General features: G+C 35.5%; 2 protein-coding genes and 1 long non-coding RNA gene across 4 annotated transcripts; 2 read left to right on the forward strand and 1 right to left on the reverse strand.

Annotated features, from left to right (window-relative positions):
* Window positions 1-9,322: 9,322 nt before the first annotated feature.
* LOC110877619 (probable serine/threonine-protein kinase PBL17) lies at window positions 9,323-13,771 on the forward strand. The gene is made up of 6 exons (XM_022125777.2): window positions 9,323-9,640; window positions 10,533-10,876; window positions 11,829-11,964; window positions 12,053-12,189; window positions 12,363-12,486; window positions 13,267-13,771. The coding sequence occupies exons 1-6, from the start codon at window positions 9,583-9,585 to the stop codon at window positions 13,563-13,565; spliced, it is 1,098 nt and encodes a 365-aa protein (XP_021981469.1). The 5' UTR covers window positions 9,323-9,582; the 3' UTR covers window positions 13,566-13,771.
* Window positions 13,772-16,747: 2,976 nt separating this feature from the next.
* Window positions 16,748-31,062, reverse strand: LOC110877618 (auxin response factor 19). Of its 2 annotated transcripts, none has more exons than XM_022125776.2 (14): window positions 30,639-31,062; window positions 30,061-30,179; window positions 25,531-25,629; window positions 25,387-25,443; window positions 25,135-25,290; window positions 24,243-24,327; window positions 24,069-24,159; window positions 23,800-23,964; window positions 23,596-23,718; window positions 23,431-23,506; window positions 21,847-21,988; window positions 19,203-20,623; window positions 18,296-18,486; window positions 16,748-17,198 (listed from the first exon to the last, which is right to left on the reverse strand). In XM_022125776.2, the coding sequence occupies exons 1-14, from the start codon at window positions 30,688-30,690 to the stop codon at window positions 17,069-17,071; spliced, it is 2,907 nt and encodes a 968-aa protein (XP_021981468.1). In that variant the 5' UTR covers window positions 30,691-31,062; the 3' UTR covers window positions 16,748-17,068. The 2 variants fall into 2 exon arrangements, with proteins under 2 accessions (XP_021981468.1, XP_021981467.1); XM_022125775.2 differs by having other exon boundaries at window positions 30,061-30,185; window positions 30,639-31,061.
* A 22,845-nt stretch (window positions 31,063-53,907) lies between these two features.
* Window positions 53,908-55,282, forward strand: LOC110874305. Its single transcript, XR_002555826.2, has 3 exons — window positions 53,908-54,298; window positions 54,939-55,084; window positions 55,182-55,282. It is a non-coding gene; the product is annotated as an uncharacterized LOC110874305 (long non-coding RNA).
* The last annotated feature ends 16,807 nt before the right edge of the window (window positions 55,283-72,089 follow it).

Consider the following 72,089-nt stretch of genomic DNA (forward strand, 5'->3'; position numbering starts at 1 on the left):
TTCCCAGCTCCCTGATTGTTGTTGCGATTCTGATTCAGTTCAGGGCAATCCTTTCGCATGTGCCCTGTTGCCCCGCATTTAAAACATGCTCGATTGTTTCCCTGCTGCTGTTGCTGTTGGGGTTGTTGCTGACTCTGCCTTGCTGGGAACTGACTTCTACAATCCTTGGCTTCGTGCCCCATCTTGTGGCATCGCTGACACTGACCCTTGTTGCATGCCCCATTGTGGTGCCTGTTACACTTGTTGCACTTAGGGTAGCTTCCCCGGTAGCCACCCTGTTGCTGAGTGCCTTTGTTGTTGTCAGTTTTCCTTTGCTGAGCTGGGGCCTGAGTAGAGTTAGCATCCTTGCCCTGGTTTCCATCCCACTTTCGTTTACCATCACTAGAAGTTCCTTCCGCAGCACTGATCCTTTTGGGCAACCTGCCCTCCTCCACAGCCTGGTTGGTGAGTTTGTGGGCAAGACGAACCACAGGCTGTATGGTAGGGAGGTTGGCCGAGGTTACATGGCTCCTGATTTCTGGGACTAAACCCTTGATGTACAATTCGATCCTTCGGTACATGGGTCGGGACATGTTCGGACAAAGAGCAGCATAGTCGTTGGACAGCTTGGTGTAGGTCTCAATCTCTGACCCAACCATCTTGAGTTCATAGTACTCGTCCTCGAGTTTGTGGATGTCATCCCTGTGACAGTACTCTTCCTTGATCATATCCTTAAAATCTTCCCACGTAGTAGCGTTAGCAGTCTCCAAACCAAGCATTTGAATTTGCGCCTTCCACCATGAAAGGGCGCTTCCCTCAAGAGTACCAGTAGCAAACTTCACCCAATTAGCAGGGGGACACTCGCAGACAGCAAAAACAGCTTCGACCTTCTCGATCCAGTGCAGAAGACCTATGGCACCCTCAGTGCCACTGAATGGAAGAGGCTTGCAATCCATGAAGGTCTTGAAGGTACAAACACGTGGTTGCACAGGCGCAGGCTGACCTGTTGTGAGGAGTGAAGCGAAATAGGTTTAGAGGCGAAAAGACGATGTGGCGGTAGGATCTAAACATCCTAAAACAACGAGCTTACCTATCGGGTGAGCTGCGAAAGCTGCAGCCACAGTGTTGAGCAGGTTAGTGAACTGAGCCTGAGTCATGTTGACGTTTCCTCGTCCGCGTCCACTCATTGTCTTCATAACCAGAAAACATAGTATGAGTGTGGTGTCGTAACATAGCGAGAATAAGATAGAAGAGAGGAGGCGTATCTATCTAATCAGGCAAACTAGTACGTATAGTAACGCAGAAAGCATAAGACAACAAGCAAGTAAATATGGGTCCGAGCTATGAGGTCAGATAAGTCGAGCCTTGCACTTGGAGTGTAGTGTCGTCGCGAGTCACGGGTTATAGTCTGGTTTTTCTCAAAAAGATTTTCCCCTTTTTAAAACCAAGTTCACTATAACCAATGGCTCTGATACCAATCTGTCACACCCCCAAAATCCACCCGCGGATGACACCCGCTTTGAGGGCGTGACTGACCAGGATCCAGCCACCAATCATACTGAATGATTAAACTGATAATAAAAAGTAATACTTACTAACCATAAGATTAGCAAATATCAAGTTCAGAGTTTAAGGTTTCAAGTTCAAACAGTAATAAGTAGCGGAAGCATAAATAAACAGTTTTAAACAATGTTCATAAGGTAAGCATGATAAATGCCCAACACACGGGCAGACGACCACTACACATCCCAAGCAGCTGCTCCAGTCACTGGCCACCTGCAAAGCATGCAGTAAGGGGGTCAACAATAATGCTGAGTGAGTTCACTAGTTGTCCAGTTTTTAATTACCAAAAAAACTTGTTTCACCAGTTAATTTATCCGTTTATACATGCCATGGGGAGCTACCCCAAAAGTTAGCGACTAAACTGTTTTTCCAATACCGAACACTAGGTAACCGTTTGCGTTTCCGCAGGATGCCCCGATGTCAATGTTCTATCATCATTGACGGATGCCTGAGTACATTAGTTCACGACCGATCCCATACCATGGCACGGTGTGAGGCTGTTAAGACCTAAATAGCGCTATCAACTAATAACCCGTTCGCCTGGCCCCGGCGACTAATCGGTATTATGTAGTAGGGACTTGAGTGATAGAGTTGTGTTTAGTGCCGTTTGGTTGCATTCCGTATAAACAGTAATTAACTAAAAGGTTTCCCAATACAAGGGAAGAGAAAGTAAGTTTGTTCCCAGTAACTAGGGAAGGAATGTAAATGGTATCCCCTTTACAAGGGGATAGGGTTGTTTTAGTCTCGTGTCCCAAACCACCGGGACGCATGCTTTTAAGTTGTGAACTCACCTTGGGTTGCTCGGTAGATACGTTACTTGGTTAAGTATGTTGGTCACCACGTCCTAGCATGGTTACCAAGTATGGGTCAAGTTGGGTACAAGTAAACACGTATAAACACACTTAGCATAAATGCAAACAACCACAGTAGCAGGTATACATGCAGCCCAGTCAACAGAAAGTCCAACATACAAACAGTGGGATTATTGGGCCAACCCTAATATCTACACAGCAAACAGTTACATAGCAGTCCAGTTAACAGATAGCACAACAAGTCATTTGGCCCAATAATAGCCCAGTCGCGACAAAGGCGATTGCGAGTCGCAACCAAGGGATTCTGACTCGCAACCTCGGTTACGGCTCACCATGCATTGGTTACGAGTCGCAACCAGGGTTTCCGACTCGCAACCTTGGTTACGGCTCATCACGTGCTGCTTGCGAGTCGCAACTGCGGTCTCGGTTCATCATGCGTTGGTTACGAGTCGCAACCGAAGGTCCCGACTCGCAACCTCAGCTACGTGCACCTGAAGCCTTCTAGAACCTGTCCTTTGTACGATCCAATGACCTTGCATTTTCATGTAATTTTGTACTGACCAATCAGAATGCAAAAACATGTTTTGTTGTCTAATTATAAAGCAAAATGGATCAAAACAAGCATATTCAAAATATTTTTGTGACATTCAAACTGTTCATCATAATATTCATCCGGTTCATCAGGTTTTGACCCTCACAACCCACCCATAACATGCATTCTAGGATTCATACATCACCATAAACCGAAAGCATCAGAAAAGTGTTAAAGCAACCAAATCTAAGTATCATGCTTGGATTCTATTTCTAGCACATATGAAACATGAACACTCAACCCATAATATTCAAAGTCTTGGCTAAATGTTTCTATCTATAACTAAGGAGTGACAATATTTGATCAAAGTAACAACTAAGACAACATTTCATCAAGGCAAGGGTTTCATTCTCGGCTAAACAAGAACATTACAAGAAAGCATGAAACCTCTAACAAATTAACACGCATACACACTAACCGGTTAAGGAAGGGTATGAAGATGATCTTTCGAGTGGGACTCCGATCTTGAATCCGCAAGCTTTGTTGTCGGGTTGAATCCGAAGGAACAAGGAAGAAAATGGTGGTTGATGCTTTGGGTTTTTAGGGTTCTAGTGTGAGAGAGGAGAGTGTGAGAGGAGTGTTGTAAAATGTTTAAGGGAGGGGAGGGTTGGTTTATATAAGGTTGCGAGTGGGTTAGGGTGATTCCGGGTTGGGTTTCTCGGTCACAAGGCCCAAACGGCCCATCAGTTGTTGTTCGCTCGAGACCGTGGGCTCGAGTCGGGTTTTGTGGTCTCGGCTCACTAGTAACACACACATATATATCTCATATATATATATACCATACAACATACTTAGCACAAAGATCAATTAGTATCATCAAGATAACACGCAACTTTTCATTTAATAACATATACACATAAGTTACATCGAAAGGTTATCCGGGAAAATCCGAGGTGTCACAGTAGAGAACCAGCATAACAACTTTAATCAGTACCGTAAGGTACGGTAGCTACCGTAGCTTACGGTACCTCTCTCGCGCCCCGCGTAAGCAAGGGCTCATCTGTCGCGGCCCGCCAGGGACTCAATCTGCAGCAAAAGATTGTTGTTTTTGCCATTTTTACCCGTTTGTTCCATTTCGCATGTTTTAATCATCAAAACAAAGCTCGTGACATACAAAAACCACCATTGAAACTTATCTCCTTCCTGCTTTCAAACTTTTAACATTTTTGTAGCGAATTCTATACGAATATGCATCATCGGAAAACATGATCATGCATATACATATACATTATATTACTATATTTTTACCAATTTTATCCGTTGTTTCATTCCTCCCAAATCCATAAGGACTGAGTATTATCTCGCAATATATTGTCCCATTCCCGGGTTCCTTATCTTACATATCTAACGCTCCTATTACCGGGTTTGCGTAATAGATAAATTACTACCCGTTACCCGGGCATAAAGTCTACCGATAAAGTGCTTCCAATACCCGGCTTGCACCTACCCTTAAACTGACCCGTTTGGTTTGCCCTTATGAAATCCATTATTTCGAGCAAACTAAACACACTCTAATTTATATCCTAGAGTAAATTACAAGTTTTGTCCTTTATGTTTGTACCAAATTGCAGGCAGTGTCCTTTGTCTTTAAATTTGACGAGTTTTGTCCTTAATGTTTCAAAATCTTGCATGGTATACCCTTTGAGCCTAACATAGTTAAATTTTTCTGTTAAATTAGGATATTTTTGTAATTTTAGTAAGTAGACAAGGGTACTTTTGTAATTTTATGCATTTAGTTAAAAAAATAAAATATATAAACTAAAACCCCCCTCTCTCTCTTCAGTCTTTCTCTATCCCCCTCTCTCTTCTTTCTCTCTCTATCAGAAATCACAGACCCCCCTCTCGCCACCACCACCTCCGGCGATCCATCCCTCTCTCCCGTTTTCCCCCATTTTGTCTCTCACACACTTTCACACTCAAACATACACTCTCTCTAGTTAACGGAATCTGCATCGGATGACCAGAATCAATCGCCTACGAAGTTCGATTTTCTAGAGAGAGAAACGATGTCGTTGGTGAGAGTGGAGGTGAGAAACGAGTAGAACTTAGGGATGCCGGAGCCGCACATGGAGATAAATAGAGAAGATCTGAAGGCGGTTTGAAGATTAATTTCTGTTTAGTTAGTTTCATCGATTCTCGTGGTAAGTTTAGGTTGATTTTGAGGATTAATTCCTGCTGAAGTTTGTGCTTCGTCTGGCCAAATTGATTGGCCAGAATGGGGTTCAATTTAGAGTTTTTGGTTGGGAAGATGGGGAAGTACTACACTAGTTATTGTTTCTGTGTGTGTGTGTTTGATAATCACTTTGGTTGGGAAGTGTAAAGTCTCTATGTGTGTGTGTTTGATAATACCTTAGGTTTGTTGAATTGTGAAATTAGTAGATTAATTTGAAGTTAAATGGTTATTGTTTTTGTTTAATTGGATGATAGGGTCTCTGCACTAGAGTTGTTATTTTGTTAGCTAGTGTTCAGTGAAGATTTTTTCTTCATTTATCTTCTAGTGTTCAGCGACGGCTGGAGGGTAGCGGTGGGAGGTTGCGGCGGTGGGTGTTGGTGGTGGGAGGTGGAGATGGTGGTAGTGGGTGGAGAGAGAGAATCTGTTTTATTTCTTACACAATCAGTCCCTTGAATATCAAGTTATTTACTTTATAGTTCCTATGGAGGTAAAATGACAAAGATGCCCTCATGTGCAAGTCACATGACCATATTTAACAAAAAAATCTGACTGAGTTAGGGCTAAAGGACATAACGTGCATGATTTTGAAACGTTAAGGACAAAACTCGTCAAATTTAAAGACAAAGGACACCGCCTGCAATTTGGTACAAACATAAAGGACAAAACTTGTAATTTACTCTATATCCTAATAAATCAACAAATGTCAACAACAAAAAAAAATAACGGTTTAAACGAAGCGATTAGCCACGTACCTTAAAGCTTTCCTTTCATGCGAGTGTCCGCACCAGCTTGACTTCCTGACGCCTCACTTGTGTTGCCTAAAATATACAAGCCAATCATCATTAGAACCTTTCGGCTCATAATTTAAAGCTTGTTAATTCTGCCAAACACCACAATTCGCGTTTATTAACATCTTTTTGGTGTTTTGTCAAGCACCTTATGTGCACTCTTTTAGCTAGTCTTTTTAGTTTAATTTAAACCTTGGTAAATCCAAGATTCTCATCTTCAAAAGCTTAATTTCTCATCATAGCCCATATTATCATGCTATTTCAACAAACCTAGGTTATTATTCACATAGTTCATACAATAATCTTGGGGCTTTTCATTCTAGATCAAAACCCACTTCATTATATGGCACAAGACAATCCTAACACAAAATTTATCTATCAATTCACATGATTTCCTTTAGGGTTTATGATCCTACACTTTAATCACACTTCTTGGAATCATAATATCACCCAATTATTCAAGAACTTCTATTAATCAAATTTCACCCAAAATCAAACATCACCAAAACTGAAATTGTAACTTACCTAGTGTTAGACAAGTGTGGGTGATCAAGATTTTTGATTCATGCAGTAATTACAAGCCCAATTCACCCTTCAATTTGATCAATTTAATGAACTAAGGGTTTGGGTGTTTTTCCCTTCTTCTGGTCGCCTCCCACACGCACACACACTGATGTTTGTGGGTTTTTGTTTTGTTTTATTTTTATTAGAATCAAGTTTGGCCATCTTTACAAAATCAGCCCCTCTAGTTTTTCTTGTTAGACTATTATAGATTAAACTAACACCCTTTATTTACATTTTGGGATATGGTGTTTTTAACTATTAATTATTTTTGGGGGTGTTACAAGTCCACCCTCCTTAAAGAGGGTTTCGTCCCCGAAACCATTTTACGTATAAAAGTTTTAATGCATGCACGTACCGAAAAGTGAAGGGTAGAGCCGTCTCATTTCCTCTTCGGACTCCCAAGTGGTGTCTGATCCTTTACGGTGTTCCCATTTGACCTTCACTTGGTTGATTTCTTTATTCCTTAAACCCTTAACCTTACGGTCGAGAATCGCGATAGGCTTTGCTATATAGTTGAGTTTGTTATCAATTTCTATATCATCGAGAGGAACATAAGCCGTATCATCCGCTAAGCACTTCCGTAGATGTGAGACGTGGAACGTGTTGTGTATACCGCTCAGTTCTTCTGGTAACTCCAATCGGTAAGCCACCTTACCCACCCGATCTAGGATTTTAAAAGGCCATATGAATCTCGGGCTTAACTTTCCCCGTTTTCTAAACCGGATAATTCCCTTCCATGGGGACACCTTAAGCATCAGCTTATCACCAGTCTCAAATTCAATTGTCCTTCGTCTTTTATCCGCATATGATTTTTGTCGATCTTGAGCTGCCTTCAAATGGGCACGGATCATGTCGATTTTCTCGTTCGTAACTCGAATCACATCCTTATGAGCAAGCTCTCGAGGGCCTACTTCTTCCTAGCATATCGGTGTTCGACATTTTCTACCGTAAAGCATTTCATATGGGGCTCTACCAATACTTGAATGGTAGCTGTTGTTATATGAAAATTCGACTAACGGCAGATACGCATCCCAACTACCGCCGAAATCTATTATACATGCTCGAAGCATATCTTCTAACGTCTGAATCGTCCGCTCACTTTGCACGTCCGTTTGCGGGTGGTATGCGGTACTAATCAACAGCTTGGTACCCATTTGATTTTGAAATCGCGCTAGAAATTTGAGGTAAGCCGTGTATCTCTATCCGGACTGGCGCAAGAGCCTAGTGTCGGGATGGTTGCTTAATAAGTTTGGATTTCGTTTAGCATTTGAAAGTGACAAGTTTCTTCTTACTAAACGTGGTATGTATGTTAGTAAGGGCTATGCCCTCAATGGAATGTTTAAATTAAATGTAATGGCAGTCAAGAAAGACATGAATAAAATTGCTACTATTCTACTTATATGCTTGAGTTTTCAGATTCGAATAAATGGCATGGTAGATTTGGTCACGTAAATTTTAATGCAATACGTCATTTAATTAATTTAAAATGTATACCAACATTCCATATTGATTCACATTTAAAATGCGAAACATGTGTAGAATCCAAACTTGCAAAATCATCATCAAAATCGGTTGAACGAATAACCTAACCCCTTGATTTAATTCACACCGATGTTTGTGATTTAAAAGCGGTACTCACAAGAGGAGGAAATAAGTACTTTATCACGTTTATTAATGATAATGCTAAATATTGCTATGTATATTTACTTAAAAGTAAAGACGAAGCAATAAATAAATTTATCTTGTATAAAAATGAAGTTGAGAAGCGATCGAGGAGGCGAATATGTTGCACCTTTCGCTGAAACACTGAAGCCATCAGTGATTATATTAACTCAGAAATTACTTAGATAAACTACAAATTAAGCAACAGATGGATATCCTTGCATGTCTTCCTCATGGTGCAGTGGCCGTTAGGGGTTAAAACACTGAAGCCCAGAGGGATGCAAGTTTGAGTCCTGGCCCCTTGTTCTTTGCCACTTAGGTTATAGCCTAGTGGTCAATAGGAATTATCTCTTGTGGGAAGACCAAGGTTCGATACGTAGGAGATAGGGGTGTGCACGGTTCGGTTCGGTTCGGTTATTAGCATTATCCATAACCGTAACCGAAGTCATCGGTTAATCGGTTTGGTTAATTCGGTTAATTTGTCGGTTTTCTGTTCAGCTCGGTTAATTTTCGGTTAAGAACCAATTCAAACAAGGGCTTATTTTTTTGCTTAGAAATACATGTAATGGAGGCATAAATACATGAAATGGATGTATAAATAAATGAAATGAAGGTATAAATGCATGAATAGATGTATAAATAAATGAAATGAAAGTATAAATAAATAAAATAAAGGCATAAACAAATGAAATAAAGGTATTATTACATGATATGAAAGTATAAAACATGAAATAGAGGTATAAAAGCTAGAAATATATAAAGAAATAAATGGTTCGGTTCGGTTCGGTTAATTTCGGTAAACCGATGGTAAAAAAAAATATCCGTTAACCGACTTTTGGTTAATTCGGTTTCGGTTAATTTCGGTTCGGTTTTATCGGTTTTCGGTTTGGTTTCGGTTAACGATTCGGTTATTACACACACCTAGTAAAAAGATGTAAGTATTTAAGGGGAAAAATAGCCGTTAAAAAAAGTATAACCAATATAAAGTTTCTTTATTGACATATGAATTAACCATAAAATAAAATTAAAGTTGATTAGTCACACTTTACTTTCTTCAAAATATCAATTGCCAGCTAACATCCAATAAAACTCCCATGCTAAATTATTTATCAATTATTATTTTCCCGTTACGTTGAAATAATCAAACCACAATTTTGATTCCAATTCAGAAGCAAACGCCAAAGTTTGGACCCTTTTTTCAACACTCAAGTCAAGTGACTCGATCTTTACTTGTACAAATTGTATTACATGTTGTACATTTAAGTATCTTCAATGTTTTCAACCAGCCAACCTTCACTTCTCACAAACCATTCTCTAAAATAATTACAGAAATATATTGGTGACATGGGTTTGAAATAAAGATTGGTGTTTGACTTTTTCAAAGTCAAAAACTGATAAAAGTCTTGATCAATGTGAATCTTGCTTTTGGATTTTCTGTGAATTGAACAAATGGGTATTTGTTTCAGTTCTGAGTATGATCAAGATCATTCTTTCCAGATGAATAAAGGTACAAACTTTATGCATTTTTATGTCAAATTCTTGATTCTTGAATATTTTGGGTGATGTTTGTTTAAAGAATCATATATCTTTATATTAAAATATTAAAATTATGTTAATCTGGATATGGAAGTGATTCATGTTTGTATGTATGTTTGAAATGGATTGAAATTGGGGTGTTTGGATGTGGTTTTGAATATCCATAATGGTATATGCATTATGCAAATAATCTCTTGATTAAGTTGTTTAGCTTTTCAGGATGTGATTGATCAACTTTATTAATAAATTAAGTTGCTATAAAGTTACTTTACAGCACATCCAAACACCCATTCTGACTGAGGGTGTGACTTCATGTGGATTTTAATTTTAAATGAGAACATATATTTGAGTTGTGGTGAGTGGGTAGGCTATTGGGTGTTAGTAACCTCACATAAGATTTATGGGTTTGGGTTTAGTTTACATGGGTTCATGCCTGTTTGGGTAAGGCTATAGAATAGGGTGTGAATACCTTAACATGAAATTCATGGATCTGAGTTTAGTCTAAAAGGGTTTGAGTCAGTTTGGGTGCAACCATTAAACTCGTTTAGCCAAATGAGTTGGTCTCGGATTGACTCGGAGGATTCATGGGCTGACATATTTATTTTTATAAAATATTTTAAGAGATTTTTATGTCACATAAATTGTTTAGGTATTTTATATCAAAAATTTAGAAGCCAAAAAAAATGGGTGTGTGGTGTAGTTTAATCATTATTACACAATGTACCTTAAAAGGTGATTATTATAATTTTAAGTGTCTCATACACCATGATTTATTATAGCCAGTCTCATATTCGGTATCACATGATCACCTTCAAACTTTAGCAACTAACATTTGAAACTTTGGAAATTCGACAAAATTTCAGGCGAAAATGGATCACATTCAATCAAAGAAAAATCTACATCTCAAATTAAACCAAGCACATTGGAGTCACCTACTATTAAAAGTCCTAGGACTCCAATAATAATCACCAAAGATGTTAAAGATCTTCGCACGAATCCCGGATATAGTAATCTTGATATCTTTACATACGAAGAGATGCAAATTGCCACCAAACTGTTTAAATCAGATCAAGTTCTTGGTGAGGGTGGGTTTGGAATTGTTTATAAAGGTGTTATCGATGAACATGTGAGGACCGGCTATTCTACAATCCATGTTGCCATTAAAGAACTCGATCCAGAAGGAATCCAAGGCGATAGGGAATGGCTGGTACGTGCAACACATGATCTTTTTACCATTCATAGCTATTTGTAACCTGAATTTGATTATAATGTGACTTAGGTGCCTATTTTGCCATGTCATTACTACTTAAGAGTAGGCCTGTAAACAAACCGAACGAACACGGACAAAGGCATGTTTGTATTCGTTCATTTAACTTTTAACTGAACACAAACATATAATTGAACACATCTTCTTGTCCGTGTCCGTTCGTTAACAAAATGGGCATGTTTGTGTCCGTTCGTTAAAAACCTAAACGAACAGTTCACAAACATAAACAAACAAACTTAAACGAACATAATTGAACAAGCATAAAACAACATAGATGAACTTATAAACAAACACAGATGAACTTAAATGATCAAACTTAAACGGACATAAAGTAACTTTTTATGTATAAATTATTGATTAATTATGATAAGTTTTCCATTGGAAACCAATTTTTATTACTAAGCCCAACTATCAATTAGTTATATATATATATAGTTAGAAAGCGTCTTTTATGTATATATTTATAGAAACATATCTACTTATGTGTTATTAAAATCTAAACGAACCAACATAAACGAATGTAAAAAATGAACATGAACGAACAACACGTGTGTTCATGTTCGTTCGTTTAATTAAATTAATAGAAAAAAATTGCTTATGTTCTTTCGTTTATTAAATAAACGGACTTCCCCGGTTCATGAAGGTTTGGTTCGTGTACAAGCCTACTTAAGAGTGAAGTTCACTACATAACCAATTTTTAGTAGAGAACTGCAAGAACCGCATAAACTGTTTGTGCGATTTACTTTAAAGCTATGATACGTAAGGCGGTTATGTAACCGCATGTCTCCCACTTTATCCCACAAGCATTACAAGTAGCGTATGCGGGTCTTACAGTTCTCTACTTAAAACTTGTCCTGTTTCAAACATGTCCTATTTCTTTTATGTTATTCAGGCTGAGGTCAATTATTTAGGACAACTACAACACCCTAATCTAGTGAAGCTTATCGGTTATTGTTGTGAGGAAGATCACCGTCTTTTGGTGTATGAATACATGGCATCTGGCAGCCTGGAAAACCATCTTTTTCGCCGTGAGTATCTAATATTCTAGACATTTGATTATACTAAGGATGTTTGGAAGTATTGTGGTGTTACTGACAATTCTATCCATGTAAAAAGGCGTATCTGAAACGTTGACTTGGTCAAGAAGAATGAAGATAGCTTTGCATGCTGCAAAAGGGCTTGCTTTTCTTCATGATGCAGAAAGGCCCGTTATCTATCGAGATTTTAAAACGTCAAATATCTTGCTAGATGTGGTTGGTTATACTAACTCACTCTATTTCATAACTTATGGGTCAATTTGGGTCGACTAAAGTTATATAATGGGATAGTGTGGGTCTACTCAAATTGTGTAACGGGTCAGTTTGGGTCGACTTGATAATATTATGCTATTTTCCTACTTGTTTTCATGGAATAACTAAATTTGCAGGACTTCAATGCAAAATTGTCGGATTTTGGACTAGCCAAGGATGGGCCAATGGGAGATCAAACTCATGTATCAACACGAGTTATGGGTACTTATGGATATGCAGCTCCTGAGTATATTATGACCGGTTAGTCGCACTAAAGAATAACAAGGCTTTTTATTAGAATTATAACCTTTTTGAGTCGCGCAATGTCTGTTCTTTGTGCTTTTTTGCAAGTATCTTTGTTCTAAAGAGCTGTTCTTATTAGTGTCGACATGTTTACATATAAACGTGTTAACTTGGTTCTAAAAAGAAACCAAGTCAAATGGGTCTATCGAGTTGAAACTCGTGTGCAATCTATATTAACACATACAACTTCCTAAATCGTTTTTATTCAAAGACTTAAACTAATATGTCTCTTATTCACAATCAACATATTAAATATCAATGTTGTAAAACAAGGTCTTGGAGGCCGATTACTCGCCTAGTAATCGCTACAAGGTAGGCTGCTGAGACGATTTTCTTCAACTCCGACTAATTACTCGGAATCGATTAAACGCGGTCAACCTCTGCCATAACCGAATCTATTTGGTCAACTCATGCGGAGTTTGACTTAAAACAAAAATAAAACATAATTCCTACGTCTATCATAATAAAGAATATGTTGCTAGTTGAACATGTATTTTGTTATTTGTATTGGTATTCATGTATTTTGTTATAAATATTAGTAAACTTATGATATTTGACATATATATAATTTCCCGAAAGCTAATGTCTTTATAATTTAACATGTTCCCCACTCGACCGACCATGTCAACAAGACCTGACCCACTCCGTTTGAACCCTGATCTGTTTTTACTTCTTGCAACTGTTAGATTCTAGATATGTAATATAAATCTTTAACTTTATTTTTGATGAAACTGCTAGGGCATTTGACAGCTAGAAGTGATATATATGGGTTCGGAGTGGTGCTTCTTGAGATGCTGATTGGTAGGAAAGCCTTGGACAAGAGCAGGCCGAGCCACGAGCACAACCTGGTTGATTGGGCTAGACCGATCCTGACCCACGAAAAGAAATGTCTGAAGATTCTAGATCCGAGAATGGACGGTCAGTATTTACCCAAGGCTGCGATAAAAGTCGCCAATTTGGCTCACAAATGTATTAGCCAAAACCCGAAAGGTAGGCCCACTGTGAGTCATATTGTTCAAGTACTTGAATCTCTGTAGGCCTACTACGCGAGGCTTGTGATGAACGATAAGAAATGCGTGTTTTTTTTACTGTCGCCAGGGAACTTTTTACGAAAGCGATACGTCTTTATGTCTTGTTTTGATTTTCTTTTGCTAGGAATAGAAGCTTGGTTATGAATTGTAAATACTTGAGATGTAACAAACATTGCTTTGAAAAATGAAATTTTGGATATTGAAATGGAAAAGATTTAGGAGTTGCCCGGGCTGCCCTTAACTTTGTCGGCAAAGTGCAAAAGTTGTGCAGTTTTGGACCAATTCCCAAAATTTCGGAATCACAACCTTAAAGAGTCTTTTAACTTAGTTAGAAAACATAAATCTATAAATGCTGTATCTGAAGACAAATGAAAAGCAAACAAGTGAGTATCGAATCCGATTAAGTACTTTATTTTTTAAATGGTTATTGAACGGGGCATTACCTTTAGGGGTCAAGATTACCTCAAAACCTCATTGTAGCTTACTTTACCGGTTACAACAACAAATTATCATTATTAATGAACGGTGACCCAAACATTCGCACGTCTAGTTAAGACACATCCAAGCACCGAAAAAACCAAACCGGCGGAAAAAAGATCTTGCGTCCACCAATGTTAACTAGAGCCAAGTTCTATCTAGGAGTGTAACGTAACATATTTAAATATATCGACAAGTATAATATAATATTAAAAATATTTTATTCATGTAGTTTAATAATAAATAAATGGTAGATAACTATAGGTGAGGTTCGCTACGAAGTCCAAGTTTCTTAAAAAGTGTAAAGCGAAAAAATACTATAATTTCAGCCAAAAAACACACCTAAAACCCACAAATAATAGGGTGAACACTACTAAAGTGTAAAGCGAAAAAATACAAATGCGCTTATCGTACGATACGTACGCGATCATCCCAGCCGTTCGATCAGGTGCAGATCTGGTGCGAATTCAATACATATCGTATGTGAAAAAATGGTTAGCATGGGGTAGTGTGAAAAATGGCATGGGGTGTGTAGATGGACAAAATCGCATGTGGAAGATTTGAATAGCGCATGTGAAAAAATGGCATGGGGTAATATGAAAAATGGCATGGGGTGTGTAGAATCGCATGTGGAAGATTGAACATCGCATGTGAAAAAATGGCTAGCATGGGGTAATGTGAAAAATAGCATGGGGTGTGTAGAATCGCATGTGGAAAATTGAATATCGCATGTGAAAAAATGGCATGGGGTAATGTGAAAAATGGCATGGGGTGTGTAGAATCGCATGTGGAAAATTAAATATCGCATGTGAAAAAATGGCATGGGGTAATGTGAAAAATGGCATGGGGTGTGTAGAATTGCATGTGGAAAATTGAATATCGCATGTGAAAAAATGGTTAGCATGGGGTAATGTGAAAAATGACATGGGGTGTGTAGAATCGCACGTGGAAAATTGAATATCGCATGTGAAAAATCTGTGTGTGTGTTACTGTTCATCTTCTTCGATTGTTGGTCGATCATTGTCAGTCTTCTTCCGTTTGACCCTTACAACTCCCAAATTAGTAGTTCTTATTATCGATATCGCACTAAAAGGAACGAAGGGAGGTTGGGGAAGAAGATTTTCAGGTTTTTGAATTTGATTTAGGGTTTGATTTTGAACTATCATCGGTCAATTACAGAGATTTGTGACCTCGCAATGACGTTTAACCTTCCTGGTATGATTTAGATATATTAAAATGATTAATTTAATCATTTAAATTAGTTTCGCTCGCGTTTGATCGATTGAAGATCGTACGGCTGAGGGCATCGCGTACATAATGTAGGATAAGAGGTATTGTACGTTAACCGGCCTCTATATATATATATATATATATATATATATATATATATATATATATATATATATATATATATATATATATAGGGTAAGGTTCATGCGAGAACCACCTTATTGCGAGAACCGCGAGAACCAATCTGAACACAAACTAAAATAGCTAAAAAAACCTAAAAAAACCCTAAAAAAACCTAATCCCCACCCCCCAAAAACCTAACCCCCCCCCCCTCCCAAGCTAAATGCTAAAAACTAAAACCCTCAAAAAAACCAAAAAAAAACCTAACCCCCCCCCCACCCCCCCCCACCCCCAAAACCTAAACCCCCCTCCCCCACCCTCCAAAAACCTAAACCCCCCACCCCCCAAGCTAAAATGCTAAAAACTAAACCCCCAAAAAACCTAAAAAATCTAAAAAGATCTAAAAAAAATCTAAAATTTTTTTTTTTACTATTTTTTATGTTCAAATCGCTACTTTTAGTAGCCAAAAAAAATTTTTTTTTTTTTTTTGGATACTAAGAGTAGCGATTTTTATATAAAAAATAGTAAAAAAAAAATTGGGTGTTTTTTAGATTTTTTTAGGTATTACTGTTTGTGTTCACACTGGTTCTCGCGGTTCTCGCAATAAAGGGTGGTTCCTAACGGATCTTTGTCCTATATATATATATATATATATATATATAGAGAGAGAGAGAGAGAGGAAGGTTAACGTACATTACGGCTTAACGTACATCACGTACGACAGGTAATTACGCACGTTCATTTTAAAATCACGCACGTTATAACTCAAAAATCCAAAATCACACATGTTGAAACACAATAATGACGCATATTGAAAACATTAATCACGCATGTTATAGAACAAATCACGCACGTTGTTGTACGTGAAGTACGTTAAGCCGTAATGTACGATATACTTTTTCTATATATATATATATAGAGAGAGAGAGAAAGGTTAACGTTCATTACGGCTTAACGTACATCACGTACGACAGGTAATTACGCACGTTCATTTTAAAATCACGCACGTTATAACTCAAAAATCCAAAATCACGCATGTTGAAACACAATAATCACGCATATTGAAAACAGTAATCACACATGTTATAGAACAAATCATGCACGTTGTTGTACGTGAAGTATGTTAAGCCGTAATATACGATATACTTTATATATATATATATATATATATATATGTGTGTGTGTGTGTGTGTGTGTATACAGTAGTGGAGAGTTTGTAGTTTTTTTATAGAAATTTTTAGGTACAAACTTCTTCGACTCCCGGTCGGAAATCTCAAGCTTCGCCACTGCCTAGCCATATAACTATAATATAAGTATAAATAATGAACGAGTAAAATTCTAGCTTTAGACAAAGAGTTCATAAAAAAATACAGCTTGAGGCTTGAGCTCTCGTAAGTTAAAAAGTCGTTCTCATACACCCTTGGGGGAGCGGATAAGAAGAAGAATACATGAAAAGCAATGAGCATTTCTAATACACACTCAATGCTACACAATTTCATCATCATCATCTTGACACAATACTAACATTTAATGTTATCAAACTAGCAAGAAATAACCCCCCAACCATTTTCCCTAAAATCTCAAAATATTTGTAAATTTCAGCCCTTAGTTTCTATGATGACTATGTAAGAGCATATAGAACAAACTTCCTATCATCAATGAATGTTACAACTTCTGTCTTTTTAGACATCTGAACTACTACAAGTTGGATTTTGAACAAGATTGTTCCCGCCAAAATCTCCATCCAGACTCATCTGTTGTACTTCTTGAGGTGACAAGATTTTTATGCACCGTACGCAACTCACAAACTCCCTGTACCAATCATAAAATATTAAAAAACGGGTCAATATCTTTAAATACATTTGATGCTTGTTTGTAGCGAGATCGAGTTGGTTTGACCCATTAACACTTTTGTCCTTTTCTTGCATGTTACCAAAAAAAATAAATAGCTAATGTGATTACAAAAAGACAATAATCTATGTTTTGGAGTTAAAAGGGTTGTAATATATTGGTTATCATCAAATTTAAAATGAAAACAAAAAAAAATTAGCGGGTCAACCAAACCTAACCCACGCCTGTTTTTTTAAAACAACTCATTTTGGCCGGTTACCCAAGGTGTTCGTATAAGGGTGTGAATTTCTAACACGACCAGAACACGACACGAACCTAACACGAAATTCATGGGTTTAGGTTTTAGTATAATTGGAGTTCTGGTCATGTTCAAGTGTTTTTATGTCATAAGTTAAATTGGTATTTTATGTAATAGTTATAATTAAAAAGAGTACTTGACATAAGATTTTATAACTGAAATGTAATTGTTTTATATACATTTGTATATCTTTTGTAAATTTTATTTTTAAAATAGAGTTAATTACTGTTTTCGTCCCTGTGGTTTGTCAAAAATCACTATTTCAGTCCATTAGTTTAAAAATTGCGATTTCAGTTCCTGTAGTTTCACTTTCGTAACCATTTCAGTCCCTGTGGTTTCACTTTCGTAACCATTTCAATCCATTTATTCTGTTAGTACAGGGACTGAAATGGTTACGAGGTGGACTGAAATGGTTACGAAAGTGAAACCACAGGGACTGAAATCACAATTTTTAAACTAATGGACTAAAATAGTAATTTTTGACAAACCACAGGGACGAAAACAGTAATTAACTCTTTAAAATATTAATATGCGAAAAAATATTAAAAAAAATCAGGTTAAACGGGTCGTGTTCGGGTCAACCGGCGAATATACAGGTCGTGTTCGGGTTCATGTGTTTGACACGATTTCGGGTTCGGGTCAGGTTTAGGTTCGTGTTCATGTAAAATTTTTGGGTTCTCGTGTTGGACCTGCCAACCCACAAACACGACTGATTTAGGACCCCTACATGTGTATGTATAAGAGAAGAATATGGACATACTCCCATGGGTCGTCGCCAACTAGGAGAACATCACTTTCATGATCTACATAGACAAGTTTCCATCCAACTCGTTGCCTATCCTCCAGTTGACCCTCTATCCCGAACCGTCGAGCCAGGTCTTGTTTAAGCTCCTCGTAGCCCGAATAAGCCGAGATATCAATTGATCTTCCCACAGCTCCACGCTTATAAACCTGCACATATAATATAAAAAGTCAAAGTCAACTCCCATGATCCACAGCTAGGAAAATAAACTATAATATATTAATAGGGCTGCAAATGAAGCGAACGAGCACGAACAACGCCTTGTTCGTGAGGGAAATAAATGTGTTCACGAACTGTTTATGAACGCTTACCGATCGAGATTTCTTGTTCGTGTTCATTCATTAAGGAATTGAAAGTGTTCGTGTCCGTGTTCGTGTTCGTTAATTAATTTTAGGTAACAAACACAAACAAAGTTCATGAACACAAACGAATTTTCATGAACACAAACAAACACAAAGAACGTTCGAGAAGACAGCATCAACGATGAGGTGGTGATGAAAATTTTCTAAAGGTGGTGATTTGCAAAGGTTGTGAGCCCGAAATTGTTAAAATGTATGTAATATAACATACACTAATATTTATTAAAATATTTTATTAGTGAGAAATTTGAAGTATTTAAATAAAATATAAAAAAACTATCAAACATAAATGAATACGCTACCGTGAACGTGAACATAAATGAACGAACGGGGCCTTTGTTCATGTTCATTCATTTAACTAAACGAACAAAATTTCTTGTTCGTGGTTGCTCATTTATTAAACGAATGAACACAAACGAACTTTCCGTCGCACGGTTCATGAACTGTTCACTAAACGATTAGTTAGTTTGCAGCCCTAATTATATATACTCAGTCGGACAGCAAACCTTGGTATATGTCCGCTTTCGTTGAAACTGTTGTGGCGGTGCGGCCCATACATCACTATCCAACAAGTTACTATCGTTCAACGTGGAGTCAATGGGACTAAAATCCATATCTGGAACGCCAAATGACTGAGTCTGAGACATCATGCCTCCAGTTGACCCTTTTGTGGTCAACGGGTCAAGTATCATTGATGGCATTCCAAAATTATTATTATTATTATTATCAATGTTTACCCCTGTCGGAATTTCTGTTCTGGGATCATCTGATTGCAAATGATGATCGCTTCGAGGAATGCTAACCGAAGTGGCGGAAGACGAACTGTCCAAGAAGTCCATCTGGGGGGCGTTAATATTGTTGTTCAAGTATGTAAGTGGGGACAAAAATCCTTGATGTTGACTTTTTGAGGTGTTGACATTTTCCGATACACGTTGACTTTCTATACCGGTATTCATCATGATCTCTTCACCACCGATGGTTGCATTAGCGTAAGATCTACCATTAATCATCGATGAAACCATGGTTGTTGGGCAGTTATTAGTTGAAGGTGACGTGGAGCATGACGGGACATCATCGGTGATCCCAGATTGACCGCCACCTGCGGTCCACATCTGATTGGTTGGATGAATCTTTTGTTGTGTAGAAAGATGTGAAAACCGAAGATTTGCATGGCTGTTGCTTCTTGACATTTGTTGAGACAATGGTGTGTTTGTTTCAGCTGGCGTGTCGATTGTTTGACTTGTGGATAATGACTTCGAAAAACTTTGACTTTGACCAACATCCACCGATGGCTTTTCGTGATCTTGTTGTGGCGCGGATTGCTGACCCAATAGCGATTGTTGCTGCTGATGAAACTTTTGTAAAAGTTGAATAGGAATTTGACTAATTTGTTGATCCGAATATTGTGGCGGCAACAAGCTGTTCTGTTGACTTTGACTTTGACTTTGACTCACGGCTGCCACCTGCTGCTGTTGTTGAAGGCTTCTGTATGCATTATGGCTCTGCATCGATGACGGTTGAAGTAAATTCTGAGAATGAAACTGCGACTGAATTTGGTTTTGCGGCAGCGCTTGACCGATGACATTTTGTCGATTCAGTTGTTGACTTGGATCGGTCAACTGTTGATGAGGCTGCATCATCGAGGCTTGTGGCAGTTTCTGTAACGGGTCAAGTGGCATTGTTGACCTTTGACTATTGAACTGCAAGTTGTTTTGAGTAAGTGCTTGTGCTGCTCCGTAGTTTTGCAAAACGGATCCAGATAACGGGTTCAAGCAACCGGGTTGGACCGAGCTAGCAAGTGAAGAGCTTTGCTGCATGTTCATCCACTGGACCAAACTTAAACCGGAATCTTTCGTAGACATATCTTCACCCAACCAGGGCATGGTTGTCCTCTTGAATAAATTGTCAAGGTCCCCTGATTCATCATCTGTATGTTTGTAACGGCGGTCATTACACCATCACAAAAGGTTAAAAGATTGTTCAAAAAGTAATTATTGGTTTTTACTTTTATACTTTTTACGTATTTTTATATTACTAATAATCATTTGTTGACTTGAGAGTTACTACTCTTCAAGTTCTAATCATACTTTTGGCAGTACAACAAAAGAATATAGCCACAAAGTACAACTTTTATGTACTTCTATGATTGACTTAGGGTTGCAAATGAACCAAACAAACAAGGTCTTGTTCGTGTTCGTTTGTTAAGGAGGTGTTCGCGAACTGTTCATGAACACTTATCGAACAAGCCTTGTTCGTGTTCGTTTGTTAAGGAAATAATGGTGTTCACGAACTGTTCATGAACACTTATCGAACAAGGTTTTCAGTTTGTGTTCGTTCACTAAGGAAATGAACGTGTTCCTGTTCGTTTGTGTTTGTTCATTAGTTTTAGGTAATGAACGTAAACGAACACAAACACAAATAAATGTCACGTACACAAACGAACGTTCCTGAACACAGACAAATGTTCATGAACGGAAACAAACATATATTAAAAGGTATATTATATGCAATACACTAATATTTATTAATAGAGTAATTGCCAAAATCGTCCCTGAGGTTTGGGCATGTTTGCCATTTTCATCCAAAACAACTTTTTTGTACAATATAGTCCTTCACTTTTAGGATTTTTTGTCATTTTCATCCAAACATCTAATTTGCTTTATTTTTTCTATCAAACATTTGGATGAAAATGGCAAAAAATCCCAAAAATGAAGGACTATATGGTACAAAAAAGTTGTTTTGGATGAAAATGTCAAACATACCCAAATCTCAGGGACGATTTTGGCAATTTACTCTTATTAATATATTAGCGGGAAGTTTGAAGTATTTAAATAAGATATAAAAATTAAAAACTCTAAAGAACTATCGAACACAAACAAAGATAGGAACATAAACAAACACGTTAATGAAGGTTCGCGAACATAAATGAACGCACACGGCCTCAGTTCGTGTTTGTTCATTTAACTGAATGAACAGAATTCCTAGTTCGTGCCTCGTTCATTTAACTAAATGAACAACGAACGAACACAAACGAACTTCTCACCGAACGGTTCATGAATTATTCGCCGGAAGCTTGGTTCGTTTGCAGCCCTAGGCAGACAATGCCCAAGAATTTGTATAGAAATTTTTAATCAAACCGATTCAACGTACCTAGCATTCCTGGTTGTCGTGGACGCTTTGGTCTGTAGAAAGGAGGCGTTGGACATATGAAAAAGGGAGCGGTAACGGGTTCAATCTCCCAAACTGAAACACGAGTTCGCCTTTCCCCGCCAGTCGACTCATCCCACCCAACCTACTTGCAAACATTGAACGATTATAGCAATAAGAAGTACTATACGTGTGAAAAACAAATCCATACAATTCACTTATGAATGGGTTGATTCGGGTTGTCTCCTTTTATCCCTTTATGAGACAAACATGAAGTACATAAAAATAATATAGCTTGAAAGAAGGCACTAATAAGAGTAAAGTACATGGATGGTCCATGTAGTTTACCAAAATTTTGGATTTGGTCCCTAGCTTTCTAAAAGTACACGGATGGTGATGGTCCCTGTGGTTTGCTCTTTGTAACGCACTTAGTCCCCAGCCAACAAATCTAAAGGTTTTAGCATGTCCAAGTTAGGGACTAAATGCTTTACCAAGTGCAAACCACAGGGACCATCCATGTACTTTTGGAAAAAGTTGGGGACTAAATGCGTTACAAAGTGCAAACCACAAGGATCATCCATGTTAGGGGTGTTCATCGAATCGAATATCGAATTTTCGAATTTTCGAATTATTCGAATCGAATTGTTCGAATAATTTTTATTTTTCCTTGAATTCGTATTCGATTCGAATTCGATTAAAATCTATCGAATTCAATTCGAATTCGTATTTGAATAAAAAACCCAATTCGTATTCGATTAAAATTTCGAATTCGAATCGAATTCGAATAAATTCGATTTAATTCAGATTCTTTATAATATGTAAAAAACTATCAAAATGAAACATAAATTTTAAAGCAGCCATAAAGCACGATATCACATTAAAAAGTTTCAAATAAAGTACCACAAGTCTAAAATTCAAAACGAGAAGTCGGGAATAATCACTCCACATTACAAGTTAATATTTTTATGTTTAGAAATCTATTGATAGATTTGTTAATTAGGTTTTACTTATGGGTCATGTAATGAGTTTGGTAATGGGTAATTTTAATACTTGAAAATTTTTTTGAAAATAATTTATAGTATAGCTTAATAAAAGTTATATATTTATTATATATAAAAATAATAAATAAAAATGTATAATTTTTATTCGAATTTCGAATCGAATTTGAAATTATAAATTCGTATTCGATTCGTATTCGATTTACTTGAATCGAATTCGAATTCTTATAATCGAAAGGAATTCTTGATAATCGAATCGAATTTAAACTAATTTCGAATTTTTCGAATTCGAAACGAATCCTGAACACCCCTAATCCATGTACTTTTGGAAAAAGCTGGGGACTAAATGCTTTACAAAGTGCAAACCACAAGGACCATCCATGTACTTTTGGAAAAAGTTGGAGACTAAATGCGTTACAAAGTGCAAACCACAAGGACCATTTGTGTACTTTTAGAAAGCTAGGGACCAAATCCAAAAGTTTGGTGAATCACAGGGACCATCCGCGTACTTTACTCCACTAATAATTTATAATTTTTTTTCTAAAATTTAAACAAAACGTATTTTAAACCCAAATTGTATGAAAAATACCTGCAGGTTTCGCCATTGTGAGTTCTTCCAATTAACAGGATCAAGATCACTAATGCCCGTAACTGTACCCATATACCTGCAGTTTAAAATCTTTGTTTAAACTTCTAGCAATTTAGAACAAGTTTTTTTAAAACACTTATTGAACCGATCAAGGTAAACCGCTACCTTCTAGTCCCCGATTCTTCGGTTTCAAACATCATCCGGAACCGCATGCCGAGCGATATTTGGTTACTACACACAGCTTTATAATACTTGGCTAATGGAATAACAAATTCCGACGGACTAGCCCTGTTTTTTAAAATACGAATTAATATTTCGACGATTTCTAGCTCATTTTATTTATGAATATTAATTAGTTTATACAATTACCTCGGATTATAGAACACAGTGAAAGGGCTGTTGTTTGCAGCTGCATGAGCAGCAGCGGCCAATATTCCAATATGCATACTATCACTTGATAAAACCGATGAGGATAAATTCGCCGGTTGTCTGTTAGCTCGTCTTATACCCAACAGCAGCTGCTGATTTTCATCCCTATTATACGGCAAATAAAATACTAAACGAAAAGTTGATAATTTCAATTTTTTATACACATTTTTATAATTACATAGCAAGTAGCATGTATTTAGTGGCATTACCTTATGAACAAGACCGCGTCTCCAGCGAAAAGTTTTTTTCCGCTAACAAATAGGCTCCAACCGGTCGTGAGCAAGTGACGCTTTGGTTGTCCTATTTTATATGATATGAATGTTATCATCGATTCCAGTAAAAAAAGTTAGAATTATTAAGATTTGTGACATTGATAAACTTACCGCGATAAATATGACGAAATGTCCATTGGGTATCATGCAAGTCCCTTGCTACAAGTTCTTGTACAGGTGGTTGCATTGAAAAATCCTATATAGAAAGAAATTAGTGAAGTAAATAGTTCAAGAATTAACTAAGAAGGAAATAAATCAAACGGGTTGTGTTTTTCAATGCGTAAGTTATTTCAAACCGTTTTATTCAAGAAATTAGACTATATTTTAATAATATAGTTTCTATAATCATACTCATACGACTATTTATAAAAAAAAAAAAAAAAAGTTGCAAAACTTTTGGAGAAATAAGTGTTACGGGTCAACTAGATTTAAAGATTATGTTTAGGGCTGTAAACGAACCGAATGAACACGAACAAGGCCGTGTTCGTGTTCGTTCGTTAAGGAATGAATGTGTTCACGAACTGTTCATAAACACTTACCGAACGAGAATTTCTGTTCGTGTTCGTTCATTAAGGAAATGAGCATGTTCGTGTTCGTTTGTTGTTGATTTTAGGTAACGCAAACAAACGTTCACAAACACACAATCATGGACACAAACGAACATAGGTATATAATATATAATACACTAATATTTATTAAATATTTTATTAGTAGGAATTAGAAGTATCCAAATAAAATATAAAACTAAAAAACCCTAATGAACTATCGAACAAAAACGAACACGTTATCACACGTTCACGAACACAAATGAACGAACACGGCCTCCGTTCATGTTCGTTCATTAAACTAAACGAACAAAATTTCTTGTTAGTGTTCATTCATTTATTAAGTGAACGAACACAAACGAACTTCCCGCCAAACAATCCACGAACTGTTCCCTGAAGGTTCGGTTCGTTTGCAGCCCTAAAAATTGTTACAAATACAGATAAGGTAATTAGCTCACCAGAGGAGGGAATATTTTTTCAGCTGCACGGCGAGGTACAGAGAATCCTCCATGAGTGCTCGTATCACTAGCCGTCAATGTTTTGCAAAAAAACTGTGTTTGCGGCTTATTTATTTTCATAGAAAGATCTGACCTCAATAATGCCTCCTTGTCAAACTGTTTAAAGATCATAAACCAAATAATATGATCTGATTAATCAACGCTAAAAAAATCAGCTAAACGAGTTAGAACACACATTAATCATGTGCGTACCGAAGGAACAGGCTGGAGCGTCATCTGAGCATATACTTCATCTGTTTCGGGGTCCGCCTAAAAGATTATAATGGAAAATAAGTGAGGACCAAAGATTTTATCCGATAATATGCTGAATGGTTATATGAATAATAATCTGTGTACGTGCAACGTGACGCTATGAAGGATGCATAACAGCTTTGACTGGAGATTTGAATAGTTTGGAATTTGAGAATCAACGTCCTTTTTCATAGATGCCGCAACCTGTAAGCACAACCGTTTATTCAAATATAAAGTACATGTGTTTACTGTTTAGTAATTAGAATCACATAAAAAGTTGCAATATGATAGGTTGTTAAAGATAGTGTTTTGATGTGCTTCTACTGTCTAAAATCATAATAATTGGATATGTCATGGCACATCTTGTTATCTAACTAATTTACACTAGTTTTTTTTTTAGATCGCGCGTTGCGGCGAAACCGAGCAAATGATAATGTAAAATAAACGTGATTTGAAAATAAAGCATGTGGTTTAGAAAGCTAAACCATTAGAACGGTTTAGTTTATTATCGTATCGTTTTATGATACCAAAAAAATACTTTATTTAGAGTACAACTTCGTTTTTAACAAAACCTATAACAGAATGTCGGGGAAAAAATCAAGCACAACTACGTACTTAAGTTTTTAGAAAAAAGTTATAAACGTAAATTGTTAAAGAAGTATCAAATTTATCGATAAATTAATATATGTTCTAAAAAAGAAAAAAAATTATTAAAAAAATGGTATAGGAAATATATGGTTTTAAAAAAGGGAAAAAATTAAAAAAAAAAATGTTATTAAAAGTAAATATAATAATAAACTATTATAATATATTAAATAAAAGAAAAAAAAACTATATATTGTTGTAGAAATAAAGTTACTATTCATCTTCCTTCGTCAACAGATACCAAATAAATACTTTATTTGGAGTACAACTTCGTTTTTAACAAAACTTATAACAGAATATCATCGGGGAATAATCAAGCGCAACTACGTACTTAAGTTATTAGAAAAAAGTTATAAACGTAAATTATTAAAGAAGTATCAAATTAATCCATACATTAATATATGTTCTAAAAAAAGATTTATTAAAAAAATGGTATTGGAAATATATGGTTTTAAAAAAGGGAAAAAAATTAAAAAAATGTTATTAAAACTAAATATAATAATAAACTATTATAATATATTAAATAGAAGAAAAACAATAAACTATATATTATTATAAAAATAAAGTTAGTATTCATCGTCTTTTGTCAACAATATTTATATAATAGCAATATATATAATACAAAGGACATTGTTGTGAGAAAAGAGAGAGGCGCTTTGGCAAATAGCTCAAGATGTGAATCGGTATCAAAAACAGAAAACGAAAAGTGAATCTGGCTAAACACCCAAATTGCATTATTAGTTTAAGAAACTTAACTCAAAACTTGATTACAAATCTCTACCCAATACGCAGTATATATAGCTAACCTAACGCGTTAGACTATAACTAGGATTGTTCACATAATTATCCTAAAGACATCCAAACCTAAAGACATCCAAACCTAACTAGTTTCGGATGCTAGATAATTATCTAATCAAGATAGTTACAACTAATTATTAAATCATAATCACATTTAATAATCTATAATCATCCACTCTTTAAAACCCTCCTTGAGCCTTGCACACCAAGTCGGTTTCATTGTTCGGAATTCCTAACACAGGCTAGATGTTGGATCCACAAGGAATGTCCGACATCAAATATTGTCAACGTCTTTGAGGTGCATTGGCTATGGATGAGAGGAGAATTCCAATTATGTTACAAAATGGACGAATTGGTGAACTTATTTTACATTTTTACCCTTGATAGACGTTTTCGTAACAACAAACACGAAACTAAGGTGCAGTTTGTTTTTTAAGAGGTAAAATGTATGCAGTCTGCGGACCATATCTTCCAGACATCTGTAGAAGAAGAGGTGGACCAAACCTCTGCAGTCTGCAAGAAGAAGCTGTTTGTTTTTAATGTATGTAGACTTATAAAATAAACTAGTGGTGGTGTACGGACAGTGGTGGTGGGTGGTGGGTGGTAGACGTGGACGGTGGATGGCGGTGGTGGATGGTGGCAGTGTTGTAAAAATCGGTATTAATCGGCGCCTAGGCGCTAGTCGGCCGTTAGCTGATTAATTTTGAGCTAGTCGGACCATTAGTCGGTAGTCGGTCTAGTCGGCGCAAGGCGGCCCAAAGCGGCCCAAGTCGGCCAAATCGTTTCTAGTCGGCCCACTCTTTTTTAGTTCAAATCTGGCCCAAACAAATATTTTTAACCATTAAATACATGGCCCAAGTTGTTTAGTTCCAATCTAGCCCAAAAAAACATGTTTCTAACCCATTAAAACATATTCCATGAGGTCATGATGGATATGTTAATGTTTGAATGTTTAAATACTTAAATTGCTATGTATTCAGGGGCGGATGTACATAGATATAAGGGGTAGCCTCCGCTACGGCTTGGCGCTCCGGCGGTAGTGTAAAATTAGTGTAAATTTTGGAAAAATTTGACGTTTTTCCGATTTCGTTACCGCTTATTTATAAAACGTTACCGCTTGACGCGAATCCTAGATCCGCCACTGTATGTATTAAACTTCATTGTTTGAATTTTGAACTATTTTTAAGTATTATATTGATATTAATGTGTGTATTGAATGCTTAAATACTTGATTTGCTATGTTTTAAACTTAGTTGTTTGAATTTTAAACTATTTTTAAGTATTATATTGATATCAATGTACATGTGTATATATAAATTTAAAAATTATATATAAAAATTCCGATCCGATTAATCCTGATTAATCCCTAGTCAGTACTCCACCGCCCGACTAGCGCCTAGCGATCTCTACAACACTGGACGGTGGGTGGGTGGTGGTGGTGGACGATGGTGGTAGACGGTGGTGGTGATGTTTAACCCTCAGCAGACCTTAGAAAATCTTAAAAGTGATTGGACCAAGTCTGCACCAAGAAGAGCCCGCGCAAACGATTTTTAATGAAACATCTTCATAAAAACAAACATTTTGCAGATGGCAATGTTTGCGCGTGGTCTGCGCGGTGCAGACAGAAGAACCTGCGCAGATTTTTTTTATAAAAACAAACACCACCTAAATAACCCGATCACTTAAACAACAAAACATTATTATTGCGATTTCAGGTCATAATGGTCAGAAAATCAGTTTCAACATGGAAATCCTAACAACCTAATACAAGTCACCTCCTGACTAAAAGTCAATGGGGCAGTTCTATTTATTATAATTACTAATTGGATTAATACAAGCCAACTACTTTCTGATGGGTACTAACAACTATTCTAGTTCTACCATCAAAATAGCAATCATAAAATGATAAAATCCACACATAATTATAGTATGATACTGACAGCAATATGACATAAAGAAAATCTCATTTATTTAGAAGTATAGATAAAAATAAATGTAACATCTACATTATGATATAAATATGCTAGCTCTTTATGTAGCACCATAAGTATCAACTTTAATAGATAGTGACTTGTACCTCCTCATACATTAAGAGTCGTGTACTTTAAAATTGTTCCTGAAGTTGAAAAATTTAGAACGGAAATGACCTAATTGCCCTTGTCATCATTAACAGCCTAGCCTATGTGTACTAAAGGGAATTTGCAGAGAGAGATTCTCTCCCACCAACCATCACCATGCCAGTGACATATTACATTTGTTTTCATTTGATTCTAACTAATGAAACTGTCATGATTCTAGATATTAAAACCAGCTAATACCATATAAAAATAATAAATAAATTAATAAATCAAGGTATTTTTTTATTTTCTACGAAGAGTAACTCAAAATTCTTGTTATTAAAATATTTACACTTGTCACATACATAAACTTGTTAACTTTAGAGTTGTCAAAATTAAAGTAATAATAACTTGTTAACCCTTAAATTCATCACGTATTCAAACTCACAATTCCAATTATCATTAAGAGGGACATTTTTTCAAAACCAATATTACACTAACAATTGTGTGAACCACATAATACACATACATTATTTGCTCTAAATATAATAAATAACATAACACTATTTGACAACCTACCTCGCCAGTCGCCATCTACATATAAGTGTTTAATGTTTTTTTAACAGCAAATTTGGATCACTGATCATATCCATCTTCATTAGGTATAATGCCTATACACTAATTCAGGAGAAAACTCAATAAATATGAGAAAAAACCCCCTTGTAAGAATCGAACTCAGGACCAATCCCAAAGTCTTATCACATCCTAAAATGTCACTAAGCTATAAAGCAACAGGCTATAAGTGTTTTATTTTATCTCTACGGTTCTCAACATAATTATTTTTAAAAAGGTGGTAAGTATCCCTTAATCCTTATCATGAATAGGTGTAATTATTGTTCAAATTCCTCTGGACCCATCTTGGCATCACATGCTTGTACCGTACAACCAAATAAAACCATATCCTCCCATCCACCGCCATAAATAAATCAAATTCGGTGGCACACTTCACGGCCAACTTGTACGGTACAAGCAAACTTAATCATGCACAGAAAACCGTAAACTAAAATAGAAAATCATAAATCAAGCAACAGCGCACGTTAGCCAGCGTAATATAGCAAAAACTTATTAAACAAACCTGTTCACTGTGACCTTGAGGAAAGTACACGACGTGAGTTCCGGCCGCCGGTAAGTTCACCAGAGGTCCGGCACACGTCTGCCATAGCTCCGGATTAATTATACTCTTCTTCTCTCCACCTGTTCCTAAAATGCAACATTAAAAAATGTCATCTATTTCATTTCATTTCAACTAGACTTGTTTTAAAATATTTTTATTTTCTTTATTGAAGCTCGATTAAGATTAAGAAAAATATTAGAAAACATCAACAATAATTTTGTTTTATTTATTGTTATAACAATTATTCTTCTTAAATTTTCGTTGCACTGATTAAATTTATAACGTAAAAAAAAATGATTTAATAACAAAATATGAATCAAAGAGTTATTAACAACTCTATGTGAACCTTAGAAGAGTCTCATGATTCATAATTTAACAATATAAGATAGAATAGTCTGTTACAACAATTTTATTTTATTTATTTATTGTTAAAACAATTATCGTTGTACTAATCAGTTTATTTATTCAATATTCATGAAAACGAAAAATAAAATGATTTAATAACATGATTTTGAAGTTGTAAGTCGATGAAAACAAACCTTCGCACTGCGGATGCTCCGCCGTCATTAAACCGTTCACCGGCGCCTTCATTACTCGTTAAGAAAGATTCAAATAACTTATTATCGTAGCGTAGCGTTACAATAACTACCGGAAACTCATCCGTGTTGATGAAAAGTGGATATGATTTTGGTGTGAGTGTTGAAAAGGTGAATGTGGCGGTGGAGCGGTGGTTTTCGGTCGGAGTATGCCGGAAAAGGAGGAGAGAGAGAGAGAGTATATATTTTTATATAAAGATGTGGCCGGAAAAGGGGGACAAGAAGAAGACCGGAGGTACTTTAAAAAAGGAGAGTTTGCTGAGTGTTGCAGAGACCAAAGCTGCAGGGATGCCCCCACTCTCTCTTCAATTAGTTTCTCTCTCTACAAAGCTGTGTGTATATGTGGGTATGTGTTGTGGGGACGGAGGGGAAACAAAGGAGAAAGGGGGGCTTTCAAGGTTGACCAAATAAAGGGTATTTTGATAATTTGGTAATTTATTATTCTTTAAAACTTTATTGATTAATCATGTCTTTTACACTAGTTATTTTCTTCTTGCAAAAGTGTATTAACCTTTTAATACTATTTTTGATAATATTACATAGAGTTAAATGCCATTTTAGTTCATGTGATTTGAGCCATTTTTCGTCTGTGGGTTCAAAAAAAGTTTCATCGTTGCCATTTTAGTCCATTGAGTTAACTTCATCTATTATTTATGTTAACGAGAGGGCAATTTGGTGATTTTATAAGGCCGAATTGCCCTTCTAGTTAACAGAATTACATATAAAATGACCGAATTGTCCTTCTCGTTAACAGAAAAAATGAATAAAGTTAGGGTCCTAATAATAACACATGGAAAAAACTTATTTTCATATGGTGTATACGGGTCGTATACCCTTATATGGCTCGTATACACCATGTGAAAATAAGTTACCTGGTTGTATACAACGTATACGATTATTGTATACGCGCCGTATAATCTTATACGGCTCATATTACTCGAAAATGGGATTTTTCTCAAAGTAAAAAAAAAAGTCAACTACAGGACAGGAGCTATCAACGCGGGGATGGGTACAGAAAAGGTAAAAGATGATATTTGTTTCAAAGGGGAAAATTTACTTTAGATTCAGATTCAGGAAGCAGATGTGTTGATAACTTTCACTGTTTGTTTGTTTCAAGTTTTGATAATTTGTAATGATGTATTGATATGATTGATTGAATTAAATGCATGTATGGACTCAAGATAAAGCAGTTGGTATGTGTTCATATCAGCATTGTTTATCACCCTGTGTGAGCATTGAAAGCCCGACAAACAGTCTTGCAATTACTTCTTAGGGTAATAAATGGTAAAAAACGATTATATCTTGGACGTGGTTTAATCTTTTTAATCTATTAGAACGATCCTTGTTTTGTCACGTACATGCATTTAATTCCCAAATATCATTACAAATTCCACGTTTACATTGTGTAGTTATTCAGAATGTTTCGGATCATCATAGAAGACGTGTCGGGTTCTTCTGCTAGTTATTCGGAATGTTTCGGATCATCTTTAGTAGTGTTTGTTTTAGAACCTGATTCAGATTTAAACAATGCATGCCTCATTTCATCTTTTTTACTCTTTTCTTCGATTTCAACAAATCTTTTCAATAATCAGTAAGCAAATACACAACGGTTCTCCAATTCTAGATCATTAATGATGTATTGATATGATTGATTGAATTAAATGCATGTATGGACTCAAGATAAAGCAGTTGGTATGTGTTTATATCAGCGTTGTTTATCACCCTATGTGAGTATTGGAAGCCCGACAAACAGTCTTGCAATTACTTCTTAGGGTAAAAAATGGTAAAAAACGATTATATCTTGGACGTGGTTTAATCTCTTTAATCTATTAGAACGATCATTATTTTGTCGCGTACATGCGTTTAATTCCCAAACATCATTACAAATTCCACGTTTACATTGTGTAGTTATTCGGAATGTTTCGGATCATCATAGAAGACGTGTCGAGTTCTTCTGCTAGTTATTCGGAATGTTTCGGGTCATCTTTAGTAGTGTTTGTTTGAGAACCTGATTCAGATTTAAACAATGCGCGCCTCATTTCATCTTTTTTTACTCTTTTCTTCGATTTCAACAAATCTTTTCAATAATCGGTAAGCAAATACACAACGGTTCTCCAATTTCAGATCAGTAATGATGTATTGATATGTTGATTGAATTAAATGCATGTATGGACTCAAGATAAAGCAGTTGGTATGTGTTCATATTAGCGTTGTTTATCACCCTATGTGAGCACTGGAAGCCGGACAAATAGTCTTACAATTACTTCTTAGGGTAAAAAATGGTAAAAAAAAACGATTATATCTTGGACATGGTTTAATCTCTTTAATCTATTAGAACGATCCTTGTTTTGTCACGTACATGCGTTTAATTCCCAAACATCATTACAAATTCCACGTTTACATTGTGTAGTTATTCGGAATGTTTCGGATCATCATAGAAGACGAAACTTCAGCAACCATTTTTCCTTTTCCTTCAATTTCGAGAACATTCTCCCTAACATGATAAACGAAAGGGATTTCGAGCACTTGGTCGATGACATGATAGATAAAGATCTTGACACGATCATATCCATTTTCAAGTATTAGACTAGATAGTCCAAGATGAAATATATTAAAACCATTCAAACCCACCAGTCTACAATGTGTTATGGTGAGATTTTTCAAGTTTGCACAGTGGGAGAAAAGACCAGCACCTTTGTCAGTGGGAGAAAGGAAAGGGATTTCGAGCAGTTGGTCGATGACATGATAGATAAAGATCTTGACACGATCATATCCATTTTCAAGTATTAGACTAGATAGAAGACGTGTCGGGTTCTTCTGCTAGTGGTTTCTGTAACCAATTGGGAACCACATATTTGCTTCAAGATTTACTTCTGATGTCCAAGTTTGATCACATTTGGCTTCATCTACGGCAGTCCAATGACTTTCTTCCCACGTGTCTGCACCATGATCTTCATATTCTTGGTTCAATACCAACTCATCTTTAGTGGTGTTTGTTTGAGAATCTGATTCAGATACACAATGGTTCTCCAATTCCAGATCAATAAGCAAATACACAACAGTTCTCCAATTCTAGATCGGAAGATGTGATTAAGGTAAACGGAAATGGTGATTTCCTATAGCCATCATTTCCGTAGTCAAAGACGGTTGCGGTTTGCACATTCAATCTTCATTGCTTCATTAAAATTAACAAGGCGGTCTCGGTTGTATATTTTAGAGAGACCTTTAGGTACGGATCCTACAGCTGCATTTGGAACAAGAAGTCCAATAATCCATTCATTTCCTATTGTTGTCTCAACAATATGAATGTACGCAACGAATTTGACAACTGTGACAGCTTATTAAAAGTAGAAATCACCTCAAATCCTTTCCTGGTCAAATCACACAATATAAAGTTTAAACTTATGGTGTATTGTAGTTTGGAAAGATGACCAAATAGAGATCTAAATAACAAACTGTGGAGAACTTGTTTGTGTCAGGTTCTTCTGCTAGTTATTCGGAATGTTTCGGATCATCATAGAAGACCTGTCGGGTTCGTCTTCTAGTGGTTTTTGTAACCAATCCATTATCACCCTTGGTGGTTTCTGTACCCATCCCCGCCGATAACTAGCAGAATTGATAAATTACCAACACGAAGATCTCTGCGATCGCTAAGGTTTCCATCAATGGACTGATCAGTAACGTTACTCTACTAGTGCTCCGATTTAAGCGGCGTGTTCCGATCAACGTTTATCGACATTGTTACAGGTGATGAAGAGTTTAGAAACCCTAGAATGATTGTGTTTTTATTGGAAAAATGGGATAATGGAAAAAACAACCTTATACACGGCCCGTATACAGTTATACGGCCCGTATACATGTGGTAACACCAAAAACTTTGGTAAAACCTCACAAAATAAATCCATTGGGCGGTATAGTTTTACAGATCGTATACAAATGTATAATATTAAACCAAAAACATTCTCTGCGCATTCTCCTATTCAAAAACATTCTATACGGGTTGTATAATGTTATACGACCCGTATACACTAGGGGGTGTGAAAATAAGATATAGGGTGTGTGTAAATAAAAGGGGCCTAAAGTTAAACTAGTGGACTAAAATGACAACGATGAAACTCTTTTAGACTCACGGGCGAAAAATGAAACTTTTAGACTAAGCTGATAAAATAACCCAAACCACAGGGACTAAAATGGCATTTAACTCTATTACATAACATAAAACTTTATTTTTTAAATAAACTATATAAGTTAATAATGGAATTAGCCATAAAAAAAGTATTGTTTATTCCTCTAAAAGTACGATGTGGTTCTCCCTTCCTCCCATTTTTTTATAGTTTTCTGTTTTAGGGTTAGGATCAAATACAAAGGATAAAATAAATAAGAAGGGTAAGAAGGATTCTAGTCCATTGATCTTAGATTTGGAGGGTTGAGATTTGTTGTAGGGAAAAAAAGATAATAGAAAGGCATAAAAAGGAATCCTATATTTATGGATTTTCTCTCTCCACATGCAAGGCACATGCCAATTCCCCCATCGATTTAAAACGTCCATAACTTTTTCATACGACATTTTTTTTAAAAAAATTCACCATAATAACGAGCGTTTTTTTATCTTTAATATGAGTACCATATTATCATATAAAAATAAAATAAAAATTTTCATTTTTACTTGGTTTTTTTTTGCATTGTGTTAAAAGTTCAGGTCATTGTGTCTTTTAACTAGGTTTTGATCAGTAGAGTTTCTATACATTGTGTTATTATCAAAACCTATAACACAATGTTAATTGGGGATCTATCCATTGCGTTTTTTAAGAACCTATAACACAATATATGACACAATGAAGATGGTGTTATATCTGGGTTTTCTATAAATTGTGTTATTAGTTCAGGTCATTATGTTTAATATGTTATTCATTGTGTTTTAATATGTTGTCCATTGTGTTTTAATAATTTGTTCAATTTTTTTATTATCTTTGTTCATTGTGTTTTAGTTTGTTGTGTATTGTGTTTTTAGTTTGTTTTTCATTGTGTCTTCATCTGTTCTCCGTTGTGTCTTTTATCTGCTGTCATTAATTGTGTCTTTTATCTGTTGTCATCAATTGTGTTTTTATTTAGTCTGATACTTATTGTGTTATATGTTATCGCCATTGTGTTATACGTTATGGTCATTGTGTTTTAGTATGTTGTCCATTGTGTCTTTATCTGTTGTGATTGATTGTGTTTTTGATCTACTTTACATTGTGTTTTACATCATGTCCATTGTGTAATATACAACTGGGTTTTTGAAATTTTTTTTGAAAAATATAACAATATGGTACTCATATTAAAGATAAAAAACGCTCGATTTTATGGTATAATTTTTTTTTAAAATCAAATTATGTATAAAAAGGTTACGGACGTTTAAAAATGGGGGGGGGGGGGAATAACATGTGACTTGCATGTGCATATTCTCTTTCCTCTTGTAGACAAAATTACCCTTTTCATTTAATTCCTCCTAGGACACTTGTCACTCTCTGGTGGCTTCTTACACTTCTTATTTTTAAATACTTTATATTATAACTCAACCCTTCTGTTTAATGTAAATTACTAGGTTAGAATCCCATGTATTACACGGGTTGAATAAATGTTATTATATACACTAAATAATAAAAGCAATATATCTTTAAAAACCTTGTTTATTACATAATTTGAATAAATGTAATTTTATTAAATAATAAAAAGTTATCTCTTTAAAAACCTCATGTATTGTACTGGTTGAATGAATTTATATAAAATAAAATATAAGTAAAAATCGTAAGGGTAAAGAAGGGTACAATAAAGGTTTTTTTATATATAATAATCTTTCTAATTGAGACATGAGATATAGTACATGTATAATAAGATAAAAAAAAGAGTTAATTACATAGTTAGTCCCTGTAGTTGTGGTTTGCACAAGATAACATACTTAGATACTAATAGTTTAAAATCATCTTCTAGGGTATCAAATTTTCATTTTGTAACGTTTGAAGGTATTAACTTTTAGGGTATTAACATAGTTAGTCCCTATGGTTTGCACAAAATAACATACTTAGATATTAATAGAATATGATTTTAAACCTACAAATAACGTTAATACCTCCAAATGTTACAAAATGAAAAGTTAATACGCTAGAATGTGATTTTAAACTATTAGTACCTAAGTATGTTACTTTGTGTAAACCAAAGGAACTAACTATGTAATTAACTTAAACAAAAATGTGTGTAACATCTAAAAAATATCACAATAAAAATAGAACTAAAAATATAGCTAATTTCGTATAGTCTTCTAAAATTTAGGTTGTGTTAATATTTATTATAATGAACATAATTTAAATTATATGAATACAAAACTAAACCTTTATTTAATTTAATGTAGAAATAACCCTATGATGTATCAAAAAGATTAGAATCATGTTGTTATTCGATATCATCTTTTTCAAATAAAGAGTTTTAAATATAGCGTTTTTAATATATCTAAATATTTATCTAACATTTTGTTTATAACTATTATTGTTATTTAATATGAGAGATAAATAGAAAAATAAGTTGAGAAAGCATGAGGAAGTGACATGTGTCCAAAAAAGATTTTTGTTTATTAGTATAGGAAGTTTTTTAAATACATTTTTATTTGTTTATTTTATTTATAATAAATAAGAATATTTTTAAGAAAATGAAAAAATGCATAAAAATTCTTGATTGTGAAGTTACTTCGTCTTCGCCATCTTCTTTCATCTCGCGGGGAGGGGGGGGGGATTCCTCGTCGGAGTCACCTGCCACCTCATATCCCCGACTGCCTTTCCCGACCCACACCCCACGCTCTTAGATCTGATCATGAGTTAGAATTTCTTAGCCAATTAATTACTATAACTAATTTTGTGGAAAAAACAAATAATCTTTATATACCTTATTAGTTTTTATTAAACGTTTATGTTATAAAAATCGAGGATTTTATTCTTTTTATTTTAGTTTAGTAGTACTTTTTTTCTTAAAAGACGTTATTCTGAAAGGTATAATTCGTTTCACGACATACAATGCAGTACTCAAATGTGATACAATGATGTGTGTAACTCATTTTATAAAGGCGTTTCTACCCTCTTTACAACTATTACACTTGGCATTACAACATCCAAATGTCTAGATATCCATCGCAATTCTAATTGATTTTGATTACCTTTTTACATGATAATACTCCAGTAAGAGTCTGTCAGTAATCCAAATTTACTCTTAAAAAAATTTGAGCTAATGTTTTTGCCAACTTAAATGATGTAAATAACTCGGCTTAAGTACACATGTCGCTTAACGCTTAAAAACATCGTAGTGAAAGCATACACCATATTTCATTGTTATATATTGTATTGTAGGGTGGAGATACAATAGGAAGTTTATTTGGCTAGGAAGGATAGGAAGTGATCTTGACCATCCATTAAGTTAATCAAGGGCTAAGATTAAATCAGGGAAATTGAAAGGAAGAAAATAGGCGCGTGAGTTTGTTCAAGGGCATTCTAGTCAATCCAAGCCAATAGTTTCTCTCTCCTCCAATTCCCCCCCATTTTTTAAACGTTAATAACTCTTTCATACGACATTATTTTTTTATAAAAATTGCACCAAAAAAACGAGCGTTTTTTTATCTTTAAAACGAGTATACTATTGCTATATTTAAAAAAAAAATTTAAACCCAGTTGAGTAAAACGCAATAGAAAAACCACGTAAAACGCGATGAAAAAAAAACCTAAAAAATGACATTTTTCTAAAACACAATGCACAAAAAACACAAAGAAATGACTTATTTGTAAAACGCAATGGCCAGAAAACACATAGAAATGTCTTATTTGTAAAACGCAATGGCCAGAAAACACATAAAAAAGTGTTTTACCTAAAGCGCAATGCACCAAAAACACAAAAGAAATGACTTATTTGTAAAACGCAATGGCCAGAATACACTTAAAATGTCTGTTTTCTAAAACGCAATGGACTGAAAACACATAAAAAAGTGTTTTACCTAAAACGCAATGCACCAAAAACACAAAGATATGTCTTATATGTAAAACGCAATGGTCAGAAAACACTTAAAAATGACTCATTCTAAAACGCAATGGACTGAAAACACCTAAAAAATGTGTTTACCTAAAACGCAATGACTAAAAACACTTAAAAATGTGTTTTTTTCTAAAACGCAATAGCCAGAAACCACATAAAACTCTCTTATTTCTAAAACGCAATAGACACATAAAACTGTCTGTCATTGTGATCTGTCTGAATTGTCTACGAATTACTGTCTTTGAAATGAGCCAATTTATGGAAAATTAATTTTTCTGATGCGTTTTTAGTACAGCAATAGCCAGGGGCTCTGCCCCTTGGACCCCGCCAGGGGCTGCCGCCCCTGGGACCCCGCTACCGGGGGCGGCCGCCCTCGGACCCCCGCAAAGATCGTAAAACGCAATGACTAAATAAAAAACCCAGATCATGAAAATGAAATTAAAGAATTTCTTACATGGATTGAAGCCGATTTCTTTATTAATTGACGAATTTTGAATGATAGAAACACTTATCAACACTCGAATCGAACGAATCGAGTGATTATCTCCAAAATCACTGGAAAAACGAGATTTTTTTTTATGAAATTAAACTGGGTTTTCTTCAAAAAAAGCTGAAGAACACGTTGATCGGGTTCTGAATCATTGATTGGTGATGAAAATCGCACTATAATGTAGTGATTATTGAGATAGAAAGTGAAGAAATAGTTGAAGATGGTGGGTTTTGAAAATGGTGGGTTTTTGAATTTACTGGGTTTTGAAAAAGGAAGAAGAAGGAGTTGGATTGACTAAAATACCATTTCTCTTTATTTTAAAATTTGCCACATGTCATAATCCTATGGTTTCCTATCCTTCCTAGCGAAAATTAACTTCCTATTTGATCTTTTCCCTTGTATTGTATATTGTATATTTGTATATTATTATATACTTAAATACTTAATTATTATACTGCAGTTCCTGATTTTAGGCTCTAACTAATGCATATCCACATGCTACCCAACAAGAGAAGATATTTTATACGAGTTTTTTCCTTATGATTACTCCACTATCAGCATCACTTTTTGCATCGACATCTTTGCATCGCTTTCTTGTTATTTTTTTTATGTTTACATATTTGTTAAAAAAATATCAAATATAAATGGATTACAAATTATTATGTGTTTGCTTATCTGCATCTCTTTGGTTTAATAATCACTAAAACATAAAGGTCTATCATTGTATAAAAAGAAGTAATAATCATGATAACAAATAAATAAATAACAACAATTTAGGGCATGTTTGGCTAAGCTTTTCCAACCAACTTATTGACTTAATCAAAAAGTTAAAAATGAGTTTTAGTGTTTGGCAAACCTAAAAGTCCTTTTCAAAATGACTTTTTGAAAAGAAGAAAAAGAAGTTTTTGAGAAGTTAACATGTTGTGACTTTTTGATCAACTTATAACTTTTTAAACACCAAATTACCAGATTACCCCTGATTTAACACTCCTTATATTATATTTGTTTGTCCTTTTAGTCATTTTACATCAATAAGCTAAGCCAAACACTTTTAAAAAAACAACTTATTGACTTATTGGTTTTTCCCACCCCATAAGCTAATCCGAACACTTTTTTAAAAACACCTTTTCAAAAATTTATAAGTCAATAAGTCCTTTTCACAAAAAGTTCTTTTTCACTTAAATAAGCTTAGCCAAACATGCCCTTAATCCTACTTCAAATCTACACCATTAAAGCATATGCATTTCTTTTTATTGAAAAGAATACTTTTATTAACTCTCTAATAAAAATTAAATTAAAATTAAAGATAAATGAGTAATAAAGTGCGTTGCTACTTTTTTCTCGATGTAGTTAACAACATGCAATCAAATTTGGGGTCAAACTGAAGCAATAAGGTTCTCTACAAATTTATCTCCAACGTTCTTCCTTGGAGACCGTCAGTTTCGATATGGCAAGTGCCCTCATAAGGCTGGCTATAGAGGTGAGGTTCGGACAACCCACAAATTCTATTCAATGATATAGTTTGTGGGTTTTTGTGGGGCCATTCTAGTTTCAAGAATAATGCATCAATTATTTAATTTTTGCACATCACATTTATTATTGGCTTTAAATCATTTTGATTGTAGAGACATTTGCATAATAGGAGGTCACAAGTTTAATTCTAGGCAAAGAGAGTATTTAAGCTATAATTGGTGTAGATTTTATCAAAATGGGAGAGAATACGAGGGGACGACTTCCGCCGCGGTGATGTTCCTCCGGAACAGGAAACCACCTTCTTTGTGTCCAACATTCCGGAGAAGGTTTCTAGGACCATGTTGTGGAGGGCTTTTCAGCCCTATGGCGATGAAGAAGAAGGACGTCCAAGGGAACATCTTCGGGTTTATCCGGTATGCTAACGTGGTGTCGGTCAAAGAGGTGCTTAAAGAGATGAATATTGTGTTGATCTGGGAGAGGCAGCTTAGGGTGGTCCTTGCGAAGTTTGATCGTAGACACCAGGGATTCGATAGGGGATGTGCAATAGACTCGGGTCCTTCTGTTGGGAATACGGAGCCGGCTCGGCGTTTCCCGGAGGTTTCCCGACCTACTTGGCAACCTGTTGCCAATGATTTCCTACCGCTATACTCCAGCCTAGAGGTGTCAAGGAGTCTTGTTGTTGACAGGAACGGAGCTGCTTTTCCCATTCACTGTCTGGGATGATCGATTGTTGTGACGGCGCGAGATATAAAATGGTTGCACATTGCGAAGATGATTGTGGCGGCTGTAGGTTTTGTTAAAGTTGCAGTATCTTATGTCGGGGGGTTAAAATTGGTGGTGTCCTTCAGGAATAGAGAGGTGGCTTCAGCCTTCCTAGAAGAAGGGAAAGAAGTGTGGGAGGAGGCGTTTGAAAAGGCCGAACTATGGATGGGGCAGACCATTCAATCTGAACGGATTTGTGGGTTACGGGTGACGGGGATCCTTCTTATTCTCCGGGATAGTAGCTTGTATGACCGTATTGTAACGCCCGGCTCTTTTGTACTTTCCATTTATAGAAAGTTTTGTTCGTATTTCTATTTTTGGAAACTTTGTATTCTTGTAATCGTTCCCTTCTTTGTAATCATTGTCAAACCGAGACTTGGATCATTAATGAAGCTTATATTTTGTTACATCTATGTTATACGCATTCTATGTATGCTCGTATGTTCGATTTGGTGAATCAATCTATGTTTAATCGTGATTCTTGGAAACTATGTGCGAAACTTGTAATTAATCTAAACTTATGCATGGATCGTGTTTTGAACGAGAACGACACTTGAATTGATACTTATACGCATAATTATACTTGGTTTATACTCCTCGTACTTGGGTTTACCTTAAAATATGCTTTTGTGGCAAGAATGGTCCTTAAAACACCTTAAAACATCAATTACACAACTACAGGGGCTAATAATGTAAAAAAATGAAACTTATCAGAAACCCCAAAGGGCTCGAGGCCCGCGTTAGCTTGCCTGGATATCCCAGGCGGGCCGCATGGACCCCCAGGTCTGCAGAAATGTGGACAGTCGCGACCAGCTTCAACTTTGAGCGGGATTTCCTTGTTTAAACCGAGTTTTGGCACTTGTAAACCCCTCTAATCAACCCTAATCACCTCCCTATAAGTACCCAAGGTCCTCCAAGCACTTGGACACTTTCATCACACTCAAATCTCTCAAAAACACTCTCAAGTTCCAGCAAGAATCTGCATTTTCGGACAGATTTACACTCTTGCACTAAACTTGGTATAACTTGCTCATTTCTTAACGAAATTACTTGATTCTTCTTCCTACTTGCTTAGTTAATCATAGAGTTTGATTCATTGACTTCTCCTTGGAGAAATCAGACCTGGAATTGCTCTGAAATTGACCAAAAACTTTCTGTTTTGTTACATACTTGTTTAAACTTCATCCAACTTGTGTCTAAACACATCTCACACCAATGTCCTAATGCTTACAACCCCTCTTATGGTTGGTTAAGCTTAAAAACATGGTTGAGACACTTAAATAAGAGGATTAAACCTCATAAACTTTCTGTTTTGTTAGGGTATTTAACCCACAAGTCATGTCAAGCTTAGACTTTGATGAATGAGTGATTGTAGAACAACTTGGGTTGTTCCAACATAAAATCCTCACATGATTTGATGATTTCTTTTAGTTTAGATTAGTTACATACTTGTATTAACCCTAGTTCGTGACCCTCCTTGGTTGTCTTTACATCAAGTGAAGTGGTGAACATTCAAGGGGTCCCTAAATGGAAGCATGTCCTTCCTACCCCATACATGACATTCATGAATGACTCGAGGTGCCTAAACGAAGATCTTAATCTTCTACCTCCTACTTGAAATATTGAACTTAATAATATGTAATACTTAAATATATATATATACACACATTCGAACCTTTAATATTAAACTTGTGTTTATATGTTAAAGTAGTAGAATGACATCTAAGACTTAACACTCCAAATATGATTCTAATGGGCTTACTACCCATGAAATACAATATAACCCTAGTGGTTACGTAGTGTCATATAAGAGTATAAGTTAAAGATGATTATTTTGATATCATACTTTATGTTATGTTAAACTCCAAATTTATAATCTTCCGTTATACGCCAAACTCACACACCTACGTTTCCTTGTGTAGAAGGACTAGGTGCTCCAACTTAATCCATCCACCAAACTCGCTCGCGGGATTTCAAGTGGGAAAGCTTGCAACCACCATGAGTATACTCGAACCCATTTTTACTTTTAAACACTTTGGGTGCAACATCTATTCTATATTAAACGCACGTGACACTTGAAACTTATTTGAAACATGCTCTATCCTTTTAAACATGAAACGTGAAACTTGTGATACTTGAGACTATTTTGTGCTATGTGAACGTTTAATCCCTGTGTGTAGTTCCGCCTTAACAATAGTAGCGCTATAGGGGTAATGCACCTCCCCCATTTGTAGTCGAGGGGTATTGTTAGGAGGAGACATATTAACCTCCTGTGAAACTTTGGGTTAGGTACTTTAACGCATTGGAAACTTGGGCTATCACTTGGACTGCGTAAACTAGCATGGCTGAAACTATTTTATTATGTTCATGTTGGATATGAGTTTTTATTCTATTATGCTATGTAAACAAACTTGTATACTCGCTCTTTGCCTTTGCATTGAAACTCTATTTTAATACATGTTGCAGGTTGATTATTGAAGTATGGATGATTGATGAAACAAGTTTAGGGTGGACTAGATACACACCTAAATTTATTTATCTTTTGTTGTTATGTTATTTGTTGAAACAATGTTGTTATCTCCTTTTGAATTTGTATGACATTTAGTTTTGAAATGAAATCTGAATTTAATTAAATATTGTCACATAGTGTTATGACGTCTCTAGCAATCTATACACACTTCGTCTCATCCCGATGTTTCCGCCATCGGTTGGGGTGTGACACGTATCGGGGAGCTTTTCGGCCGGGTAGGTTGGTCGTTTGAGTTTTCGTGGGAGGAAATTGATAACTCGGATGGTTCCACCTTCGTTTTAAGACCACCAGCTCGTCGGATTGATGAGAAAGTGCAGCTGAGTTAGAAGGGTGAGTTGTACGAAGTATGGGTTCATGAAGAAGCTGCCCCTTGGGGTCCCTAAGTTCGAGCCTCTGATACCACGTCGGGCTGACTCAGAGCTTGAAGACGGGGAAATCCCAGTTGACGACTCGCTCCCTGAGAATGTTTTGCCACCAATGGTTGGCGCTACACCGGTGATTGATGAGGTTCTGGTGACCGGTAATTCTTTAGAAGCTGAGGAGCCCTGGGTAAACAAAGGGTCGCTTGGATGTCTGTATGGGGAAGGAACACCTACCATGTTGCATGGGGAACAGGTTTTTGTGAAAGTGGACCAACCTTTTTTCTCTCAACCAAACTTTAGGTGGGAAGACCTTTTTGGGGGTAACAATCAGTCTGTGGGACCAGGCAGTAAAAACTTTGGTGGAGTAAAAAAACTAGGCAAGGGAGGCGTTAATAGGGCAGGTTTACGCCAGGATCAGCAGGCCTTTTTCTTGGTGTAGGCTCATGTAAGAGGCCCAGAACTAACAACGGTCAAGGCCTAGATCTTTCTTATTCAGACCATGGTCCATCTCTAGTGATTTCAAACACGGTGAACTTGTTCAATCACCACTGTTATTGAATTATGTCATTGCGACACCCTGTGGCGTCATTACAAACTTATAGCTTGTGCTAACCATGGTCAACTGTTTCACGCAAAACTACATATACTTTTGTCGACTTGTCATTTAAACATTTCTGATGCAACTACAAATCAAGGCAAGGATACACCAGATTCGCTTGTATTCACTCGGCGTATTCTCGCAATTCAAAATTTTCAACACACTAAATCCTACCATGCATCTACTCGGGGGTTGACAGATCATTTTACTATTCCATTTGAGTTGTTGATTTTGGATTCATATAACGGATGCTAGGGTTCTTGAAAACTCGTTTGCATATTGCGATCGATCGTATGGGAATCTTATTAGTCAAAACCTCTCTTTTGTGGAACCCCCCTGCTAGCTGGATTACACTAGACTATGTCAACTACGTCTTGTACCTTTGATAGCAAATGCTAAAAGCACATACCTTTTAACCATAGGGTTCGAGTTGTTACATGTTCTGGAACTCACTTGATGTGAGTAAGGTTTGATTCGGGTTGGTGATCATCTACCTCAGTGTTATTCATTTATATACATGTGTGACGTAACCATGAGGAGTTGAGGTAGTACAAATTTTGAGGACGAAATTTTCTTAACGGGGGGAGAATGTGACAACTGTCAAATTTGCATACATCCGTACACTTAATTAATATTTAATTTGTGCCTAATAACCGTGCTTGATTACTATTATGATTAAACTGCTTTCTGTTTTCTGATACATACATACACATGCATCATACTTTATTACTGTCACTCCATTATTTACACACAAACGTTAGTGACAACCTTGATGCACAAAAGCACAGTTAGCACACTAAACGGATAACTCAGTAAACATGCTGACATTGCCAACACTAGACAGACATTGTCTCTGAGGCCAGTATGAGCCGGGAATAGATTACTACACTAGTAGGGAGATGAGGATTATAAAACTGCGTCACTAGGTGGTAGTTATAGTGACCGGATGTGCCTAAAACATGCTTTAATTGCAAAATTCTGCACTTTATACAAAAATTCAGCATTTAACATAACTAGTAAAGTGCAAAAACTTGGTAAAATAATACTAGACACTTTCCAAAGTATTGGAAATTTATTGTGTCACTACAAACACTATAAAAGACACTTTATAACTTACTTGACACTTTAACGGATCAATATCCAACCGAACAACCGGACTTTACCCAGAACATAAAAATATTGTCAAAGACGTTGTTTATACTTTTCTGAGCTAGTTAGGGTCCCCGAACACCCTAACACCCTATATATTAATAAACACGTCAATATCCTAACTAAATACCATTTGATTTCAACTAATCACTAACTATATCATCCCAACCCAACCATACCCCCCCTCTAAATTGACGGTTACAAGGGGTGACCCACCCCTTGTCCTCCTTTGATTATTTAATTGCTATATGTTGGGTATCTAGAAGGCATATTGTATGTTGGATTAACACAAAACTTGGATTATAAAGTTACATGAGGGTTAGACATCCCATTTCATCAAACACCCTCAACCAAACAAACTCTCTCTTCTCCCTTCTCTTGAGTGTTCGGCCGAGAACATTAGCACACCCACCATCACTATCAAGCTCCCTACTAAGCAATCCACATACACTCAAAGGTGCAAGGTGACATACAAACAAGCCTAGTGCACTCGGAAGCTCAAGAACCTCTCTAGATTTCTTTTATCCACCTCGTTTACGTCTTGTTTCTTCCCTAGCCTTGAGCTAGTAGTAAGTGTCTCAAGTCATCCTCTTGATCTTGTTTATGGTGGTTAATATAAGATTTAATGGTTAAAAATCAAGAACACACAAGATCATAACATAAAGTCTTGAAAATAAGATGAACAAGTTGGATAAAGAGAAGCTAGTTGTGTAAATCTTGTCTAGTAGTGATTATTTCATGTTGTTTATTGTTAAAAGTGGGATGGATCATCATCTAACCATACTAGATCATGTTCAAGAACATGAACTAGTAGTATGTTAATGTTAAAGTTATGAAAGATGATGAATTCTTCCATCCATGAAACATGAACTTGAGTAACTATAATTTTTCTTGTAAAATAAGGTTCTAAACTAGTAGATCTAAAGATCTACAAGTGGTTTTTTGGAAGAACCAAGCGAAAAATGCTAGTTTTGTTAAAACCCGGATGTTTTATAAACAAGAAGCATTTATAGTAACTAAACAAGTGTGTAAACACTTGCGTAACAATGAAATTTCGTAAAGAAATATTTTTGAAAACCTTGACTAGAAGTTGTAAAACTTCAAGTTCTTTAAAAATAAAGTTTTTAAGAAACTAATTTTATTTTTAAAGATAACGAAACCTACTAAAAATACGCTAGAAACTTACTACATATTTTTACACAACTTTCAAGTTCATGAATTTGTGATTTAGGCTTGTTTTGCCAAGTTTGATGCTTGAATATTATTGATTGATGATTATTAAATTGCTTGATTGAATTTTTGAAAAGAAAATGATACGCTTGTAAGCGTGGCCACCTCCAGTTACAGAGGAAACTCTGGCAAAATTTTTTCTAGAAATATAACACTTAGAAATACTTTTGTAACAGATGATCATAAATGTGTTTTTGACTTGGTTTTCAAAATAAACTTCGCCATGATTTTTATTACAAAATAACCAAGTACCGGAGGTGGATTTTCGTAAATAAAACTTGTTAAATATATATTTAAAATATATATTTCATAATAAAACGCTTGTGTGATTATGTGATTATTTTGTGAACTAGATATATATTATTTTTAGGGTAAAAATAATATTACTTGAAATATCATGAAGTCACGATTTCCAAAATAATACCAACGCCCTCACAAATAAATATTTTAGTTACACCGGTATTGTTATTACAACGTGAACTTTAAAATGTAACTTATGTATTTTCGGAAAATACTCTTAAATGTGTATTTTGATAAATTATTATTTTGGAAATTGTATGAAGTAAAATATAATATTTTTGGGAAAAATATGTATATTTTGGAGTTAGAATATTTTAGACAAGTGATTTAAATATATTTTTCAAGTGAGACTTAAAAAAAATATATTTTCGGAATTATAAAGCATACATGTATTTAAAACCCCCATCCTTGGGAAGGAAATATAAATTAAATAAGAAGTGTGAATACGAAATAGTTCCCTAACTATTTCTCCGATAAAACGTTAAACCCTAAGTCAAGGCACGACCATCCGTCTAAAAGGTATTAGTACGTGTAGGTCGTCACGCAGCAAATAGAGTTGGAGATTGACGTTCTGGATACGCACTTCAGTGAGTTCATGTCCCCCTTTTCTCTTAGCTGTTTTCAGTTTTTATACTTCGGGGGTGGAATACATGTTACAGTAATTACGGATACTTTTATACATGGTATGGTTAGCTTAAGGAGGGTTACTACTTAGATCATGTGAGTGGGTAGGCTGGAACTAGAGGCCATTAATCCTCATTGTAGGACCGAGGGTCATTAGCGGTAGATCTATCTGGGTGTAGTGAGCCCAACTCCAGGCCCACTGTACGGACCTTGGGGTGACTTTGAGCCCGACGCAAAAATCTGCTAGGTTTGTGTCTTCCTACAGCACTTCACACATATCGTTGGCTTTGCAACCCAATGGTGATCTCTTTTTCCTTATTTGCTACATACCAGAGATTTTCATACATACAAACATATTACAAAGGTTTTTACATACTCACTTTTACATGAACTCGCTCAACTTTTGTTGATTTTTCCAATTATATGTATTTCAGGGAATTAGGGATCTGGCAAGGTATGCTATGTCTTCATGCTGCGTAGGAGAAGTGATGTCATCCAAGTTTGGGGGTTGTGACTTTTGCCTGGACGAGTCACAAGTCTTAAACTGTGTTTATTTCATGTTTTGTGGTTGTGTCTTATAAACAAGATTTTTATTATGTGGTGTTGTAAACTCGTTGCATGTGTCAACTTTAAAACAATGTTGCTGTATTTTATTTTTAAAACTTGAAGTAATGGATGATCATCATGGTTTTCTTTCATATAGCTTTGTTGTGATTAAGCTATGGTATTAAGATGTCACACCAAATAAACCCACGCTTCCGCAAAGCCAGGGTGTGACATAGTACCTCTTCAAGATATAGAGGTAAATGAAAAGCTGAAATTTATTGAGAAACCACTTCAAATAGAAGACAGAAAGGTTAAGTTCCTCAAACACAAGAGATTGGTGCTGGTCAAGGTAAAGTGGAATTCAAAAAGAGGACATGAGAACACTTGGGAACTGGAATCAGAGATGAAGCGGAAGTACCCTTATTTGTTCCAGTAAATCTCGAGGACGAGATTTTAAACAAGGTGGGGAGGGTGTAACAACCCTTGCCAAAATTATTATTTCTTATAATAGTACATATTAGGAAACCCTAATTGAGACCCCTAAGTAGTATGGCGTGACCCATAAATTTTAAAAACGATAAAAACTAGGATCAGGGCCCCCTAAAACTCGGGGGGGGGGGGTATCCCCTAATTGATAATTATCCACAAAATCAACGTAAATACGAAAATTTGTTTGATGTTGACTCACCAGGGCTATGTGGGACACGAGGCCACCCTAGCTAAAATAGGTGTGCCCCGTGTGTCGTGCCATGATCCCTGGTAGACTGTGCGACACGCGGGGGTGACTAAAATTCAGTATATAATGCTAGGGTTTGGCACTTGCATGGCTTGACTGTTTCGACGCAAAAACTCACTACATACACTCACTTACACACTGTTTCGTTCAAAACACTTAAATCCCGAATCTCTGCTGCGACAACAGGGTAATAACTCGATCACTGCTACGATACAATGTCCGATCGATTGAAACCGATCCAATGGATGGTTAAGTGCTGCCTGAATTCAGGCTATACTTTGTCATTCGTCGTGAGGGTTTTGATTTCGTGAGCTTATCGTAAATGTTGTATTAAGTTACTAACCTAGTTTCGTGTGCATTAACTAGGTTACTAAGCTTAATCAGTAGGCAAAACTCTGTCCAACTAAACTTGCAATGTGAGTCATTCTCTTTTCACCAAATTGTTTCCAAAACCCTATTTGTTTTCAAAGTTATAATTACAGGGATTAAGTCTTTGTACTCTTCAATTACAACCGGCATGTGGGGTTTTGTATACATTACTTGATAATCGTCACCATTGGACAACGGGTTAGTGAATGGGTGATATGACCATAGTCACAGAACGGGTCGAGTGACAAATACTGTTGGGTAATTGGTTGATATAAACATTGTAATCGCCCTTAATACTGTAATTTATAACAATGTGTCGTTTTATGCAAATTGAATGACTCGCCAGTATTTCCCCGCTGATAAAATCTTTATAAACATGTTTCAGGTGATTTACTGTGAATCAGGAAAAGTGCCGCGTAGCACTACCAGCTTGGATAAAGTAGCTCAGTAAATAAATATATAAACATGTTTTTGTAAACAGGGAATTTCCCCGTGAAATTCCTTTATTGTAAATTACGGGGTTTGTCCCAAAATGTGAAATAAAATAATTGGGTATTTTTATTTTAATAGATCCTGTTAAAATTTCCGCTTCCTAATTAAACATCAATACCACGGGTTTCTGTCCCGCGACTTCTGAACCGGGTAAAATCGGGTCGGGGGTCGTGACACGAACACTTATCTAACACAAACGTACACAAGAACCCAAAAAAAATCATGAACACAAATGAACGTTTATTTTAGAATAAATCTGCATTTCTTTTCACAAAGATTACGAAGAATCCACAAAAAAAAAAAAAACACTTCACATAATTATTCAAACACAATTGAGATAAGTATCTTTAACATAACTAACACTAAAACTAAGAATTTTTTTTTAAGCGTTAACACAAACTGAAATAGAAATAGTCAAATGAGAGATGTTGGCGGAGGGGTATAGTATTAACTAGGGTTTCAAAATTATAAGAAAACTAAAACTAGTCAAATAAAAATATAATATATAAAAGCCTTTAATTGAATAAATACAAATGAACATAAACGAACACATTACCGAATGTTCAGGAACATAAACGAACGAACACAACCTCATGTTCATTTATTTAGCTTAACGAACGGAATTTCATGTTCGTGTTCGTTCATTTAATAAATGGATGAACATAAACGAACTTCCTGCCAAACGGTTCATGAACTGTTCGCTGAACGTTCGGTTCGTTTACAACCCTATCATCAAGAGCATCGTTTATTTGTTATTACTAGCAGGATGCCAGCGCAAGGCAGCAGGAGCGACACATCGCATTGCGATACTCGTTTTTGGAAGTTTTCTTATTCATATAATATTTATTATAACATTATTGTGATAGATATACATCAAAAGTAAGTAATCGGGTAATCCATTTCATTGTGTTGTGCATGGTTCGGTCGATTTGGTTATTGTTATCAACCGAAGCCAAAACCAAAGTCGTCGGTTAGCCTATTTTATTAACCAATCGGTTTTTGGTTAATCACTTCGGTTTATTCAGTTAGACTGACGGTTTTTGGTTTGGTTCATTTAATTTTAGTTAATAGCAAAACGAAACTTGGGCTAAAACTTTTGCTTTGAAATGTATGAAATTGAGGTATAAATACATGAAATGAAAGTATAAATATATGAAATAGAGATATAAAATATGAAATATATGAACTAGAGGTATAAACACTAGAAATATATGAAAATATGAATGATTCGGTTTGGTTCAGCTAATTTTGGTTAAACGAGAGTACAAAAAATTGATAACCGGTTTTTGGTTAATTCGGTTTTCAGTTGTCAGTTAATCCAGTTTTTGGTTGATTTCGGTTCGGTTTTGTTTTTGGTAAACAATTTAGTTAATAACCGATAGGTGCGCGCACGATGCAGCGGGAAACACAGACATTGCCATGATGTGCACTGTTCGGTTGGTTAGATTATTATTCTCAACCGAAATCGAGGTCATCGGTTAGTTTATTTTATTAACCAATCCGTTTTAAGTTAATTGTTTCAGTTTATTAAGTTATATTGACGGTTTTTGGTTTCAATAATTTAATTTCGGTTTATAGACAAAACTAAACTTGCCTAAAACTTTTGATTAGAAATACATGAAATTTAGGTATAAATACATGAAATTGATGTATAGGTACATGAAATGGATGTATAAATACATAAAATGGGGGTATAAATATGAAATATATGAACTGAAGGTATCAAAGCTAGAAATATATGAAAATATGAATGGTTCGGTTCAGTTATTTTTGGTTAAATGAGGGTAAAAAATGGATAATCGTTTTTGGTTAATTCGGGTTTCAGTTAATCAGTTTTCAATTAACTAAATTTTGGTTGATTTTGGTTCGGTTTCGGTTAACGATTCAGTTATTACTCACCCGTAGACACTGTTAATCATGTAACATATTAATTTTTTCAATTAAAAAAACTACAACAATACTATACTCAAATTAAAGAGAATAAAATACTCGTTTATATGGTATAATTTAATATATATATATATATATATATATATATACACACACACACACACACATTGACGTACCAAAAAGTTATGACCGTTTAAAATCCGGGGGGGGGGGGGATTAATTTTTTATAAGGGGATAAAGTGTAACTACTAACTAATTATTTATTATTTTATTAAAGATGAGGGTTTAATCACTTGACATTCTGTAGCTATTAAACATTTTGGGATAATGACTAAGTACGTTGGGCTTTAATCACTTGTACACTAAGGCATCATATACTTGTACCTTTTAATCCATAAGTAAATACTGACCAAGACAACTGTCAAAACATCGACAAAAATGATTAGGTCGTCATGGTACTTTTGGATCTTTTTAAAATATTATAGTTTATAAGATATAACAAGAATACGTAAAACATTATAAGTTTGTTGTGGAGCGAAAAGAATGTAACTAATTACCCATAATTATGTTAAAACTCAAGGATTTAAGTGTAATATGATGGAGGGCTAAAATATAATTATTGTTTAAATGAACAATAAACATCGACAAAAATGAGTAGGTCGTCACGGTACTTTTTGGATCTTTTTAAAATATTATAGTTTATAAGATATAACAAGAATACGTAAAACATTATAAGTTTGTTGTGGAGGGAGAAGAATGTAACTAATTACCCATAATTATGTTAAAACTCAAGGATTTAAGTGTAATAAGATGGAGGGCTAAAATATAATTATTGTTTAAATGAACAATTTACCCTCATTTTAGGGGTGTATTTAATACTGCAAACGAACTGAACAAAGAACAAGGTTTGTTTATGTTCGTTTGTCATTGGTTTCGTTTATTACGGAGAAAATCAAGGTTTCCAGTTTGCTGTGAACATCGAAGACTATGTGTTCGTGAACCGTTCACGAACACTTATCGAATCCGTTTGTGTTTGTTTGTTAATTTTAGGCAACGAACAAAAATGAACGTTGAAGAACACAAATGAGCACAAACTAATGTTCTTGAACACAAATGGAAACAAACGAACACAAACAATCGTCCATGAACATAATATATAATACACCGACACTTATTAGATATTTAATTTGTTAGAATTTTGAAGTATTTAAATAAATATAAAAATCTAAAAACACTAATAAACAATCAAATACAAACGAACACGTTACCGAACGTTAACGAACATAAATGAACGAACACGACCTTTGTTCATGTTTGTTTGTTTAATAAACAAACGAACTTCTCGCCGAACAGTTTACGAACTGTTCGCGGAAAGTTTGGTTTGTTTACAGCCCTAGGTATATTTATAAACTAAAGAGGGAAAAAGAAATGTCATTATATAACACTCTAATTTATAACATTTTGTTGTTGTGGGTGTTGTACCTTATGCTATTATGATTTTCCTTGTATATTTGTGGGAGTTGTACCTTTTACTTTGGGGGTTGTACCTTTTTTTGCATATCACGTGCTGATGGTTTTAGGGAAACCATCAAAGAGAAAGAGAGAGGCCGCGCGACAGAAAGAATGCATAGGGAGAAAGGGAGTTGATTCCATGGTGGTGTAGTGTTGAATGTGAATTAGATGAAATCAAAGGTTATTTGATTGTATATTGGTTTGAGTTGGGGAGGTTTGAGAATTCCGATCTAGGGTTCCGCCGCCGACCTAACAAGAGGGTTATTGATAAGATCAAGGGGAAAATTCACGGCGAAGATCACGGAAGCAAGGAAGACTGCTGTGAAGGTGAAAGAAAAAGAAGAAATAGAAGAAGAGAAGGAGAAGGAAGGTCACCATGACGATGGCGATTGAAGTAGCAACAACGACATCTATTAGATCTCAACTGTCGCACAACTGTTTTCCACTAACAACATTGATCTAAGGAATTCATCTATTTTTTTTCTCAGGTAACTATATCTATGTGGTTTATGAGGAGTTTAGGGTTTAGTGTATATTCTATTTGATGTATTGTTTTTGTACAACTGGTGTGGAGTCTTGAGGTTTTTAATTGGGTTTTCTGTATACATACATAGACATGGGTAAAAGTAAGAAATTTTCATGTGGTTTGTGTATATGACTTTATGGAGTTGATAACTTTTAAAATCAACCAATGGGTATCCATATTGGCTAAAGAAGGTGATAAATTGTTGCTTAGTTGGAATTCATTTGCCAATGATGCCATGGCAACATGGTTGAGGTGGGAGGGTTTACATCTTCGGATGGTTCCCGCCCAGCTGAGGTCCCGAGTTTGAGCCCCTGGAGCGTCAAATAGTCCCGCGGGGAGACGGTTGAAAGTCCGTCACATGTGTGTGTCGAACCCAGGTCTCTTAGGAGTTCTGGTGTGGGTCTTACCGCTCCATCAAGCTAGCCAAAAATAAATTTGGAATTCATTTGAAGAATTGAGTCGTTGCATTGGTTACAGATGTTTGCTTATTTGAAAGTTTAGACACAATGCTTGTCGTGGATATCCATATCATGTGTTAGTTTCCTTTTCTTTAACCCAACATTATCGTTCATCCACTTCACACATCCCAACATCATTTGCAGCTCAAAATACTAATGGCACTTGCCGGTACAACCCACAAATGCACGACATGTGACAAGCGTATCTACTTGGTGGACAAACTCATTGCTGTAATTGTGTCTTCTTCAAAGCTTGCTTGAGATGCCACCATTGCAGTGACACACTCGAGGTTTCTTATATCTGCCTTTAAGGTGTTCTTTGTAATGCGTCAATGACTTTGAGTTCATGATATTAATTGATTGTTCCAAAATTTTGGTGATTTGCAGCTCAGTAACTACATCTCCTTTGAGGATGCTCTTTGTTGCAGGCCACGCTTTAATCAGTTGTTCAAGAAAAAAGAAAAGTGGTAGCTTAGACAAGAGCACACTTCAAGTCATATTTGTAAGTTCTATAATTTAAAAGCATACTCTTTCCTTCTAACTATTACATTCGGATTATTGGTTTCTTACATGTATATGTAATAGAAATATATATTTACCACTTCTTTCAACCTAACTTCATAGTATATTACTCCCATTTCGACATATATATAGCCTTTTTTCTTTCCAAATGAAGGCCTTTTGGTAATTATTCATTAGTTTATAAATGAATCATAACTTCTCACACACCAGAGCATCTAATTCTCTGATCGCCACAATTTAATAAGGAAGCTTGGTGGTTTTGGTGAATCAGTTTTATTAAATTTTCGACCAATCTCAGATTTGATCTCTGTCACTTCTTTATTCTACTTTATAATCGTGGGTCATAATATGCTGTATGCATGGTAAATTGAATGTTTTAAGCTTTGTTAACGTTAAAGCTTTGTTCACCAGGAATGCAACTGCAAAAAAAAAAAAAAAAAAAAGAGAGAGAAACAAGTGCTGTGGCAGATGCTAACTCGGGGAAGCAGGCTGCAACTCCTGATCCCAAGAAAAAGAAGGGAAAGTGATTACAATCTCTGTTTGATTCGGTTCGATTTCATTTTATGCTTTTATTTATTCTATACTAAATATAGTGGCGTCTTGTAAGTGCATCCAAATGAGTCGATGCTGCCACAGTTGTTTTAATATAGATGTTGCAATATCTCAAGTTGCCGGCCAGCTTGACAGCTTGACCAACGTTGATTCTAAAGCCTATATGTATGGTTATTTTTTTGGGAAAACATTTTTCGTCTGGATTGTTTAGGTTTAGCGTTATGCATACATGAAAAAAAAAACAATATTGATACTGGAGTTATAAGAAGTTATCAAATGCTTTGTGTTGCCGGCGCAACGCCCGACAGGCGAAAATCTGATTCCCTTATGTATTATCTATACTATATTATAATGCATGAGTGAGGGGTATTTTAAGATACCCAAAAAATAAGAACTTTTCCCACCTTTTATTTATAGAAAGACTCCTAAAATGAGGGTAGTTTAGTCTTTTAAACACTATTTATTTTTTAGCCCCTGAACTTATTACACTTAAATCCCTAAGGTTTTAACAAAATTATAGATAATTAGTTACAATTCACTCATCCACAACAAACTTATAATTTTTTTTACGTATTCTTGACATATCTTATAAACTATACTGTTTAAAAAAATCCAAAGATAGCCTGACGACCTACACATTTTTGTCGACGTTTTGGTAGTTGTCTTGTTCAATATCGACGCACGGATTAAAAGGTACAAGTCGATAATGCTTTAATGTACAAGTAATTAATACTTGTGATCTAATGCGCCTAATCTACAAAGATGTGTTCCATCTATGCAAACAAAAACAAAAAGAATTAGAAGTACCGTAACATAAAATGAAGATATTATGTGTCACATTTTATTTTATTAAAACTGCCTAATATCTATACTTAGATATCTTATAAAAAAAAATTAAAACTAACTACAACAAACTTCCTAAATAAAGGGGTGGCAAATCTAAGATTAAACCCTAATACACTTCTATAGTTACTACTATAACTACATAGCAGGACACCTCTATATCTATTGCTAAACAAAGTTAAAGAATTGATCCAGTTTTGAATTCAATTGTTGCGAAAAACCAAGCATGCGAGATTGAAAATTCTAAGGTCAGTTCTGTTATATCGCAACAGTGAACAATTGTTTTCTTTTATTTACTTTTATGTGAATGTTAACCTATTTGATTTTTCAGATTCAGTTGCATGATGAACATGCCAATTTAAACAACTTATTTGTCGAACAAGCTTCTAAGGTATTGATTTTGATGGTTTTTAAGTATTATTTTTGCGTATATCTTTCATATTAACATGTTCGTTATGTTATTATATGTGTGTTTTATTGCAGGATGATGGTGATAAAAGTGTTGATATTATTTCTTATGGTGCAATGCTTAGTCCGTATAAGTCTAATCTTCAACGTGATTTTAGTGAAGAGGTAATTTTAAGGTTTATTTAATCTTTTTTTAACTTGTGTATTCAGTCCTTTTTAAGGATCGGAAGTTTGAGACTTAAATGAAGAGATCCAAGAGACTCTCTAAATGTAAATGGAGTGAGGTTATTAATCTAGACGATTCTGAGGACAATGACAAAGAAAAGGAATTAGAAGGTACTGTCGATTCAAGCACAAACCGGCCGATTAAAAATATCTCGAGTGTCAATTCAGAAGCGGAACAAATTTCAAGCAGTCTAATATGAAATCTATCAAGTGTTTTTATGTTTTTTTTTTCATTTTTAGCTGTTATGTTTGATCTAGACGTATGAATAAAGTTTATTTTATATTTGAACTTTATTTTTGGTGTTAATATAATGCAGTTATTGACCATATTATTAAAATTAAAAATAAAGTTAGTATCCTAAATTTACAAGTCAACTAAACTTATATAAGTTAATATCCTAAAGTTGCAATAAATAGATATTGCAGCTACATATAGTCAAGCTGAAATTATAAAATATTGTAGTTATTCTTTTATTTTTTTTCATTTGATTATCATTTTTTTATACAAAACAAAACTTTACATGTGTAAAACAGTTTTTTTTTACTTTATTTATAAATAAAGCATTTTGTTTTTATGAAAAAAAAAATAATTCATTTATAAACATTTTTTGTAACAAGTAATATAGATAAAATAATGTAGAAATTTACAATCTTTACTAGATAAATACTAAATTGTGTTGCCAACTTTTAGGAATTATAAGTTCAACTATATTGTTATAGATAACATTAGTCAGTTTCAAAAGAATTCTTTACCAACTTGACTATATACATAGTAGATCGTGTTGCATATTTTTATGGATAATAAGTTAAAAGTAGACTCATATAGATAAGATTAGTTAGGAACTAAAAATCTGAACTTAGTATGATATAAAGTTAATAAATAGATAAACTTTTAACATCCTATTTTTTTTTTTATAAAAACAGTTCTTGAAATTTTATAAAAATATAAATTTTTTATATCTGTAAAAAACCGAAATTTAACAATTTAAGTTAAAGCTCTAAAACGTACTTACGAGTCAAATGCTATTTTTTCTTTTTATAAAAACAAAAAATTTAAACTTAAAGTTTATTGGATGAGTACTATGTGAATATTTAAAAAAGTTATGAACTTTAAAGAATAAAATTATACTTTATAATTTAACCAATAAAATAAACATACTTTACAATTATAACAACTTATCTTTTACTTTTTGTCTTTTGATTATTAATTTTTATAAAAAAACAAATTTTTTTTTGTCTTTTGATTATTAATTTAAAAAAAAAAAATAAAACTTTACATATGTCTAACACTAATGACATATATCCACCAAAATAATGTTATCATAAATATTATATATTATACGAATAAGAAAACTACCATAAAAGAGTGCCACAATCTAAAGTGTCGCACTCATCACATCATGCGAGCACCCTGCTAGTAATATAATATTGATGTCTTTTACAAATATATAACCAATCTTATTAAAATCATTATGTTTCAGTTTATTCTCTTTTGTCTACATGGCTACATGCATCTCCTACATATGTCCTTTATCTTATTATTTTTTCTTCTCAGCATGTGGATCTGATAATTTGTCATGTCAAGACTCCACGACATTATTTTTCCTTTTTATCATATAAAAGTATGGATATGTATTAAAAAATGGGGATATGACAAAATAATAAAATTATAGATGGACAAAGCATGTGCAAATTATGATTGGGAAGACATCATTTATTATTATTGTTCTACTTAAAAATAAATAAAGTTTACATTTTTTTATATCTTATTGCTTATCTATCTTTTAATAGTTTGAACACTCAAAATTTTAATGTTTGCATAAACCTACAAAGCCGTGTTTTGGTGCCTATGTATACACAAACATATAATAAAGAGTAAATTGTTAATTTGTTTTCTATGTTTTATTACAAATATGAAAAGTCTTGTAATTACACACTAATCTTTGACGATTTTAATCCACTATAGTAACTTCATCCACATTGCCATTAAATCCAGGTCACATGGATGGGCATTTTTGTAATTAACCACATTACTGCTAAAAGCCCCGTTGTTTTCTCCCCACATATATTCTACCAAAAATGCATTCTTGAACAATGAAGATTACAAATTTATAACCGAACTACTAAACAAAGCGTGCTACACCCAACAACGGATGATATCCCTAATCCCATATGACATCCATAGGAGCATTGGTTCTTAATCCTAAAGGGTTTTAGTAGCAATGTGGTTAATTACGAAAATGTCCATCACATGTTTCGCATGTGACCTGGATTTAACAACAACGTGGATGGAGTTAGTATGGTTGACTGAAATCACAATTAATTGAAACGTTGATGTGTAATTTGCAAGACTTTTTATATTTGTAAAATATAACAATGTGAATTAAACCGTAGGGATCAAAATAGCAATTTACTCTATGATAAAACTTAGGTATTTTTCGTAAAAAAAAAATATTTTGCAAATTCTAATGCATAGTCTCCTAAAAATAGTAAGTCGTAGAAATGGGTATTAAACTGACTTCATTTGACCTCATTCAAGTGGTGTTGGAACCATTTCGTCGAACTCTATGATATGAGATTTTAGGTTTTCGTTTTGTTTTAATTTTTAGCTTGTAAATTTTAGAATCTTTTTCTATATCATTGTGTCTTTTCTTTATCTACGTTATTGTGTCTTTTTGACATCGACATTGTATTATATTTTTCAGCATTTGTTATATTTAGTGATCCATTGTGTCTTTCTACACTTTTTAGATTTGAAAGACTTTGTAGCATTACTTTACCCTTGCTTTTGATTCTCTATTTCTTTCATTATTTTATGAATATACATGATTATAAATCACAAATTTCACCGTCAACAATCTCGAAGTCAAATTTCTATATATATTTTATGGGTTAAGTTATTCTAAAAATACTGTTGGTGCAGTTGTCTGTCGACTACATCTTAGTTCGAGTCTTAGGACAGGGTTGTTCGTATTGTATATGTGTTTAGAGTATTAGGACCGCTTATAGGGTAAATGAGTCGGACCGCTTTTGTGACATTTAAGTGGACCGCCCATATGTCAACTGGTAGGTTCGCTCATATGGACATGTCCATATGAGTGGTTCCTGACTCCTATATATAGGTGTCATATGGGTGGTTCCAGAAGATAGAGAGAAGTTAAGTGTGTGTTTTCTAAGGTGTAAAGACGAAGCCCTGTCAAATTGTCTCCATGTGCTTGTAAACTGTTATAGAATCAATAAAGGAGACGTTAAAGTGTGAAATCAAGCTTTACGAAGACTAATTCAATGAATTCCGCCTCTGGATTAGTCTAAGTGCTCTTCTGAACGACTCATCGGGTCAGCAAACGATCCTACATGTGGTATCAGAGCTTAGGAGGAAGAGTTCTTGCTGTTTAGCTCGATTTTCGCTCGAAACTCTCACTTCTACACCTTCTTTTTCTGATTCGGAAAGATTTCACGGTCGGAATTTGATCAAAATCTCAGGGATTGTGCGAAATAGTACCGTGACAAACCCTGGAAAGTTTCAGATCAAAATTCAAAGTTTTTAGGGGTCAAAATGATGTTTGAAAGTGGACCGTGTTTCTGAACATTGTTGGAACCGCTCGAAATTTTGGTCTGGAACCGCTCGAAATTACGTTTGGAACCGCTCATCCGGACAGAACTTGAACCGCCCATTCGGTCGAGTTGTTCTTGGACCGCCCATTTGGACATCTTTGGACCGCTAATCTGTACATTTGAGAACCGCTCATTCGGTCGAATTGTCCTTGGACCGCCCATTCAGACATAGTTGGACCGCTGATCTGTAAATTTGAGGACCGTTAATCTGAACATTTGACAACCGCTCATCCGGTCGATTGACTTTGGACCGCTCCAAATTCACTGTGTGAACCGCTCATACGGACGAATCTTGGACCGCTTATTTGGTTTAGTGGTTGGAATCGCTCATTCAGACAACGTCTTGAATCGCTTATTCGGACCAACTTGAACCGTTCGAACAGACTTTGTCTAGACCGCTTATTCAAACAAAGTCTGGACCACTTATTTGGGCTGATTGTGAACCGCTTATTCGGAAAGTTTGTTTGGACCGCTTATTCGACAAACTTGTCTGGGCCGCTTATCTGACAAATTGTTGATTCGTCTTTGTGATCACTAAAGATTTGTCGGAATTTTCGGTAAAATGACAAAGAGGTTTGATGTGCAGGAAAACAATGATCTTGAGAGAATGAATAGTTGGTATCGAGGATATTTTAGTAGTTCTTATCAGAAAATATCAAAAGAAATTTGGTATGAACGTTTCAAAAGCTTTTTGAGTAAGAAAGATGAAAAATTGGATGATCTGGAGAAACGTTTTGATCGTTTAATAGACTATTTGAAGGAAAATCAAATAGTGATCTCAGAAGCTGAGATGGTATCAAAGTTCGCTAATGGTTTATCAGTTGAATGGGATGATGTTTTGAAAAATTTGAAAGAAAATTCTAATTTTTCAAAATTAACTTTACATAAATTCATCGGCGAACTTAAAAATCACGATTATGAGAATTATCAAAAGAAGAGAGAATTATTGGATAAGATGAAAATAAATTTGGAAGATTTGAATTTAGAAGTGATAAAAGAAATAAACAAAAGAATCAATTTTTGTTTGGGAACAAAAAGAAAGTCGGTTTATGATATGAAAAGAGGTTGTTATATCGATGATAATAGAAATCCTCTTGATCTTGTTACAATCTTTGGTGCAGGTACATACAAGATAGAGAAAGAACAAGTGCCGAAGGTTGAAGAATCTGTGAAAACAGTATGCTTCGAATGCGACAACTTTAAGACTGATAATGACAAACTTGTCAAAGATGCGGAAAGTTTGGCATTGGAAATCAAGAGGTTGAGAGAAGAGAAGCAGGATGATGAAAAACAGATTCTTATGATACAAGAAAGTTGTGAGAAGTTGAAGGCAGAAAATGACAAACTGTTGGGTAGTTTGGACAGTTTGACATTTGAAAACAGGAAATTGAAAGAAAATATAAAGGTTTTTGAAAACAAACAGAAATCGTCAGAAGATGAGGATTTCTGGATCAAGCTTGAAAACAAAAACCTGAAAGCCAGTGAATCAAAATTTCAGGAACAGATAAAAATTTTGGAAAATGAAAAGACTGTTCTTGAAAATTTGAAAAATGAACATGAAAATTCAATCAAGTCTCATCTTGAAAGAATATCTAAGCTTGAAGACGAAGCTAAGAGTTCAAGAATCAAGATTGATGAACTTGAAAAGAAATTGATCAGTTTTGCGACTAAATCTGACAAGTTGAATATTCCTTGTCCAAAACCGATCAATTCAGTTCCAATAAGTGACTGTGTCACAAACTTTGACTCTGTCAAAGTTGAAGATTGTGATGATGCATCCGATGATGAAAATATTAAAAAAGAAAAACAAAAATTGTTTTTAAATTTGAAAGAAAAATTTCAGAAAACTGTTTTGCAATCGACCGAAAAAGGTGAATGTTCTAAGCAAAAGCCTTTGAAGAAGAAAGCAGAACAGAAACAAAAAGATAATAAAAGTTCATCGGATCGATCATCCAATCAAAAACAAAATTTACAAAAAATAAAAAATGAAAACTCAAAAAATGTTGGTAATAAGTGGTGCAGGTCGGACCACAGTGCTCAAAAGACAAAATCAGCAAGTTTGAGAAAAGAATATCACCAAGCCAAACAATGCTTTGATCTGAGCGTTTGGACTCAAAATGGTGATAGGTACGATAACAGAGTGTGTTACAGCTGCGGCTATCATGGACACATTGCTGTTAACTGCCGGAGTTGGAGTTATGAGACCAGAAGATGCTACAACTGCAACATCAAAGGTCACATTGCCAGAGATTGCCCAAGGAGATTGAATGAAAGATTGAGGGCTAATTCTCAGAAATCGGCAAAAATTCCAGTCAAAGTCAAGCCCCATGAACAGAAGGTTCTGAAACCCAAAGTTCAAGAACAGTCAACTCAAGAAAAGAAAGTAAAGCTTTCACAGGGGCAGAAAGACAGACTGAGGAAGAAAAGAAAGAAAGCGAGAGAGTATCTCGAGAAGATTTTGTCCTCGGGTTCACGGGATAAACAGAATAATAGTTCTGATGAATCTACTTCCTCAGTTGCAAAGACAAGCAAAAAGAATTCATCAGATACAAATCTGGGGACAAAAGAGGAGAAGAAAAAGAAGAAAGTGAAGTTTTCACTTCCTGGCGATGAATCTGTTTCTTCGGAAACAAAGGAGCCACATGTCGGCGATGAATCTGATAGGTTAAAATCAGACAAGCCACCTTCAGGCAATGATTCTGGTTCGTTAAAACCAGGGGAGCCTTTGGTTGAGGTAAAAAAGGAGAATTCAGGTTTAGCAATGGATGATGCAAATTTTCCACCATTGTTGAGCAAGAATTCAAAATCACCCAAGGGCAGTCAGGCTTGGGTGAAATTGTTTAAATAGAAAAACCTGACTTGCCGGAGATCCCAAGATGGTATCGTGGATCATGAATCGGCACATTTCTTGAGAAATTTCACTTTGGTGATTTTTCGCCTCGTACGTGGTAAATCAGGGACATTAATTTGTACTTGATTTTCTACTGATGGTTTATGATCAAACTGGAAATGTTAAATCTTTAAAAGGTTTGAAGAAAACAAGATGATGAGATAACCCCGAACCTACAAATAGTTGGAACACAAACTAATTTTTCCGGAAAAACCATTTTGATTGAAACAAACTTAAGTGTTTTGAAATCATTATGGGAAAATAGTTTGTTGTGAGGGGGAGTTCTGATTGTTTTTGCACGAGAATGGTGAATTGAGGTAATTCACATAATGTTGTCAAGTTTCTTGTATAGTTTGTTTTCAATTTTTCTTCAGAAAATCAAAATTGAAACATATTTTGATTTTAGGGGGAGTATTAAAATTTTGAAAAATTTAAAAAATTGAAAAATGAAAATGAGTTTTGTTGCAAAAAGAGGAGATGATAGTACATCGGTGGACTATCACAGCATGCTAGAGATTTGTAAAGACAAAATTGTTTTTAAACAAGTCTTACTAATGATGTGTCAGTAGGCTTCACACAGTTAGTAAATTGTATTCGAGATATAAACATAAAATCAAACTTACTTATTTTGTGGGGAACACTACTTGGATATATAGGTAACCCCTGAAATCTCGTCTGAAAGGTTTCTTATTCTGGAATACTAGGTTCTTGTACTCAATTGATGTCTGGGGTATTATTCCGGGACTTCTGCTGAACGGTGGTTCTGACCTAGTCCCTGGCTAATACTTGTTTCAATATGCTTGAAACATAGCATAAAGCCCTCAGCTGATTAGACAATAAAATTGATGATCAGTTGTTGTAGCTGAAAAGATCCTCTAAAGGGGACCCACTGCTAAGTCGAAGCTGATATCTCTCTGCTGAACGGAAGTTCTGACCTGAGATCCCTCAGTTCTCGCATTTTTCCCCTAATTTATATACAGATATCATTTGTAGTTATACTTACCTGTAGATCAGAATATTGGGATCTGGATACGGGAGTATATTCAAGAGGTGGGACACTCAAATAAGTTTAAGTTCTAAAACATTAAATACGTATCTTGAATCAATTGAAAATTTGTGTAGAGGTTTAAGTGGACAACAATACTGACAATCAGAAGTAAATTTGTTTTTAACATTTGCTGATTAATCAAGATCAACGGTGTTGGTGATATGTCTCAAAAAACCGATATGATCCTCTTGCACAATCTCTCAAAAATAGTGTTCATTTCTGTATTGTTCAAAATTCAAAAATCCAAAAAATATTGTATTTTTGTTTGATATTTGAAAACTACAAAAAGATTTTCGACAACAGAGTGTTAAGAACTGATTTTTGTCATTTCAAGTGCTAAACATGTTGAACTTGTGGTTTGAGAGAGTGTGTTAAATTGTGAAGATTTGAAATGCAAATTTGGTTCATTAACTTGATGAATAAGTTGAATGGTAACCTACAGTTTGATCTTCATAATTTTTCTTATATGATTTGCTGATTCATTAAGTTGAATTGCAAATTGTATTAGTTTGTAATAGTATGGTTGAGTTTTGCAGGTTTCTGATCCTGTTGCTACGAATAGCCAGGAGATACATCAGAACCAGAGGAGAGCTTAAACAGAGAAAGCCAGGAGTTGATTTCAATGGTGATAACGATTTCCAGACAGAGATCTCAGCATTATGTTAGGGGGAGTCTGACGAAAGTTAGAGCCAGAGAAAGATCCAGGCATATGATTCCAGGAAGGAATTCCTGAAGAAGATTTGATTCCAGGCTGAGTTCCTGAAGAAGACCGAACAAGAGTGAAGAGCTGGAAATGATTGAAGACTCTCACTGAAGATTCCGTCAACATTCAAGGGGGAGTCTGTTGGTGCAGTTGTCTGTCGACTACATCTTAGTTCGAGTCTTAGGACAGGGTTGTTCGTATTGTATATGTGTTTAGAGTATTAGGACCGCTTATAGGGTAAATGAGTCGGACCGCTTTTGTGACATTTAAGTGGACCGCCCATATGTCAACTGGTAGGTTCGCTCATATGGACATGTCCATATGAGTGGTTCCTGACTCCTATATATAGGTGTCATATGGGTGGTTCCAGAAGATAGAGAGAAGTTAAGTGTGTGTTTTCTAAGGTGTAAAGACGAAGCCCTGTCAAATTGTCTCCATGTGCTTGTAAACTGTTATAGAATCAATAAAGGAGACGTTAAAGTGTGAAATCAAGCTTTACGAAGACTAATTCAATGAATTCCGCCTCTGGATTAGTCTAAGTGCTCTTCTGAACGACTCATCGGGTCAGCAAACGATCCTACAAATACTCCTAATTGTAAGAAGTGTAAGAAGGATTTATAGAGTGACAAGTGTCCAATAACCTAAAATCTAAACCCACTACATCACCCAAAACCTAAATACCCACCCCACCCCACCCAACCACCACCCAAAAACCTAACCCCCTCCCCCCCCACCCAAAAAAAAAAAACCTAAAAGAAAAACTAAACCCCCACCCCCCAAAAACCTGAAAAAACGTAATTCCTCAACCCAAAAAAACCTAAAAAAATCTTAAACACTCACCATCACCCAAAAACCTAAACCCCCAACCCCCCCCACCCACCCCACCCACTTGACGAAAAAAATGGGGGGCGGGGATTTAGGTTTTTGGGTGGTGGTGGGTGTGTTTGGGTTTTTTTTTTTTTGTTTTGTTTTTTTTTTTTTTTGGTTTTTTTAGAAGCCTTTGTACCTTTCTGACAATAAGGAGCCTTTTTATTTGATCTAATCCTACATTTTATATATTTAAAGTTGGGGGCTTTCAGAAAGTAAGGATTCAAAATCCTTGTTTTATTTCATTCTCCCTTAAACCCCTTTGTGTATATGGCTGTATGTTTTCTCGTTTACTTTTATTAAAACTAGCGGTAAGACCCGTGTGCAAACACGGGTCGTTTCTTAGAAAACCATGGATAACATATATTGACAGAACATATAGATATGTGTATAGATATTGTACCAAAACGTTTTATCTATTATACCTAAAGACAACTATAAGTAAATATAAAAGATATTTAACAAAGTTAATAAAAGATGTCTAAAAGATGTCTAACAAACTTAATAAAATTCATCATATTACATATGATTATTTCCATTCTGTTATTCATAAAAGAGAGTATCCACCCATTGACAATATAAATTGTTATAAACATAAGTACACATGAAAGATGTCTAACAAACTTAATAAAATTCGAATACAATTTAACTTTAACAAACATTAACTAAGAACATACGATCACCTGCCTAAACAACACACATCAAACCTCACTCAAGAATTTGTTACCCAACAACATGTCCTTCGCTACATGTTGTGATCTGGTTAAATATGCTACTGCAAACAATGTAACAGCTGCTGATCCAACAATTTCCCTATACAACAGATGATACGAAAACCCTTCTTTATTATTGATTTTTATTTCTCATCAACATCTCCCTGATTTGTCCTTTGAATTGTAGTTCATAGTCCAAGGAGAACATGTCTTCTTCATCATCCCTCTCAAGTTGAAGGTCCAACAAATCTTGGAGATCGTATGCATTCAGATTATATGCACTATCCATTTTAATCTCTTCAACACTACCATCTAATCTGATCAAAGTCAATACTTGGGTTTTTGAGCATGACTTCCACTTTACTATTTTTGGATCAGTTGGTTTTCTTGGGCAAAGAATTATTGAAGATGAGTTTGGTGATTGTGGTCTGCTAACTAAATTTACAATTGATTCAGACAAAGCAGTTGTAGGATAGACTGACTTTTGAAGAACATTTGAATGTTCAGCTCTAACTTCTTCCAGCTTTTTGTAGGTCTCAACTATCTTCAGTTTAGACCATCTGGCAATGGATCTAACTGGACCATAATCAGCAGCCACAAGCTCTGCTCTCATTCTTTTAAACTTCAATACCTCATCTGAATCCACTGTTTTGACTTTCTTCCAATTAGGTTGAGTTGGCTTTATCAGAGGATCATTGTTCATTTTTGTGATTCTATCGATGTGAGTTTTTCTCTTACGTGTGGAGATGATTTCTGGTGAAGGAGAATGTTTTGGTAGTGAAGATGAATGTATGGGAAATCTTTGTGACGTTGGAGATGGTTGGATTGTGGTTGGTGTAGTGAAAATGATCATGGCAGATGTTTGAGAAACTTCTGCTAAAACAACTGGTGTCTCAGCAGCTGTTTGGTAAACATCCGCTGATACTTTTGTGTTCCCAACATCTATTGACAAAATGGGTGATGATGGTGTGGAAGGTATTTTCTCCTTCTTTTGTAGTGGTTTTTTTTTTGGAGAAGGTTGGGATTTAGATTGAGCAGGCGATACAATTTCTGTAGGATTAGCTTTTGAATCTGGTGGCAACTTTCTCAATGAATCTTTCTCCCCCTTTTTGGCATCATTATCATCATCATCATCATCTTTGTCAAAGATTGATGTAGAGGTGGAGCCAGTAAGTTCCAACAGATGTTCCTTAATGTTCATAATGTCTGCTTGTGTGTCTTTATACCTGGCATCAACCAAATTTCTGATAAATTCCAAACTAAAATTGTGGTTACTTTCAGCCAAATTCCTCTGAGTTTGAAGGATGGATTGCATAGAATTCCAAAGCTCATTGGCAATTTCCTGTCTGGTAGGTTAACTTTTAAAAAGCTTTATCATCTGCTTAATCAATTCTTTCATTTCAGCAACATCTGTTTCAATGCTAGACACTCTAACCGTCAAATCCTTACAAGTAAATTCATCACCTACTTTAATAGGATCATCTGAATTGCCACCTGTAGTGGTTGTATTTGTTTTGATAATAGAAGTCTCCATATCATCAGAAACAGATGCCCCTTTTTCTTCATTCTGGGGACTTCCCAGTGAAGCAGAGATTACAGTTGTAACCTCATCAGTAGTTGCCTTCAAAGGAGTCTTAATGATGTAACCACTATCCAACTGATCACCAATGGGTTCAACAGTTGTAGTGGCTGCTCCACTTAAACTACCACTAAGAGTTTCATAATACTCAACGGGGATAACCTCCTCAACTGTTTGTAGGATAGGAGATTGAATTGGTTCAGACATAGTCATTTGTTGCAATCTAGTCTCAGTAATGTGTGCATTAGAGGAACAGTTTTCTTTCTAAAATTCAATTGCTTCAAACAGAGGTAATATTATTAATGGCACTTGAGCCGAGGGTTGTGGTGTAGAAAGAGTGATTGCCCTGGGAGAAGGACTTTTAAACATACTTTCATATGAAAGGTCTACTTCATGTTGTGGTGTCCCTGTACTTACAACATGATCCTTTTGTGACGATACATGAGGAGTTTGGATGAGTTGAGATGTTTCCAATAACTGTGAAGAAGTAGCAGCAGTGGTTTCAAGTGACATTTGTGTTGTCACTGAATTAACCTCTAGGATCTCATCTTCCAGAGGAACCTTTTTATTTTGTTTAGTTTTGATGGACTTTTTGGATGTGACAGCTTTCTTTTTGCGTTTTCCTGGTGTGTGTTTCATAACACCGGTTGTGGTGTCATGATCACCAGGAGCAGTTCGCTCAACAACAGCAGTTTGAGCAACTGATGCAGACGCATCTAAAACAGGCTCATCTCCCTTTGTTTTAGTTGTTGAAACTTTTGACTCTTTATCCATAAGTTTATAAAAGTTTTACTTGTAAGACTATTTATTTGAAAACTGATGTGTGTAAAATGCAACATATAAATTACATCAAATAAGGCATAAAACTAACCCTTTTTAAGTACTAATGTTGGAAAAAGAGTGTTTTTGTCTTCCTTTTGTATTTTCAGGATTAAATGAGCTCAAATTAACAAAAGAAGCAAAAAGGCAGCTAAATCTGACATAAATACAAGAAAAGGAACATAAGTGGATTGCCCGACCCCTCGACAGCATCCTCCCAAGCAAAACAGAGAAGGCAGAAGACTGAACACGCCCCGTGCTCAGCCAGCACGGGGCCGTGCCCAAGAAGCAGCAGATAAGACAAACCTATAGAAGCTTCTATTGCCCACCACGGGGCCGTGCCCAGTGAACACGGGGGCGTGGCGAAAGTACTGCAGGCGCATTAATTGTAATTGCGAATTACAATTAATGAGGAGAGAGATTGTCAGACGGGCACGGGGCCGTGTCCAGCGGACACGGGGCCATGCCCAGGCTTCTGTTTAGCCTATAAATAGGAGTGCTTGGTTTCATTGAAACTCATCCCTTGGCACACCACCTCTCTCACACTTCATCCACCACCCACCACCATCACAACACCATCATCCACCACCATCATCCATTGTCCATCATAGAGTGTGTGAGACGTCTCGGGATCCAAGATTGATCGTAAGAGTTCTTGACAATCAAGGCCATGTTTGCCTAAGTCTCTTACATCACTTGGTGAAGACAAGTGTTTAGTATAATACTTTTTATTTTTAATCTTTTGCACTTTTTATTTGGTTTTGTATTAATGACTTTAATAACTAGTTGCTTATGTTGAATGTGATTCTTCCTTATCGTTTGTCCGTGGTGTCTTGGCATTATTTTACTGTCTATATAAAATAAAAGATTTTCACCATTCATATCTCCACGGTCTATATGGAGGTATGTTGGCTACCTGGTCGGGGGTTAAGGGAACGGTTTGGTAAGGGTCTTGCCCTTGTTCAGCGTTTAGAGGTCCTGCAAGGGACCTGGGTCAAATTTAGTAGGATCCCCTTCAATACCCAAAGGTATTGGATGGCGTGGATCCAAACTCTTTGACCCCCTCATAAGTTAACTACTATTAATACTATAACCCAGATATTTAGGACTGTATCCCTGCTGACTCAGACTACTTAGTCGAGGGTAACGTCACCTCCAAAAGAGGGACCTACCATAATTTGCATTAATGACTTAATTCATTATCTTTCAATAATCCGACCCTTTAGGATTGTATCCTTGCTCATTCAAACTACTGGGTTGAGGGTAACGTCACCTTCAAAAGAGGGGCCTACTACAATAACTAAGATAATCTCTTAAACAAGTGAAAAAGTGCGAAAATAATCAAAGGTTATACTAATACACGAGTCGGATCCAAGTGATTCATCTTGTTTATCTGTTTTTATTTTTATTTTTATTTTTATTTTTCAGCATTTAGTTAGTTTTATTTTCTTAGTTTAAAAATCTTTTCTAACATTTTGATTTGGTTAGACGTTGAGGATAAACCGGTACTAAAAGCTCTTGTGTCCTTGGACGACCTCGGTATCTTACCAACACTATACTACGTCCACGATGGGTGCACTTGCCCATATGTGTGTTTAGTGTTAGTAAATATCGTGTTTTATAGATTTAAAACTTGGCTAAAAGTGTAAAAAGGGCTTAAAATATACATCTAAAACATATACACACTTGCACGCATCAAGTTTTTGGCGCCGTTGCCGGGGACACAAGGATTTTAAGAAAGTTAGGAATCAACGGCCTAATCATTTTTTTTATTTTTCTTTTTAATTTTTAGGATTTTCTTAGTTTTTCAGCTTCTGCAGAGCTCAGCACGGGCCGTGCCTGGTCGGACACGGGCCGTGTCCAGCGTTGTTACTGGCAGTTTTTAGTTTTCCAAGTTACAGAAGGCTGACCAAGGGGCCGTGTCGGTGCAACACGGGGCCGTGTCGGTGCAACACGGGGCCGTGTCCAACTCTCCAGTAACTGGGATCTGGAAAACAATCACTGTAACTCTGACCACGGGCCGTGTTCACTGAGCACGGGGCCGTGGTGAACCTTCTGACCAGCATTCTTTTTTGTTTTTATTGCAGGACTTGGAACCAGACGCCACCCCTACGTAGTGTATGAGCTCCAGTTCTAATAAGGACATAGAAGAACCTCTAGAAGAACCCGAACGCTTTCTCAGAAAAAGACTAAAAGCCAAAAACCAAGAGAGGGTTTCGGGAAATCCACTTCCAATGGCGGACCAACGTACCCTCATGGATTATCTACGACCCACCGTAGGTAATCTCGGCGCCGCTATCAATGCACCAAATGTTGAAGCCAATAACTTCGAACTTCGGCCGCATTTGATACAAATGCTTCAAAACTCCGCAACCTTTCATGGGCTTGCGGACGAGGATCCCCATCTACATATTACTAATTTCTTAGAAATATGTGATACTTTTCGGATCAATGGAGCATCAAATGACGCCATCCGCCTCCGAATGTTTCCTTTTTCACTAAAAGACCGAG

Source organism: Helianthus annuus, chromosome 9 (assembly GCF_002127325.2).
Source record: "Helianthus annuus cultivar XRQ/B chromosome 9, HanXRQr2.0-SUNRISE, whole genome shotgun sequence".
Taxonomy (NCBI): domain Eukaryota; kingdom Viridiplantae; phylum Streptophyta; class Magnoliopsida; order Asterales; family Asteraceae; genus Helianthus; species Helianthus annuus.

Bases quoted from the DNA above. Each gene is read 5' to 3' on its own strand.
- LOC110877619 (XM_022125777.2), top strand. From the start codon at position 9,583: ATGGGTATTTGTTTCAGTTCTGAGTATGATCAAGATCATTCTTTCCAG. The intron at 9,641-10,532 runs GTACAAACTTTA...ACAAAATTTCAG, and splicing joins TTCTTTCCAGATGAATAAAG to GCGAAAATGGATCACATTCA. The intron at 12,190-12,362 runs GTTGGTTATACT...CTAAATTTGCAG, and splicing joins CAAATATCTTGCTAGATGTG to GACTTCAATGCAAAATTGTC.
- LOC110877618 (XM_022125775.2), bottom strand. From the start codon at position 30,690: ATGAAGGCGCCGGTGAACGGTTTAATGACGGCGGAGCATCCGCAGTGC. The intron at 24,160-24,242 runs GTAAGTTTATCA...CATATAAAATAG, and splicing joins ATTTCGTCATATTTATCGCG to GACAACCAAAGCGTCACTTG. The intron at 21,989-23,430 runs GTATTTTTCATA...GTTTGCAAGTAG, and splicing joins CACAATGGCGAAACCTGCAG to GTTGGGTGGGATGAGTCGAC.